Source organism: Primulina tabacum, chromosome 1 (genome assembly GCF_025594145.1).
Source record: "Primulina tabacum isolate GXHZ01 chromosome 1, ASM2559414v2, whole genome shotgun sequence".
Lineage (NCBI taxonomy): Eukaryota > Viridiplantae > Streptophyta > Magnoliopsida > Lamiales > Gesneriaceae > Primulina > Primulina tabacum.
In genome coordinates, this window is record NC_134550.1 from 52,479,834 (window position 1) to 52,549,654 (window position 69,821).

Below are 69,821 nucleotides of genomic sequence, written 5' to 3' on the forward strand. Positions count from 1 at the left end.
TTTTGACCAATGTATACGTATTGAATATGCACAAACATGTCATGGATGGTAAAGTTGTTTTTGAAACCCAAGAAATATCTTAAAGGAAACTAGATTTAGAAAGGGAAAAAAACTGTTTCTTCTCACATGCATTTTATGATCGACCAATAATTTTGTTCGATCTTCTCAAAAGTTGTTCGAAGCAAGTACTGCTAGACTGCAGTGTTCTGTGATTAAACATTAATGATGTAAATGACATTATGAATAGAAGCATAAACCAATATACCCAATTAAGCTACATTTGAAATTACACATGATGATAACGATCACATTAGCCCAGAAAGAGGCACCATGGCAAGTAGCATGAAAAAATGGGTTCAATGTTCACCAAAAGAACCATATTTTCTTGGTCGTTAAATCTTGAACTGACTCATCCTTCTTTCTGTTCTCCAAGCCAAACTTCAGGGCTTCCAATCTCCTCCTACAATATGATGCACACATTCAAATAATGTCATGGAATTTCTAGAATGAGAATGAACTACTGTTTTTCCTTTTCTTTTAGTAGAGTAGATGTAGAGGACTCTTATATAAGTTGGCACATTCTCTATGCTACCACCTATGACACTTTAAAACATGAATCATTTGGTACTACTTTGTATCGGTAAGGCGACCATGCAAGCTCCACCTTTGTCGAAATCCTTCAATGCCTTCAACCCCACTTGCCAAAATCAAGCGCCTAAACAACCAAATATTTTTAAAAAGAGTCGTAATCAGTTTTACAATGTAGCAAAACATTGTAATCGATAATTTTGAATCTTCCTCACATTCCAAGGACGGTCAGGGAAATGTAATTACAGTCATCAAATATTCCATTTATTTGAACACATCAGAGTGCGCCTGGAAGCAAGAAATATCAAATGGACATCATTGATATTTGATCATTCCACAAGCTTCATGAAACACATCATATAAAAATAGAAAAACAAACAAGGACTTTAATCAGGGGCACAAGACACGCATTTCTTAAAAAACCACCAGACGTTAGTAAGCTGAAAATTATATGGATGACTTCCAATGATTCAAATCGCCATCCAGAGCTGTAGACAATCCATGCTAGCTCACCATGTTTTCGTGGTTGAGTGACCATACCTCTCCAACAACGTGGCTTCTGATTCCAACTGATTACATCTCTCCTTTGCTTGTTCTACAGGCATAGACATCCCTAGTTTTTGTTCACTATCCTCAAGCCGCTGTCTTAATTCCTTATCCCGCATAAAAGAAAACCGAAAACAAAAAACTGGGGAAGTTAACTACACAAATAGTAACAAGCAAAGGAGAAACATATGATGCACGGTTGAAGCAGACCCTCCTCTCTGCACATTGCTGATAGAACACAATCTCATCCTGACAGAACGGCTCGACATCATTGATGTGTAGACCTATTAACCATAAGAAACAAAACCAGACAAACGTTTAAGACCCGAACATATACCCCCCTCGCAATCCCCCCTTGTCCTCCAAACATAAAAGGTTAAAAAAGTTAATGTTCAAGAGAAGAATATTTTACATAGAGACAGATTCCGCAAAAGCCCATCACACAAATCAACACCTTCCAGAACATGAGAAGCTATTATTAGAAAGAAAGCAAGACATAATGTGGAGGCAAAACTCCATTGATGAATGAGAAAAGCTCTTTCTCTGTATATCAAATTGTGATTTTGTAAAATGAAAGTCACAATCCTCAACTACCACAAGTCGACCTATTTATACCAACAGTAAAGAAGAACAAATGCGACTAATGATAAAACGTGTTTCATCAAATGACTTCTAATATTCCACCTCAAGATGGGGAGTGAATATTTTCAATTCTCATCTTGACCATCAGTGCTCGAAGCTTTGTAGGAAGAAGAGCCTTAGTGAACATATCTCCAAGTTGCAAATGGGAGGCAACATGCAGTACTCAAATGATGCCTGATTGTATTCTTTCGCGCACAATGTGACAGTCAATTTCAATATGTTTTGTACGCTCATGAAATACAGGGTTGGATGCTATATAAATGGCTGCTTGATTGTCACAAAACAGCGTCACTGGTACGTCAACCACCGTGCACAAATCTCTGAGCAATGAAATCATCCAGACGACTTCACAAGTAGCATTTGCCATGGACCTGTACTCGGCTTCAGCAGAAGATTTAGATACTGTTTGTTGCTTCTTTGATTTCCAGGAAATTAATGAGTTGCCCAGCATCACACAAAATCCAGTGACTGAGCGACGTGAATCAGGACATGCAGCCCAATCAGAGTCCGAGAACACATGCAATTTGGCTTCAGTTTTCGAACTATAGAACAAGCCCTGACCTGCTGTACCCTTCACATATCTTAGAACTGAATACACAGATTGCAAATGAGCAGTTCGTGGTGCCGAAACAAACTGACTAAGTCTGTTTACTGAATAGGCCAAGTCCGGACGTGTGATAGTGAGGTAAAGTAGCTTTCCTACAAGCCTACGATACATGGACGGATCTGCAAATAACTCGCCATCATCTTGACTGAGTTTCGAATTGGCATTCATAGGAGTTGTGCGAGGTTTACTCCCAATGAGTCCAGCTTCAGTGACTAACTGAAGTGCGTAATGTCGCTGACATATGTATATACCTCGTGAAGATCTGGCTACCTCAATGCCCAAGAAATACTTCAAGTCGCCCAAGTCCTTTAACTTGAATTGCATATTCAAGAAAAGTTTCAAACTCTCGGCTTCAGTGTCATTATTTGTGGCAATTACTATGTCATCCACATATACCAACAAGGCCAAGAACACATCACCGTGTGTACGAACAAATAGGGAACTGTCCGCATGGGATTGAATGAAGCCAATCTTGAGAAGAGTAGAAGAGAACTTAGCAAACCATTGCCGAGAGGCTTGTTTGAGTCCATATAAGGATTTTTGTAGCTTGCAAACAGCATTAGGTGGCAATGATTCCCCCTTTCGTTCATACCCGGGAGGAAGTGACATGTAAACCTCCTCAAATAAGTCACCATGCAAAAATGCATTGTTTACATCAAGTTGCATCAAGGACCATCCTCGAATGGCTGCTAAAGCTAATAATGTTCGGACTGTGGTCAACTTAGGAACAGGAGAAAAGGTCTCAAAATAATCCACCCCTTCTTGTTGTGTATACCCATTTGCGACCAAGCGGGCATTATATCGTTCGAGAGTCCCATCGGCTAGAAACTTGGCTTTGTAAACCCATTTGCAGCCAACAACATGTTTATCAGCAGGCAAAGAAACAATGGTCCAAGTGTTATTGCTCTCTAAAGCACTCAACTCATCAGTCATGGCCTGACACCATTCCGGATGCTGAACAGCCTGAAAGAATGTGTTAGGCTCAGGAATGGATGAAATATTGTTGACAAAAGCTCGGTAGGAAGGTGAAAGGCGATGAGTGCTAAGAACCAATGACAAGGGGTGAGCAATAGACAACTCGGATGAGTATGAGGAAGTAGCAAAACAATGATAGTCACGTAGGTGACCAGGCTTGGTGGACACTCTTTTAGAATGAGATTGCGGTAGTGGGTCAGTAGCTGGTGATGGTAGATGAATATGTGTGGGAAGGACATTTTCAGAAAAGAAATGAGAAGAAGAGTCGGGTGGAAATGATTGGTCTGCAAACGGGAAAATTTGCTCATGAAAAACAACATCCCGAGATATATAAATTTCATTGGTGTCAATGTTGAGAAGTTTATAGGCTTTATAACCTGAGGGATATCCAAGGAATACGGATTTGATGGCACGAGGAGAAAATTTGGAACGTTGGCTCAAAAGTGTAGAACCATAGCAAAGGCACCCGAACGATCTAAGGTGAGAGTAAGCCTGGCAGCTTCTGAAACAATAACTCAAAAGGACTTTTATCAGAAAGACGTGAAGAAGGAGTTCGGTTGATGAGGTAGACTGCAGTAGAGACACAATCACTCCAATAAACTAAAGGGACATGTGATTGAAACAACAAAGCTCGAGCTACATTCAAGATATGTTGATGTTTTCGTTCCACAACAGAATTTTGTTGTGGGCGTTCAACACATGAATGATAGGATACAATTCCCTCGGCCTTGAAAAAATTGGAGAAATTCAATTCTGGGGCATTGTCAGAACGAACCGATTTGACTTTGGAACCAAATTGTGTATGGACCAACTTGCAAAAATCAGGTAAGATACACGAAACATCAGATTTGGCTTTCATCAAATATATCCAAGTGTATCGTGTGTGATCATCAATAATGGTAAGAAAATACTTATATCCTTCAACACTCAAAGGATGAAATGGACCCCGAACATCTATGTGAATTAACTCAAAAGGAATATCACAAGTTAGATTGTTGGGAGAAAATGATAATCTCTTTTGTTTAGCTAGGTGACAAATTGAACAATCAAGTACATCACTTGGATTTTTTGAACCATCATGAAATAACTGGCCTAATACAGACAATCTAGGCGAAGAGGGATGCCCCATTCTATAATGCCATAATTGGCTATGAGTAAAAGAAACAATACAGATTGTAGGAAAAGTGTTGGATGAATTCAGAACATAAAGGTTACCAACGCGACTACCCATCCCAATCCTCCATTCCTTGGTAATATCCTGAATGACACAAGAATCAGAAGAAAAGGACACAGAACACTTTAGATGTTCAATTAGAGAGCTAACAGAAACAAGATTGAAATGGAAGCTGCCAACAAAAAGCACATTCTCGAGTATCAAGTCAGGGGACAACAAAACAGATCCTATATGTGTTGATGCCACTGTGGAATTGTCAGGTAGTGTGACTGTGGAATTTGTGGCTTTATAGGAATGATAATAAGCAAGAGAACAACAAATATGGTGTGTGGCTCCCGTGTCTAGGACCCAATGGTTATTAAGGATAGAAGAATCATAAAAGGATAACGAAGAGATACCGCTGAGACACGATGCAGATGCCTCAAGTTGCTTCGAATCCATAGTGGTGCCTTAGCCAAGCTGCAGTTGAGTGCTCAAGAAGGCAAGGAGCTGCTTGCATTGGTCGGGACTTAGCGAATCAGGTGCACTGCTGGTTGGCTGTAAATTGGCTGGAGTATCAGCAACTTTAAGATGGTTTGCTCGAACTTTAGATGCATTACTGGTGGTTACAGAATATTGTTTCGGCTTGTATTTGGGATGACTTGGTGGATATCCATGCAATTGGTAGCATTTATCACTAGTATGGCCCGGATAATGACAGTGAGAACAAGTTGGCAGATCTGATTTTATACCTTTATCATTTTTACCATATGAAGGTCCCTTGACAATCGCTATGCTCGGATTAGGGGACGAGTGTGAAGAGTGATCCAATGACGAACCAGAAATGTCAGAATGTATGGTTCGTTGACGTTCTTCCTGAACCACCAATGAGAAGATCTTCGAAATTACAGGAATCGGATCCATCATCAGAACTTGAGCACGAATCTAAGCATATGACTCATTGAGTCCCATCAGAAATTGCATAACATAATCTTGATTTTGGTACGTCACCCAATCCTTCATAGAACCACAATTACACACCGATACCGGCTGGAAATCTTTCAATTCATCCCACAAAGTTCTCAGACGAGTATAATAAGTGCTAACATCCATTGAACCTTGTTGTAAACCAAACAATAACCTTTTGATTTGAAAAATTCGAGGTGCATTACCTTGATTGAACCTTTCGCGGAGATCTATCCAAATCTCATGTGCGGTAGCCATATACATGAGGCTATCAGCTATTTCTCGACTCACAGCATTAAGTAGCCACAAAATCACCATACTATTGCATCTAATCCAGGCACCATACAACAAATCTTCAGGAGAAGGACGCACGAACGTTCCGTCAACGAAAACAAGCTTATTCTTAGCAGTAAGTGTCATAGTCATCGCACATACTCCAAATATTATAATTGTTACCTGCAAGGAAGTGAGATACAAGCACTAGACCGGGATTATCACCATTTTGGAGAAAATAAGGACTGCTCGAATCATCGATAATTCTCCCACTCTGTGAAGTCGTAGCTTGAAGATGTGGCGCATTAGCTTTCACCATGGCGAGAACAGAGGAGCAATCGGATTCAATGCTCTGATACCATATTAGAAAGAAAGCAAGACATAATGTGAAGGCAAAACTCCATTGATGAATGAGAAAAGCTCTTTCTCTGTATATCAAATTGTGATTTTGTAAAATGAAAGTCACAATCCTCAACTACCACAAGTTGACCTATTTATACCAACAGTAAAGAAGAACAAATGCGACTAATGATAAAACGTGTTTCATCAAATGACTTTTAATAGCTAATTTCAGGCGGAATTATAAGTGATGGAGGACCCATCATTAGATCATCACCCACCAACACTGTGTCCTCCATCGTTTGCTTTGAATCCACCACACAAACAAACAAGAAAGCAAAAAAGAAAAACAACCCATGAATCAATCGCTAGCCACTTCTTGAGAACCATGCTTAGATATCTGACCAGAACATTCAATTTAAGTTCATACCATTCATGGCGTTCTATTTGCTGTAGACTACAAAGTGCTCGACCAAATCAGTCTTTGAGAAACATTCCTCACCGAGATACCTCCGACAAAAAGCAATTCAAATTTCACCATTAACAGCAAACGATGAATTTAAAGATTGAGAGAGGAAAACTAACAGCGGGAATCTGTTGTATAGTTGTTAGTGTTTTACTGCAATACGAGTGCTTGAGAAGTAGAGAGACTGAGGAAGGAAATTTCATCTTCCTTCTTATTGGGCTGCCAAAAAAAGTTGTGCTCTAGATAAGCTTTTTTCGATGGGCTCTAATAGGTCTCAGGCCCAAATAAATCAAAGGCCCTTAACACCTAAACCCTAGCTATAATATATAAGGACTAAATATGTCAATCTTCTCTCAGTTGCATCCAATCGCCAGCAATTTTCCATAACCCAAGCAGCACCGTCATCTCAGAGATTGTTATTCCAAGTAATTTATTCCTCCTTTTCCTTGATAATTCGTCTACTTTTGTATATATTCCTTTGATTTTGTGATTCCATTTTGAGTCTATTATTGCCTTGGACGACATACAGATGAAGATATTAGCAGCTTATTTGTTGGCTTTGTTGGGTGGCAACGCCAGTCCTTCCGCGAAGGACTTAAAGAAAATTCTCGGCTCAGGTTAGTCTCCATCTATCTCTGTATGTTTTTTTTTTTGTATTTTTTGTAAAAATAAAATCGTAGCTGTTCAAGTATTGAATCTTCGTATGGAATATGTTATTTGATCTGATTATGCATATCGGAGTGATTTTATGTTTCAAAATACGTTTAGAAATTTAGATCTGGTTTAAATTCTTGTTTGAGAATATTGTAATCGCTTGGAGCATATCCCTTATGCTATGAAGCTTTAGGGAAAGCTTTGTGAACTCATTTCTGTTAATTTTGAAATTTGAAGTTTTGAGTAATTTCTTTAGTTGAGTGGTTAACGGGTGGAAAGATAAAAGAAAGGCTTTCTTTGTTACATTGAGTTCTGTTTGAAGTTCCAAAATTAGGAACTCTGTGATGGAATATTGTGAGGAAAGATGAGAGACAAGTAGTTGATCATGTACATGTCTCTAGTCTTCCATTGGGCCATGGAAGAGGGATATTTGGATGTTAAACCAAAACACCCGCTAGTAGCTGGATATGCAATGCAAAAGATTAGAAAGATTGAATGATGTTCATAACATTCACTGTTGGTTCATACGAACTTGCCAATGACGAGAATCTTTGTCTTGTCCCCAACTGTGGGAGAGGGAGGCCTGTGCCAACCCTCTAGCGTAGTTGCCAAACTATTTATCAATTAACTTTGGAGCATTCTTGTCTCACACCATCAATATTTAAAGTATATAGTTTCAGTGATTTGAGAACTTGTGAAAATAAACTTGTAGGTGTAGTTGCTGATTATGTAGTTCCAATTAGGTGAATATTACATTTTAAACTTCTGGAAAATAACTTAGTTTGGTCTTGCTGCTTGGTGTGGTATTTGTTTCCATTTTCTATGAGTCTCTAGACATTGGTATTTTTAAAATATTTTCAGCCTCATGTTTTTAGTTGATCAGTGTTAATCTATTTTGTTTTACATTATGTTTGCAAATTTTATTCCACCCACTAGAATCAGTTCTCTGACTGTAATTGTATTGACCTACTCATTTCTCGGTTCAGTTGGAGCTGAGTGTGATGATGATAGAATCACCTTGCTGTTGTCTGAAGTTGAGGGAAAAGATATCACTGAATTGATTGCTGCTGGAAGGGAAAAGTTGGCTTCCGTGCCGGCAGGTGGGGGTGGGGGTGCAGTTGCTGTTGCTGCTCCGGCTGCTGCTGGTGGTGCACCTGCTGCGGCTGCTGAAACCAAGAAAGAAGAGAAAGTAGAAGAGAAAGAGGAGTCCGATGATGTAACTATCTGGACATGGCCATATTAAGACTTGTTTATTATTATGCAAGATTTGGACAAATTTCACTTGTATCTAATCTTATTTTCTGTTTGATTGCAGGATATGGGCTTCAGCCTCTTCGACTGAGGGTGCGACAATTGCTTTTTGCCTGAAACGGCCATCTTCTAATCTTGTTCTTCGATTTCTGGTATTAGGGAACATTTATTTTAAAGATGCTGATATTTTTAGAATGGTACGTGTAATTTTGTTGTTTAAATGAGTCATGGACAAAAGCCATCAAAACTTGAGTGTTTAAACAAGAATTTAAATCTTGATGTTGTTTCCTCATTCTATTATGTTCTTCACACACATGTTCCCATATTAATTAAAAATCTGTACTCCATGTAAACTTGTGGTTTTGTGATCAAACCATAGCCTTTAAGGAAAATAAGATATTACTCTTAGGACAATGCATCTAAGAAAAGATATTTATTGATGTGTGGAGTTCATATTTTTTTAGTAGACCCTATATATGACGATAAATGTACACTTTTAGATTTAGTCTAAAGGTATTGACAAAAAGAGAAGGTGAAATTTCCCGATGTAAACATAGGAGGTTGATTGGAACTATTTATGGCATCGTTATTTCAAATCGATAATTGTAGATCTATCTATTTGAGTGGATATATTCGTTTTACAATTGATTTTAAATCTCTGACTCATTATTTTTTGAGTTATTGTATTTAATTTCAAATTGTTATCTGTTTAAATTAAAGAATTTGAAATTAAAAAATTAAACTCGTCAAACTTGTTTTGATACGATTGAATTTCATAAATTCAATATTTAACTCATTTTAGTTTTAGATTGTCTATGCATCAATATGAACTTTTTTATGTACAAATTGGAGTCAGTTTAAGTTCCTTCCCTAGATTTTTTAATCAAATTAAAAATCACTCCATAGTGTACTTCATCCAGAACAAATCCTTTTTCTTTTTTAGTAAAGCTACCGACTAATCATCAATGCATTCAAAAATTATTTGAATGCTATAAAATATCGTAAGACGTTAAGCAATTGAGGTTAATCACTCGAAATTTATCAAAATAAATAGTTTTATCGGATGAGCGAAAGTATCGCGGGGCTATCATATATTCGAGAATATATATTTTTTATGAAGACGAAACTCGTATGAGTTAACATTCGATACAAATTAAATACATATTTTAGCTACCACAGTAGACTACAAACCGCACTGAACACAATCAATCTTGTTCCTTGTATCATCAGCGAACCAAAGATTGTATTGACCAAAGCTGATGAAAGATCGAGATCAAGGGAAAAAGGGGAGATATCTCAAAGTACAAAAAGTAGCAGAGGGGAATACAGCAGTACAAGAAGTAACAGTAACAGCAACTAAAGCTATGTAAGTATGTCTAGTCACAGTGGCTATCGCCAACATGTCGAAAGACTGGAGATGGGAAGCATACAATCTGTCCAGAAGCAGCACGGAAGCTTGGGTTTGAAACACTTCAAGCTGTTGAAGAAACTCGGAGTTGGAGATATTGGGATAGTTGATCTTTCTGAGCTGATAGGCACTAGTTGCCTCTTCGCTGTAAAAGTAATGGATTATGATTTTCTGGCAAGCGGAAAGAAGATTATGCGGGCTCAAACTGGAAAAGAGATCATGGAAATCCTGGATCACCCATTTCTCCCTACACTTTATGCGCATTTTACTACCAAGAAATTCTTGTTGTTGGTAATGGAACACTGTCCAGGTGGTGATCTTCATGTGGACTGTCAAAAGCAGTCCACGAAGAGTTCTCCTGACCAGGCAGTCAGGTAAAGTTTCAAACGGTAGTCTGTCGATAGCCCTTTTAGTCGTATAACTGGAGAAGCAAACTAGGCCATAAACTTCAATGGGCATGCGAGAAAATATAGTACCTGCAGTCTTCTCATTTTGACTTTGTACATTCTTACAAGAGCTTTTTCGTGTTTGCAAAGTTCAGAGTTTTATTAACAAGGCTTGTTAAGGAATGATAACTGGGTTCTTTTTTCAACTCTCTATGCAGGTTCTATGTATCTGAATTCTGAAGTCCTTTCACTGGAGTACCTTCACATGCTTGACGTAGCGTACAGAGACATGAAACCAGAAAACATATTGGTTATAGAAGATGGGCATATCATGCTCTCAGATTTTGACTTGTCTTTTAGATGCACCGTAAAACCTATGCCACTCAACTCATCTTCACCACTTCCCGAACCTCCTGACAAAATGTCCAGTCCATGCTCATGTTCTAGCTGCATCGACCCTTTTTGCCTCCAACCATCATGGCAGCTCGCTTGTTTTACACCAAGATTTTTATTCGCGGCCTCCAAAATGCAGAAACTAAAAGCTGACCAATGCATTCCATTGCCGCAACTTGTAGTATAGTCCACCAGTGCTCGGTCCAACTCTTTGTAGGAACACATGAATACCTGGCTCCAGAGATAATCAAGGGGCAAGGCCATGGGAGTGCAGTGGATTGGTGGACACTCGGGATTTTTCTATACGAGCTTTTATATGGCAAGACGCCTATTATGGGATCGAGCAACGATAATACTTTATCAAATGTTTCGTCCCAGTGCCTCGAGTTTCCTGCTTATCCAATGGTCAGCTCTCATGCTCGAGACTTGACCAGGCTGTTATTGCAGAAGGAACCAGAGAATAGACTGGGTTCGACAAAGGGTGCAGCAGAGATCAAGCCACGACCATTCTTTGAAGGCCTGAACTGGGCTTTGGTTCGATGCGCAACGCCTCCAGATCCTCCCAAGTTCTTCGATTTGGGAAACACCACCCCTGAGTTTGGGCGGATGAAATAAAATTTGAGATGTTTTAGCAAATTTTAATGTGGAAATATTACAGCTAGGAATTTCCATTTTAACTCAAGTTTCTTCACATGATTTGTAACTGATATATAGAATATGGTGCAAATGTATTCAAAGAATATGCTCCCATGAAAAATAAAATAACGTTTGAGGGGTCTAAAGCTGGAGAAAATTTGTATTAGAGTCATCCACAAAGGAAATTTTCAAATTGTATCTTTAAAAATAGAAGTTATTAGCCAAAGTTGTAGTGAATCACACCTAAAATCTCTAAAAATAAGGAGTCATCTGGCAGAACAAGTCACAACAGATATAAATAATACGCCATTCAAACAAATTTAAAATTATTACCATGAAATTTATTTTCCTGAAATTACATGTTAAACAGGGATAAAAGCAAATGTAAAAACTAAAATTATTTTTGGATAAATTTTACAAAACCAGAGGCCTTTATGTTTCTTATATGTGTGCATCATATCATATCATATCATATCTTCTCTTTTTGAAAAAAGACATGAATCTCTCGTAAAATTATATGCGGAGAAATAAATAAAACAAGATTCTCCCTACATGGAATAAGAGCATAACACCACCATACCAAATTTATAATTACACTGGTACAGTGGAAAACATCTTCAATTCAATGAAATCCTTGTACAGTGCTACTTTTTTCATCCCAACTACCTCTAAGTTACCAATTTGCCACCACTCTCCTCTTCTCTCCCTCAAATCTTCGCCATTTCTCCGGTTTTCGGCGGACCCTTCAAACAAACAAACAAACACAGGAAAATCAAGATTACCCGAAAGAATCAAAGCTTCATCAATGGCTTCCACGCTATCTACAGCCTCGAGTGATCATTCACAGAGCACTAAGCCATACTCAGTTCTATTTGTTTGCCTCGGGAACATTTGTAGAAGCCCAGCTGCTGAGGGTGTTTTCAGACATCTTGTCAAGCAGAGGAATCTTGATTCTGTATTCTATATTGATTCTGCAGGCACCATCAATTATCATGAGGTTTATATGTACTCACTGTTTTTGTTTTGCTTGTCAGAGATGTCTGATAGTTGAATCTGAGGATTCTTGTTAGGATATACTAGATTTAGCATATATTTGTTTTTCATACCTGTGTTCAATATGCGTATTCTTGGAATGCTAATGATGCTGCGTATATTGTGGTGCTTTTTTTGGAAATGAAGGGTAATCCAGCGGATTCAAGAATGAGGGCAGCTTCTAAAAGGCGTGGAATTGAGATAACTTCTATCTCGAGGCCGATTAAGCCGTCTGATTTCAGGGAGTTTGATCTTATTCTTGCTATGGATAGGCAAAACAGAGGTAGATTTATCCGTAGAATCTTTTAACTCAATCATGACCGTGCTTATATATATATATATATATTTTGAGTTTCTTTCTTCATCGGATGTCCCCTAAGGGATGGAGTTTCTTGCCTTATGATTGAGTTGATGATGCCTAATGCCCCCTGTTCCATCCATGTGCTGTGTTCTTTAAAATTTCTCTCGATAATATCTAACAAGTATATTGTGCGATTCGATTGGATGAAGAGGATATACTCGAGGCATTTGAGAGGTGGAGGCACAGAGAAACATTTCCCATTGACGCGGATAAGAAGGTTGGTTAGTGGACACTGATGGATCCCGCCGCCAAATTTAGTTCATCTTTTCATCTTAAACTATGCATGAAATAGTTATCATGGAATAAACCTCACATTTGGTTCTTGTAATCAAAACATGTCTATGGATATTACAGGTTGAGTTGATGTGTTCCTACTGCAAGAGGCATGATGAAACCGAAGTTCCGGACCCCTATTATGGAGGACCGCAAGGTTTTGAGAAGGTAATGTTTGATGACACTCCTCTTTGGGAATGATATGTGGTCAAAAACTAGAATGCAGTTCATAATTTGCAAACTCTCTGGTATATTATACCTCAACCGAATTTTTGTCGTGCACGTGCTTCTGCATATGTTGTCCCTTCTTGTTTGCATCTAGACTTGATTGAGCACTAACCATTAAAAACCAAGGTTGCGTTTGAGCCAGAGCAAGCGCTGAACTTGATTTAATAGATCCGGTTGTAGCACTAATATATTTCTCGGATACCATAGATGTTCAGTTGCTAGGATTAGGTTTATTCAATCTACATGTTTACTAATGAACCGTGACCGCGCAGCTATTATGGATCCAATTGAATTTTCAAAACATTTTGAATTATCAAGTAGTCATCTGTTGACATGAGTTTAAACATTCTAGCAAGTAGCACCAGCAATGTATCTGTTTGGCTGAGTCGGCCGAAAACGAGTCCAAACATTCTGCCCATCCCTCAATGGCTCAGTAGTAACTTATGATCTAAGAAACTAACTAATCGAATGAGTTACATTTGATGATATTGTCGAATCACTTTGTTTTTCTCCTTTGAAATTCCACCACTCTGTGGCAGGTTCTGGATTTACTTGAAGATGCTTGCGAGTCACTATTGGAAAAAATTGTGGCCGAGGGTAGTCAAGTTTTAGCTTCTTAGCTTTTTTACGCAAGACGCTGTACATTTTTAACTCTATTCCTTGTTATCAACTGCTTGATTCGAAATGTTCATACAGGACTCTCCATCCCGAAGACTAGTATTTTAGTGCACTTTGTTTACAGGAAAAAATATCGGAGCTGTTCAGTCCTAAGATTCTCATTTTTTTGATGTTTCCATTATGTAACATTATCTGCAGGTATACTAAAGGCTAGACATATAATAAAAACTCGAGAGAACTACAAATGCATGTAAAACTCAGGAAGTGCAAGTCTCCCTCCCTGTATACGACCTTTAAAGAATCCTGGAAAATAATTCTCATATATATGTATCATATACAGCTCGCAAATGTCAACAAGTAAGCGGCCGGTGTGCCACGATCTAAAGTCAACTGGCATTTTCATGCTAAATTTCATGCCGATTGTGCACACATGAGTATTATGAGTATCTGAAGTGATATGTTATAATATGGTCAACTTTATAACTGGTCTCTGCTTACGGGGTGAAACCTTGAATGGGATCCTACAATTGCTTCTCTCTCCGCTGAAATCTGGCACAAGAAAAATATAGCCAGGATAGGAGAGAGGTGTACTGACAGATTATGTGGTATTCATATAATGAAATTCTGGACCGGTCCTTTTCGTGAACGGTTTCTCCTTGGAGTGGCTAGTGCGCAGGAAAAGGCATTCATAAGTGCGGTGTCCGCGGTATTAACCAAGAAATTTGCCGCAGATGGGTTGGCAATGAGGAGTTTCGCTACTAGATATCCTGCAATGGACCAAGTTTGAAAGAGGTGCGCCTGTTTTCCGATGAATCTTGCTCCTTTGGTGTCGTAGTACTCGGGCCATTTGTCTTTTGCTAATCTTTTTTCGGCAATCTTGATTGCATTTTCAGCGATCTCTGGTCTTTCCATTTTTATGCATGCCACAGTTAACTGAAAGAGCACATATATGAATCAATAAAAAATACAAAATCTGATAAATCAAATAGCTGTTGAAATAAAAGCTTGACCATGGAATAATCTATGCGTTGCTATTTGAAAAGCCGAGTACTGACATGAAACTAAAATATGCCACCGCTCGTAAAAAAAAAAAAAAAAAAACAACCAAACGTTAGTGGAGAAACTGCAGTCCTAGAAAAAATTACATGCGAAGCTTGAACTCTTTTTTTCCATTTAACGGGAAGTTATTCACTTTTATGCCGCACAGAGTAGGCTACAAGTGTAACACAACTTCCAAGTGGACTAAATCAACCTCAAAATGGCATATTCAAGCAACAGTCCGATACAATCCTACTCTTTTTTTGCAACTCAAATCCATCATATGAGTAATACCACAAAGCTACTTGGTTAGACACTAAAATTCAAACTGGTGATACTAGCCAAAATAAGAAGAGAAAAAAGCTAACCTGCCAAAGCAAAGTTGGCCAGGAACCTCCGTTATGGTAAGACCAAGGACTGCACGAAAAGCAACAACAAGCATTGTTAACCTGTGTAAGTTCACGAAATCTGATATATATAACAAGAGGAGTACATTAACATAGAAACTGTACGTGTTCTTTGGATCACTGCCTGTAATTATTCGCCATTCCTGGCCCTCTAATGCTGGGTAACAAAGTTTCATTGGCATGTCTGCTACCAGATCAGACCATTTTGCTTCAATAAGATCCAAAATCGCATGTGACTGATCAGTTGTAGCAAGACCGCATACTATAGCCCATAAGTTTCCTAGTGAAAATAAACGAAAGTCCATATGTGCCGGCTGCAGGTTTCCAATAAGATAGCCTCCTTTTCTAGGCATCCATTCCACAAGCCAGGGAGGAATCTGATCTGGGTAGATATTAAACTTGTTAACTGCATCATATGAGTATTCTTCTGTCTTGTATCGATATATTTCATTCAGTTTCTTCAAATCAATCCAATAGTACTCTCGGATGTGAATTGATAATGCCACTAGTCGATTGTTAAGTGCCTGCACAAGATTAGCTGAAACCTCCTCTGGAACAAGCATCTCGCGAGCACAAAGTAGAGCTGAATAAAATAATGACTGCAACAAAAGGCAGCATATCAGCACATATACGTGCAGCATCCTGTGCAATAAATACAATTTTCACCATTTGTTCTCGTGGCTCCTTTTCATGTGGTAACAGTGTATCATTGAGCAAGGAGGACATCTCTGGCTTACAGTGATTTTTATACTCTGAAATGCTAATAATTTCCAGGTTTTCACAAGTAAATGTCCATAGCCATCCCGTCGAGCATAAGTATGAAGATATGCACGAGGGAGAAAAAAACATGATAAAGGAGCACATTTGATGAACCATGTCTCCGGAAAATGCTTTGATACCCATAATTTGTCTAAATCTACCTACACTTTATAACAAAAAGGTAGAGGGAAAGGTATGGAATGGAATCGAAGCCGACAGGTGTTCAGGAATTTTAATTTAAATACTGCATAAAAGTATGTAGTTCTGTAAAATTTCCCAAAGGCCGTCATTCAATTGCTATTGTGCTGAATCTCTCACGTTATTCCGGGAGAATTTAATGGCATTTCAAACATATGTTCAAGGAGACAAATGGTTATTCAACCATTGGAAGATTGAAACACAAGAAAGTTTTTCAAGATTTGTGAATGGGTAACCTTTTCACACTTAGATCACAAGGCAGGCTACTAATCACGAATGGAAGTGGCAAAAGGTACATAGGACATTAGGAAATTCAAATACAATATCTACAAAGACAAACAATGGGTAACCTGCCACTAGTAGAAATATTGTCTCAGCTTCAATCCTGTGAGCAGTTTGGACTGTATGGTTTTGAGGTACTAAGACCGTTTGAGGCGAAACAAACTCTTTAATTTTCTTCAAAAGAATATAAACCAACGGGGGAAAATGGAGAAGAATTAAGAGGGGGAAGGAAAGATTGCATAGAACAGAATAGAAGGATGATCTGAGATAAAATACCTGAATTTCAAGGGGGTGACCATGGATACCCAAGCGACGATCAATCATGCACGACCCATCTGTTACCAACAAAGTTGGAAACATATCAAAACCATCTGCCAAACAAAGTTTTAAAATCATCCTGATTCCAGTCTGCACATCAATCCTTTCCTGGACTGAAAGGTCTCCTGAACATTTTCCATATGCTCGTAATAATATGATCCACCACAAACCTGTGAAACAATTCTTAAGCTTATATGTGTCCAGATGGTCAGAACTACAAGTCAGTCAAAAAAGACAAACTAACCAGAATCGACTGGTGCCACCCGACCAATTGCTGCCTCACCAAAGTCAGGATCTAAGATCTCTTCAGTTGCAGATTCATCACCATCAAGTGGTACAGTACGCACCTTGAAGCTTGCTGGCATCAGTCCTTGCCCAGGACTATGGCAATCCATGGTTTTCTCCCAGCTCTGAGTCAAACAAAAGAAAAAATCCAGTAGAAGCAACAACAGCTATGGTACCAAGCAGCATTTTCATTCAGTAAATAGCCCTTGTAGTGCAAAAGGATGAGAGATGTATTGGTGCCAGGTGCAGAATTACCATACATGATTTTACTCAAACAGGAAAGGAAAACATAGAAACATTTTAAATGTCAATCAAATATCAGTAGGCGGATTCACACAATTATGAGGAAGTCCTAACATCTAAAAGAAGAAGCATAGGACAACGAAGCCATGCGGCATGCCACAACTACAAAATAATCATAATTGTTTCAAATGTAGTGATAGAGAAACAACACACAAGCAAACATACTAGTGCAAATATTTTAGTGAAGATTAGCAGAAATTCCAATTTTGCTTTTCAAGCATAGAAATAGTTGATTTTGCAGTCACCAAAGTTAAACATCTTGAAAAACAGGAAACTTTTCACCCGATTAGGATAGTAATATTACCTGAAGCTGAAGAGTGTGCAGAATAAAGTTTCGAACAATTTCATACTCTCCTTTTAATAGGAAAGCGATCCCAGAAGGTATAAAATCACGGATAAACACTTGATCATAGTTGAGAGTGTTTGAGTCGCATGGATCATTAGCAGCAATGGTTCCAATTGGGTTGCCACAATAACATACTATTGATTCTCGCAACAACTTCCAAGCTTCATCCTCTAAAGATTCTGCAACTCCTGTAATTATCGTCTTATTATTTTTTGCTGCAGATGCTGATCCATAGCTGGACGAAAGGCCTTCCTTTTCACCAACCAAATGCCCTGTTGCCTCAGTTTTACTTCCATCTTTCGAAAATGTCTCTCTAACACTCTCGGCCTTAATGCAGTTGCATTCGAAAGATTTTGACAAGTTACCTGGTTTCTGTCCTCCTAAAACATGTTGTGCACCTGTCAATGTCATCACACTGTTTCCTTCATAATATTGATTTACCCCAAGGCCCTTCCGCAATATGGCCCTATAATCTCCATTTTTTGCACTTTTGACACTATATTTGAAGGAGAGCGGTGGAGTGAAAATTAAATTTGGGTAAATCCGACATGGCACCCCCCAAGATAGAACTTTTAGGGATGCTTCTGAAGCAGCCATAAGAAAAATGATTTCGAAATTTGGTGATCGCGTTGATTACACTAGTTTGGTGTTCCTAAACAAAGCCACAACATTCAACTTCATAAGCATAATAGTTAAAACATACATGTGCTAAATTGATGAGTTAGTTGATTCATAGGCTTAGACAATGCTAACCGTATTGAAATACATGAATTTCTAAACAAACACAGCCTCTTCAAAGAGAAGGCTGAATTGTCCAACACATCGCGACATGAAGTAAAACAAATTAATTAAACAAAAAGAGAATATAACAAGATAGCAGAGACTCGGCAGACAGTTTTCAGATTCACTTTTCATTTCCATTGTTGTCCCCTCTCCAGTCTGCTCTAAATGATCACGATCAAACAAAACAATTAAATAAGGAACAATGTCATACTGACAATTGCAGCATGTTTTCCAAAACTACTCCTCCACTCGTTATTTTCAAAATCTCGTGTGGTTGCCTAGTCACAAACAGAAAATCCTTAAATCTGGACACGCAAAAAAATTAAACCGTAACCGAGAAACGTATTCCTGCTAAGAGGAAACAAAATTCAACAAACCAAAAAATACAGCACCGTGTACGATCAAAGAGATTCTTTCATTTCTACTAAGCTAAAACAACTATGGATTAAATATAATATCAAACAACACACGCTAAATTTACGGATTGAAAAAACAGTACTAATTTTCTTACTTGATTTCTGAGAATAAATTTGTATTTGCGGAAAGAAATTAGAGAGTCTGAGGAAAATCATGCGCAGCAACCGCGGGTGTGGTACGGAGGAAGCCAACTGTTGGCGGAACTGGAAGATACAGGCACCTAATTTGCGTGATTTGGTGCACGTGGACCCTATCGAATTCATTAAATACGCATTTGGTTTACGACGGCAAAAAAGAATATCGAGTCTCCTTTTTTATTATTACTAAAATTAAAGCTTATTTACGTGTCAAACTTCGACATCCATGTGTCTCGTTCTCCCTCGAAACTAGTTGCTCTGCACATGCGATATGTGTACATTTTTTTTATCATTGTCGATAGTCTAAAGTGAAATTTGATAAATTATGGATTAACTAAATTGATATTTGAATTGTTGAAATAAAAATAAAAGTATGTGTTGAAATTAAAAATAAAAAAAACAAAAATATAATATTAATATCATATAAGGATAAAATTGGAAGAAAAAATTGATGTCCTTGTCATGTTCTCGCACTTAATAATATAGTATAAAAATATGGATGTAATTACGTTAAACTTATTCCCGAAAATATTTAATAATTTTTTTAAATAAAACATCCATATTTCCGTCATTTTGAGGAAAAATATGTTGTCGCTCCCGGTCGATTCGGATTTTACATGTACAGATTTCTTGAAACACGAGTTGATTTTTCGCAAGGCCAAAATTTTACATAGAATAATCAACAGGAAAAAATATTTTAGATATTATTACAATTTTGCCCAAAATTAGAAATTTCACTACCAAATACATGGAAACAATTTCACGCCTGAATCCTGAGAGAGCCCGTGATTTTACTTGACCTGACCCTTGAGCTTTCAAAAGAAACAATGACAGAAAGTGCTTCCAAAAACAGGACCACTCAAACTGAAATGTATCATTGAACCAACAGCAATTCTTTTCAAAGCAAAATCTACCAGGAATAACAACTTGTGGCATCATCATCAACGAAAGAAATGTATAAGCTACTGTTAATACTTCTGAAATTCAGAAATTATTGACATTGAAATTGCAAATACTTGAAGAACACAAAAACTAGTTTCGAAAAGAATTTTCCGTGAACAGAAGACACCATCTCCTCATTCCTTCTTCCCAATTCCATGGGACATATTATAGATCCCTCTTCCCTGCACCACAGTGTCGATAAAAATTAGTGCTCACGTCAACGAAATGGATAAGAACATACAAATCATATGAAGAAAAGAACAGAAAAGAAAAGAACTCACAATGAGATATAAAGAGGTACCGGCCAAAGCCAGAGGAATGGCAACTGAGGTGATCTTATCAAATGGTCCTTTCAAATATGTATGCTTGTGAATGCTTTGAAAAATCTTTTGCTTCTCGATGAGCTTCTCTCGGGGCCTAAAGGGTGTTTCTGACATCCTGCATCATTTGGACGCTCTTTAACTAAAAATGTCAACAACCTTGAACGATTTTTCAGTCCAGATCCTCGAATCACTCTCCCCGAACAAATCAGGGGAGAGGATAAGAGTGTGGGGCGAGAGGTAGTTAATTGATTGACAAAGATTTTGAAATAGTAAAATCATCATTTTATTTAACAAAAAATTACAAATTTGGGGAAAAATATGGGAAACAGTGGGGTTGAGAAGGAAACAGAGCTCGTGTATCTCAAAAGTACACTAAATTTTTGTTTTTTTTTATACCATGGCAGAGTGAGGGATTTTAGTTAGTCCCCCCCTCTTCTTCGAGGGGACAACATTGGATCATTTTACGCAAGTAAATCTAAATCCACTCTGGAACAAGCCAAAATGAAATCAGAAAATAACAACCTTAGAGATAACTAACCGGGATACTTCTCAAATATATCCATCTTGGTTCAAGCCAGAAAAAAAAATTATTATCAAGCTCGATTTTCCTTGACACAAACCTTGGTTTGGCATAGTGAGCTCTTTTACACAATTGTTTCAACATCAATTAACATATCTATTCTGGAATAAAAAAAGGGGGAAAAAACTTTTGACAGCACAATTCAGCCAAGCAGTTAGACTGGCTACATTGTGCCTCACTTGATGTCTCTGTGGAGTAATATAGGGCAGTCCTGAAGATACTTGAATCCAGATATGCACAAAAAATGCAAAATATGATTGACGCATACAAGGCTCTAAAACATTAAATTTGGTCAAAGGAATGAAGACTAAAGTGTTCAATAAATTACTATATTTTGCAACTATGGTAAATATATTGAAACTAATTACTCGCGAGATTTAGCATCCAAAAAACAATACCAAAAAAAACTCTCATTCACCTAAAACAAATAAATAATAATCCGAAACAGAAGAATTTATGTAATGAAAGTGGATCGATGCCACTGTGCCCTTGCAAATGCAAGATCACACTAGCACTCAAACCATCAAAAACAAAGCCAACCGGTTTCAGGCAGAGGTTAGGCAATACAATTTCCAGTTTATTACCAAACATCACAAGTAAACTGAAAGAAAAGGGGAATGGTGAGGGGCACACATTTATGAAGCAGGACAGGCTGTGGTATAGCTCCCTCGGAAGAAAATATCAGCATTTTCCTTTTTTAACTATTTCAAATACGCAAATGTTGCCTCTCGACTTTTTGTATATGTTAAATAAATGTTTAGTCTCACGTAATTAAGTTTCCAAGGTCTCCACTCACACGGTGCTACCCTCCAGTAAACAAAATTGAAAGAACAATACTCAAGTGACAGGAACAAGTGAAAGAAAGTAAAAATACATGAAACGAGCATATTAAAAAAATACTGAGAAGATAAAGTATATTAGAAGACAAGTTAACATGAAAAAAACTATGTCGGAAAATTCGATCAGGCAATCAAATAAAAAATAATAATATTTTCCTTCAATCTTCAGTGGGTAAATAAGGAACTCCAAAAAAAGGAAGAATCCAAAAATCTTCTACCCAGACAAGTGGATCCAACCAAAAACTACACAAATTTCAAGTGAAAACCACCGATAATCACAGTCCGTAGTCAAATCCAGATCAATTAACCAACAAAATTCTTTAATAAGCATACATAATCCAGTATGCAAAAAAATCTGCAAAAAATAGAAGATAAATAAAGATTAAGAAAGTGATTTACCTGATTTCGAGAGTTGAAAACCCAAGAGTAGGCGAAAAAGTGCGAAGCGAGAGAACGAACAGAGGAGGATGAGCAAAACGTGGGGAGTGAAATGAGAAGGGTGGACAACCCGAGAATCTTAAAATGGGCCAACAACTAAGTTCTGAACATGGGCCAGATAGCTAGGTGTAAATTGGGGCATTGGGTCAGCAAGTACAACAAGTGAGCCCATTAGCCTTCGAATTAAACCCATATCTTTTGACGATCCTTTTTCATTATTAAATTTCTATTTTATATTTTTTTTGTTCGTGGTTATATGATAAAAAATAATAGATACAAAAATATGGGATATGATGATAAAATATTACGTTTAGTAAATTTTTGTGTACGAATTAATTTAAAGATTATTCCATAATATACCTAAAATACCATTAGAATGTATTAGAATTTAAGAAACAATAATCAATCGATATTATGTTTCTTTGGGGGACAGGGAAAATGGTATTCATAGAATATCTCATGTTAAAATGGGTATAATTTAGATATTGATTGGTCATATCAGGTGTAGGTATGGAGATGGTTGATAAAATGAGTTTGTTAAGTAAACCATGTATTGGAAAAAATCACATTTTGAAAAAAAAAATGAATTAAGAGCGATAAAATAGGTACAAAATGTATCTTTTTTTATTATTTATTTTTAATATTGAGAACTCACAATCGCTATCTTTGATGCACTCTGGATAAACTGAAAGGGTATGTGTACAAATTACAAAATGCATATTTGAACGTAAGGCAGCATGAACTGGACTTTTATAAAATTTGAAATGCTTAGGATGCATTTGCTTTCAAACATGTTGAGCAAACAAAATCAGGGGTGGGTCTAACATGATGATGAGTATCTCGTTGAACAAATAAAGCTGAGTCTGCTTTAAGCAAGAAAAATACTCAATTATTTAATTATTAATACCACTTCACAATCAAATACCAATACAATAATTCATAGTTCATTGTCAAATGCAACAATAAATTGGTTAAGCGTCGGATAACATTAGGTTGAATCTCATTTGTCATGTCTATATATGTCATGGGTTCATTCCTTAAAAATATGTTGAATCACATGATCAATCCTTGGTCACCATGATTATTTGTCCTAATTCTCGGGTACTGTCACAAAAGATGTAAAATCCAAGAAAGTGAAGTTTCTTGAACAAGTCTCAGAATGAAGGGGCCTGTGTACTAAAAGATTGAATAAATATAACACATAAAGGGCAGCTTGCAATCGTCCTTCTCTCCTACTTTGTCTTGGCCCCTAAGGCCATCATTTCATCTGTGTGTTGGTGAACTTTTATTTTCTACACAGGCAACGAGACTTTCACACCAAGCACCCCATTTCAAAGATAAAAGAAAATATATAAAAAACCAATAAAAACCCTTCAACCAATATCATCTGCAGAACTCATTCGCAAGTATATGATAATCTATCGTAACCCTTTAAATTTTTTGATTAAGGCTTATACGCCAAACCGATATTATAAAGACAAATTTAGCATGCAAGAAGATACAAAACAAATAATCCTACGTACGATGAAGTAAAGTAAAAGACTATTCTTTAACATCCTTATTAAAAGCGACATTGGGCAGTATGGCCATTACCCTCCTCCAGAAAGAAAGATGGATCCATATGTATACTTTAAAAGGTAGCCTTGTTTTATTCGAGCATATGTAAACAGGAGAAAGAGAAGAATTGAGGACGCATCATTCTTAAATACAAAAGCGAAAGTATACAAGACAAGGAGGAAAAAGGTTTTAAGGATTGTGGTTTTTGAAATGACAACACAAAAACAACAGACATTTGATCAGAAGGTTCCGATGCCGCGTCCTCAGAACTCTGGTTCGATCAACCACGTTGACAGCCCTTTCTTAAGTGAAGAAAGAGATGAAGAGATGACAAGGTCGGCATTAGCCGCATTTCGTGTCAAGGAAGAAGAGATCGAGAGAAGGAAAAACGCAGTCAGGGAGAAAGTCGAGGCTCATTTAGGCCGTGTGGAGGAGGAAACGAAACGCTTGGCCGAAATTCGTGAAGTAAGTTTGATGAAAGAAAGATGTATATATTCACCATTCATGAGTCTTGGTCTGACTTAATTAGTTCAAAGTATTTCAACCAACTGCATGCAAATGTATTGATCCTCATGTAGTTTGGGATCCTCTGTGTTTGTATAACTTATAATAGGAGCTTGAAGCTTTAACCGATCCGACAAGGAAGGAAGTTGCGATTATTCGCAAGAGGATCGACTTGATTAACCGAGATTTGAAGCCACTGGGACTTAGCTGCCAGAAGAAGGTGAAGTGTCACAATTTTTAAACGTAATTTAACCATAGTAAATCACGAAAATGTTAAATTAATAGACATACGTCTTTTCATCGTATAACGTAATAACATAGGAAAAAGAATACAAAGAAGCCATTGAGGCGTTCAATGAGAAGAACAGAGAAAAGGGTCAGCTTATTGGCAAACTAGTTGAGGTATAATTTTGTTCTTCTTGCAGAATCTTGACTCGAAAATTATAGTTGTACTGATTCGGGAATTTTGACTTGCTTCATGTATCTTTGTTGTTAGTTGGTGACTGAAAGTGAAAAATTCAGATTGAAGAAATTGGAGGAGCTTAGCAAGAGCGTAAACTCCCTTTGCTGAGATCCAAGAATTCATTCACTGCTGGTTTGGTTGTCTGGTTGACACTAATTAATTTTACTGTCATTGGCTGTTTTTCATCCTTTTATTTATCGATTGTTGACACTTTTCACGATTACGATTAACAAATCTTCAAATGTGTTATTTATCAATTAAAAATATATGTATATCTTGGTTTGAATTAATACCAATGTGACAGACTCAATCACGGCATTTATTGGCTTGAAAACAGATCCCAATACTGTACACATCATTACGTTGTTTTTGTGTCATTCAACACCCCAAATAACGGCCTCAAAGCCCTTAACTTTGCTAGCAGGTACCTTTTACATATATTATTATTTGCAACTATATGTACAAAGGAATGTTACATCACTGAATTTGGCCCTACCAAAGAACCAAACTTCCAACTTTATCAACCTTGTGCAAGCTGCACAAGCCTTTTTACGGCTGCATTCATTTCAACATCACAATTCCCTCTAACCTCGTTACTCAACTTATCCACATTCCTCTCCATCTCTTTTCCAACTTCTCCCACCACCACTTTTTTTATCACCCTCGCGATCTCTCCTCTAGTATACTTCTTCCCATCTCTCCGAATCTCAATCCCAATCCCAAGTTCGGCAACCAACCTCGAATTCATCGGCTGATCAAGTTGCATCGGCATCGTAATAACAGGTACTCGACACGATATTGCCTCCAGAATCGAATTCCAACCACAGTGACTCAAGAACCATCCGACACTCGAATGCCTCAAAATTTTAGCTTGTGGCGCCCACCCTTCAACTATCATGCCTCTATCTCCAACCCTCTTCCGAAACCCCTGCGGCAACGCCTCATCTAGATTCATTTTTTCTCCCACGGGAAACCTAACAACCCAAATAAAAGACACCCCACTGATTTTTAACCCTAAAGCAACCTCTTCTATCTCATTTTTGGTTAGAAAATACTCACTTCCGAAAGATACATACACCACGGACTTGGTATTTTTCTTACTTAGCCAATCCAAGAACATAGAATCGTCGGATTTTTGAACGGGTTCTTGAATAAGAAACCCAACTGGGACAACCTCTTTTTTCACTAATTCAGACAAGTAACTAATATAAGTAGCTTCAATCGGATTCGAAGAGTTTATCAGTATAAAAGAAGCCGATGACATTTCGAAGCATCTCAGGAATCTCTCCTTAATCTCAGCACTATTTATAATAGCATGTATAATCTCAGAATTCTCTCGCTCTGTCTCTGGAAATCTGAGTGACTCAAAAGGAAACTCCATCTCGGGATGAATGGAGTAGTGGGCTATGAAAGAAAAGCAAGCTGCACCACAAGGGAGGAGAACAACGGAACTTATTCCCTCTTCCGACGCCACCTGTGGCGCCCATGGCTGCAAGAAATCATAGATTAAAATGTCCGGTTTGAAGGTTTTAAGAATGTTTCGAAAATTCTCTTTAGATTCATCGAATGCAGCTTTGAGAGTTTGCATCAAATGGGTTGGCAGGTTCTTGGTAGTGTGGAATTTTTTGGGTAATTCAGTGGAAGAAAGGTGAAGTTCCACGAATTTTAACGAAGGCTCGTTCATGGACTTTCTGAATGGCTCCAAATTCACCGGAGTTGAACATAAAAATACATGAAAATTTCTGTGAATGAGCCTCTTGGCCAGTTCCGTGAAGGGGGATATATGGCCGTGAGCTAACCACGGAAACATCAAGATTTTGTAATATTGCTGCACACCCGACATGATAGTTGGACTCTGTTCGATCAAAATCCAATGGTGTGAGAATGGTTTGATTGGCATTCGGTTCTAATGAGAGCAGCGCCTATATAGCGCAGATCGACAGTAGGAACCAGCGAGGTCTGGATGCACTCCGCGAGACGTGTCAATTTCGCATCAGAAGTGCAATATTTTACTTCGTGACACGATTCAAATTAGTTAATGAGACCTTTCAACTTGTATTTTATCATTATAATATTATTGCATTCGTATAATATTATGACATTTGTCGGGTTACATGTCCGGTTACAAATATTTAAAGAATTTATGCATGGTCCGGGAGCATGAATTATACCAATTGTTACCATTAAAAAGGAAAACGATGTCAAAACTTTTAAATATCAGAATCTTTACCAGACCAAAGGAATATACTATTTTGATTTATATAAAAACGTTACACAAACAACCTAATAATTTTTGAGGTGCTAAAGATATTTTTGGAGATATCGAGTTCGACACCTCAAGTCATATATACATAAAAGAATTAGTAGTCATTCAAAGACGTCATTATTTATTTTTTGAGTCTATTGCCTGCCAAAATGGACGATACATTGTGCTGTGAAATTCTTCGTTCTACGAATATATCATTTCGCAAATAAATAAACTTGAATGTGTTTCTTCCAAAATGTCTCAATATTCATGCATCTTTAGCTCAAGTTCTAGCTCAATAAGTGAAAACAAAGTTGAAGCTGATGATCGAAGTCATGATCTAGTTGAAGAGCTAATGTTATTGATAATTCAATAAAGCCGACAAATACCAGAAGCATGTCAAAGTAGTAACGAGATGCAGTGAAGAAGAATATTCATCCAAAAAAAATCGTAAGGTCAAGCATTCGAGGCTCGTCGATGATTATTTCTCCACAAACCTCGTATATCCAGATCAAATATTTTGAAGACGATTTTGAATGTGAATAGAGTTATTCACTTGCATAGTGACAGCATTTAAGAATCGTTCATCATATTTTCAGCAGAATGACGATATTACGAAAAGAAAAGGCTTGTCGTCACTGCAAAAATGTACACCTACGATTTGTCAATTGGCTAAGGATTCCTTACCGACCATCTTGATGAGTACTTACATATGGGTGAACCAACTGTCATGAAATGTTTTTTTCAAATTTTGTGAATAAGTGGTTGAACTATTTGATGATCGATATTTGAGAAGGCCGAATGATGATGATGTTCAGTGTCTTCTTCAAATGCATGATGAGGGACACGACTTCCCTGACATGGTGGGCAACCTTGATTGTATGTACCGGAAATGGAAATTTGTCCAGTTGCTTGGAAAGACCAATTTATAACAGACCATGGATCGCCAACAATCATGCTTGGAACAGTCACATCTAAATATTTGTGTATGTGACATGAATTCTTTGGAGTCTCCGTCTCCAGTTCACGTATTGTACGAATCTCCCATATATTCAATAGTGTTTTGCAAGGAAACACCATGTAGATTAATTTCATGATGATGGACACTCAATATAAAAAGAAGTATTATCTAACACATGGAATGTATCAGGAATAGACAACGTTTATTAAGGTTTTTTCTTTCCCAGAAGATCCCGAGAGAAACTTGTTTAAAGAAAGACAAGAATCTGTAAGAAAGTATGTCGAACAGGGCATTCGAGACGTTCTAATCCCGATGGGCGATTATCCAAGGTCCCGCTCGTTGTTGGTACAAGGAAAAAAAAATATTATATTAGCATGCATTAGTTTACATAACATGGTCGTCGAATATGAGGAGATCACGTGAAAAATTAGTATAATGATGTTGGTGACGAACCTACACAACCCATCCAGGACGCAAACCAACGATTTCATTATTATCTTCAAACAAGTTTTTTACCAAGTGCCGATTTAGTTGATCATTTTCGAGGAAAATACAACAATAAGTGAAATAATATTTTACATATTTTAGAAAGTTTTTGTTTATATGTTGTTTTAAATTTTATACATTTGTATTTTTTATTATTTTAGAAAATTTCAGTTTATATGTTGTTTTAAATTTTATACATATGTATTTTTTATTATGTTGTATTCTTTTTAAAACTTTATAATAAAAAATTAATTTTAAATAAATTACAAGAATTAAATTGTTTTGATTAATAAATATATATATAAAATAGTAGTATTATTAATTTTAATAATCATTTAAATATTGTAAATAAAACCAAAAATGTATTAATTTAATAAAATAAGAATAAAGATGAACGTGCGGCTCAATTATCATAATTATAATTAATTATCAAACAATATTTATTAAATTAATTGCAGCGGAAAATGATTTATAATTACTTTAAAATTTAAAATTGACCGTACAGCATATAAAAAAATTTGGCATGATATTCTCATAAATAGAATACACCAAAGATTTAATATACATGTAAAATAAAAATTATTCAAGGACAACGCTGTGTTATTCATAAATACTCAGTCAGACACAATCCAACAATCCGCAAACAATAGTTCAAATAAAGCTTACAAGGCTCAACACAACATAAACAAAATAAAAACATAATAAATAAACTTCAGATAATAATACAATCTCCCTGGAGGATAAAAATATGACAAACTAAACAAGACTCCGATGTAATATACACTAGTACATCGATGCACGCATTTGTATAATATTTTTTATAATTCATTTGATTTATATTTAAATAAGGATCAAAATATAATTATAAGAAATAATGAGAGACTACACTGTAATTTTGATATATAAATTAAAAAATAAATTGAAAAATAAAAGAATAAAAAAATAACATAAATAAGAATTGAACCTATAACCTAAACCCAAGAAACAATGACTCTATCTGCTGAACTACATATAACTTGCATTAAAATTTTAAAATTTTATTAATATATATAATTATTAAAACATATCATAACACCAAAGTTAGTTACTCTAAGTGTCTCAAACTTAATAAGATAATAAAATAGTATAGATATACTAACTGAAACTGAGAGACTCCAAACTGACCAACCATTACAATCCAACCTCAATCATGAGCTTCACTGACGGATACTATGCATGTGCTACAAAACATATTGGGTGACCTACCATAGTGCACAAACAACATCCACAATAGCTCCCAATAAACAACTGGGGTTAAGATTCTGGTATGAAATATTTCAACAATAACAACTATAATCATGCATAAATATATAAACAAAATGAACTATGCAATGCATGAAACATGGCTCGATAGAGACGGGGTAGCAAGAGCCAACAAACGATACGATAGAAACAACAGTACTGCTCGAGCAACAATATACAGGGAAGTTATATCGTCATGCAACTAAACCGCCTAGTCACTTATGTCGTGATGCTAACACAAACACCCACGACAATAGCCTACGCATTGTGATGCTAACACAAACACCCACGACTCAGCCTCCACACATTTGTCATGGTACAACAAGATGACACAACGGAACAGAACTAGATGACACAATTTCAGGCCCAACGCTCACCCCTGAACGGCTGCACTAACAGACGGGATTGCTAAATCGAATCTACAGTCTCAAGTGTATCAATATAGGCTTATTAGGCTGGAACAATTGAATCTAAACCGAATCTACAGTCTCAACTCTCAAGTGTGTCTACGGGATTGATAAATCGAATCTACAGTCTAAACCGAATAACAATGAACAATTGTAACGGATAACAAGAACGATAAGGATCAATATGTATATCATAAGATCATGCTCTAATCTAAATACCATAAAATATGTCATATACCTGAACATATAAATCAACAAGACATTTAAAATCCACATAATCCACAGAAATACATAATAATCTATAACAACACATAAATATGTTTAAAACGTAATTTATGTGTTATTGTTGTATGTTACCGAACTTTAAATATACTTATACCAACTCAACACTGATTAACAAAGGGTTAACTTGAACTTTCTCGGCCTATAACAAATATTTATTTCCACAAAATAAATAAGTTCACAACAATCCTAAATGATACAACACAGATTCTAAAATCTTCAAAGTTGGAATTATTTTACCAAAAATCCAAACTAGGCAAGTTATTTTCTAAAAGTTCTCATCTATCAATTTATTTTCCCAAAAATCTTCAAACAACTAAATTTGCAATAATTCTTAGATCGACCTGTTGAATATTAATTCTAATACATCCAACAACCATTAATTCTTACACACATCGCACTTAATAATTTGACATTAATTCTTGGGTCGAAGAATTTATACCTCAAACTTGCCAATGCTTGAACTTACAACTATTACCCAATTAATAATCAATAACGATGAGATATAATCAATTATAACAAATTAAATAGAAGAGAGTAAAACTTCCATTCCGGTCACGAAAACAGGCTGAAATCTCGGATTAATCTGAAACCAAACTCGAACATCGACCACCATTCGACATAAAGTAGGCTGGAACAGAAACTGAGTTTGTATACATGAAACATTAACCCAACAATTATCAAATATATAATATATCCAACAATGTTGCAGCAACTATATTTCTCAAACTAAAGAATTCTAATTGTCCAACATAAACTTTAGATCGACAAATTTATACCTTGAAACGCTCAATTGTCAAACCTACAACATTAAACAAAAATTATATCAATACTAGTACGATAATTGTGACGAAAACTGATTAAATTGGAATGGTTATAATTTCACCATCGGCCAGCCTGTATAACCGAGAAATGGTGTTGGAATGAGCTTGAAATTGTCCAAAATTCAAAGTATAGCAAGCTGGAATAGAGAGGCGGGGTAGCAGCGACGGAACCCTCCGGAATTACTGTTCACGACTGAAAAAAGTGGGGGGAAATAGGGGAAAAGGTTGCGCTAGCTTCATATTCTTCCCTATGCTCATACACTATCACTCCATGACCGAAATATATGAAATCGTCGCCGAAGTGGCTGGAAAAACGCTGCAGAAACAGCTCGCGCTGGGCTTGGGTTCAACGAAATGAGGCCCCAAACTTCATATTTCAAGACACAAATCGAAGCAAAAGGACCTAGTTTTGGTTGGATTACGATCAAACACTCTTTTCCGGTGATTTTCCAGTGGAATCTGGCCGGATTTTGGTCGATCTTTGGGTAAAGGTTTAGGGCGGGATTTGGGGATTTTCTTCTCCTTTTTAAATATGGCCATGGGAATATAGATGTATGTACATATATATTGTGTGTTACTAAATATAATAATTTATGATCATTTAATCTGGTCTCGTGTATTTTTAATATTTTTATGTTATTTTAATTTTATATTTATTTTATATGTTTGAATTTTTGATGATATATTTTAACATATTTTTTAAATTTATTTGACATTAATAATTATGTTTAAATTAATTTTTTAATAATTATTTTAATTATGTCAAATTATCAGATAATTAATTATTGAGTTTATAATGAATACGTAAATAGTTAGATCTACAAATAATGAGTATTAATGTTAACATAAATGTGAGAGAATGAATATGTTAATATGTTACGTATGTCACACATAGAACTCGTATTTTTTGATGAGGTGATGGGTCACTAATGTAAATACTCTAATAGTGTGATATGTACATATATATTCACGTCGGCTTATTATAACGAGTAATTAGTTTTTTAAGTTTGATCTGTTTAATTTTAGGTGTTGGTACACTAAGTTTAAATTTAGTTTTGGTATACTAACTTTTATTGTTTGGTTCTTTTGATCCAATTGTTAACGTTACATCAAAAAATATCGATTTTTGTATTGGAAAATTCGATGTGTTGCCAAAAAATGTTGATATGGCAACGGAAAAAGCAAACATAGAATCAAAAATTGGTGGCTTGTCATATTTCATATAAATAATTGAACCAAAATAGCTAAAAATTAAAAGTAGGTATGTTAAACCGAACTTTTGACAAATTAACTGACCAAAACTCAAAATGAAACAAGTTAATGGAATAAAAATATTTTTTCTCTGTTAAAATTCAAAATATTACAAGTCTTATTTCAGGTCGGCTAGACTAGTTCGGACGTTATCTATTTCGGTAGTTATATTTGTGTCATCCATCTCGATCTTGCATCGTCCGATTGTCATATATAATGTAATGCCCGATATTATAGCATTGTAATCCGAAATTATTGATTTATTAATTGATGTGATTATTGAGGGACAACTCCGGGAAAGAAATTGGAGAGCATTGGATATTGTGAGTGTGGAGTCCAGCAGACCTCGCGCACATGCGCGGAGAAGAGGCGCGCATATGCGCGAGAAGCACATGTCGAGATAGTAACTTTCGCGCATATGCGCGAGCTGGTGACTTTCATAAGTACCGAGACAGAGAGTCTCGCGCATATGCGCGAGACGAGGCGCACATATGCGCGAGCATATGGATTTGCCAAGCGCTGAGACAGAAAGTCTCGCGCATAACAGTGCTGTATGAAAACGTGACACTTGTCTTGCCATGCACTTGTACATGTATAATCCTTCACTTCATTTCAGAATTCAGACTTCCAGAACAAGAAGATCGAGGCTCCCATGGAGAAATTCTCAAGTTCTTTATTTTAGAATTTGAATTGTGCAAGATCCAGCCGTCCGATTTTCAATCCGAGTTTAGTTTCGTGCTTCTCTAGTCAAGAGCTTCGAAAGGATGTAAGTTTTATGACTTTCCTGCATGGTTCGAAAATTTGGTATTGAAGAAATCCTAATTTGATTGATATTATGTGTTCTCGAGATTATGGTAAGCCTGTAATCGAAACCGGATCGAAAAACGGACCACATATGCAATTATTATTAATTTCTAGCCTATGTTGATTGAGAGTCGAGTCAGAGAGTAAGAGTTAAAGAGTTTGATTTACAGCTTTGTATTGATTTATGTTTTCGTAGATTACGATGCATATTGTGTTACAAATGTTATATGCTTTTGTATATGCTTATATGAAATGCATGTATACATTGTTTATACTGGGAAATATGTTTCTCACCAGAGTTATCCAGCTGTTGTTGTGTTTGTATGTGTGCATGACAACAGGTGGGACATGATCAGGGTCGAGAAGAGCATGATAGATCGAGATTAGAGTGGTGATCCGGGCTTAGAAGTAGAGATGTTGTTCAACACATGACATGTAGCTGATAAACACTAGTTTGTTATGACTTTATTTTGAACAGCAGTGTATCTTGATCAGGTTGTAGATTGCACTTGGTCTTGTAATTAAATAAGAAGGAGCATAACTTGTTGTAGTATTTTGTACACTTGCTTATGAGATGTTCAACTTTAAAAAAAAAATCGACCTAGTTTATTTAATTGATCCATTTAATCCCAACGATGATTTAAGATGGAGTTAGCGTCCGGGTTCCCACAGATAACGTCCCAACTAGTCTAGCCGACACGAAATATGACTTATAGAAAGTAAAATTTTCTGTCTAATCGTTTTTTCATTTGGTTATTTCAATCAATATTCCATGAGATATCATCAAATACTTTAACTCCCAAATTCCAGGTGGTGCTGGGGTGTTCGGTCAACTTTTATAAAATATTAAAGTATATAATGTCTATTTAATTTTTACATGGGAGAAATGCACATTTTTTAAATTTCACATGGAGGTTTGGTACAAAAAAAACCCATAAAGTAATATTTTTAACTGAAAGTGTCATTTTTTTAGTTATGTTCTAGAAAAAAATTGTTTAATATATGTTTATTTGAGTGAAAATATTATTTTTATGTCGAAAGTATATTGTGCAATATATGTTTATTTGATTGAAAACATTTTTTAGGTAAAAAAATTTATTACTTTTCATTATATGTATTGATGTCGACCTGGCCAATCAGGTAAGAGCCTAGTGGGCGATTGCACCGGGTCGGGTTGATGAGCTGGAGATGGTTGTCCGGACACCTGGACCTGCACTCTCGAGGAAAAAAAATGTTAATGAGTGTCAAAAGATTCTCCAGCATAACCACTATAATGCTCAAGTCAGCAAGTGTTTGTGAGAAAATCTTGTGATTAAATGTTGTATGCACTATTTTTGTATATATCTTAAATGCTTAAGCAAAGCTGATATTTATAGGAAGAATGTCCATGATGACCTTGTTTTCAATGTCTACTTATTAATTATGATAAGATGCTTGCTCATATCCTATTTTTGATACCAAGTGCTCCTGACCATCTACAATGTCCCCTTCGTCGAGTCAATCTTCAAATGATTCGACAACAATGATTACTGAGTTAAGGTATCTCATGTATGTGCACTTGAGTGTGCTGCTTTTATCGAGGTAACCCGGACAGGGAGATATCATCTGAATTTTGTCTGAAAGCTAGGGTTCCTTTTGCTCGAGGAAATGATGTTCCGAGCATCCACCTACCCGGCCTGTAATATGACTTTACTCAAGGTTTTTGATGACCCGAGCTATTCTTATATTGTCCTGGGTTATGCACGATCCGGACTCACCCGGAGTATCATGTATGAATCAAGTTATCTCGTTTCACGAATATAAATATATGAAACCATTGCAAAAAGAAATCTATTCAGGACGGTGCATGATGATGATATCATCCCCGTATTAATAATTCAAGCATGCCACTGAATTTAAAAAATTTAAAAACACGCTCACACATACATATAAAAGATAATTATATGGCATAAAATATATCAAAACTTTATAAAATGATATTAATTAAAAATATTTTAATGTAATATTCTTTATTTTAAGGTATGATATATTTTTAATATATAAAATTCATGAGTGGGTCTCATGTGAGACTGTCTCACGGATCTTAATATGTGAAACAGACCAACTCTACCTATATTCACAATAAAAAGTAATACTATTAGCATAAAATGTAATACTTTTTCATGGATAAAAAGTAATACTCTTAAATGTTTAACAAAAAGCGATCAATAAGCCAATTAGACTGAAATTTTAAAAATAATTTGTTGTGAAATAGTATCATAAATTTATATTCAAAAGAAGATCCAATTCAAACTATATTTAAATAATAACTTTTTAGAAATCAAATCGGATAGCATCTTTAAATTTGTCTAATATTTTCTTTTAATAAATTAATGAATCCGGGGGTGGTGCAGGATCCGTCTCACCCGTCGGTTTGCTCCATTTGTGTAAACACGGGTTCCAACCTCCCAACTAAAAAAAAAAAAAAAAAACCTCCCAACTCCCAAGATCAAAATCTCTATAAAAACAAGTACCAGAAAAAAGAAATCACTATAAAACCTTTCCCCCTCCTTTTGAAGTTGCTCTACTTTTTCTTACAAGATCGAAATCCCCTTCTGCTCCTTTGTTACTTTATTTTTATTCAAAAGAAGTCAATTATCATGTCGGGTATGCAGCAATGTTTCAAAATCTTGATGTTCCCATGGTTAGCTCACGGCCATATATCCCCCTTAATAGGCCTGGCCAAGAGGCTTATTCAAAGAAATTTTCATTTATTTATATGTTCAACTCCGGTGAATTTAGAGCCATTCAGAGAATCCATCCACGACCCTTCATTAGAATTCGTCGACTTTCAGCTTTCCACCACTGAGCTTCCCAAAATATACCATACTACCAGGAACCTGCCAATCCCATCTGATCCCAACCCTCAGAACTGCATTCGACGAATCCAAAGAAAATTTTCGGAGCGTTCTTAAAATCATCAAACCTGACATTTTAATCTATGATTTCGTGCAGCCATGGGCCCCAGAAGTGGCCACTGAAGAGGGAATAAGTTCTGTTGCTTTCGTTCCTGTTGGTGCAGCATGTGCATCTCTCCTCGCCCACTATGTCATTCATCCTGAGATGGAGTTTCCTTTTGAGTCATTTAGATTTTCAGAGATTGAGCGGAAGTTCTGTACTATAATAGATTTTGTTACAAATGATGTTGCGGGTAAGGACAGATTTCTAGCATGCTTCCAAAGGTCATCGGCTTCTTTTACACTGATCAACTCTTCCAATCAGATTGAAGCTAATTACATTGGTTATTTGTCTGAATTAGTGAAAAAAGAGGTCGTTCCAATTGGGTTTCTTGTTCAAGAGTTAGCTCATGAATCCCATGATGATGATGTGTTCTGGAAGTGGCTGAGCAAGAAAAATCCCAAGTCCGTGGTGTTTGTCTCCTTCGGAAGTGAGTATTTTCTGTCAAAAAAAGAGGCGGAAGATGTGGCTCTAGGGTTAGAAATTAGTGGGGTGTCTTTTATTTGGTTTGTCAGGTTTCCCGTTGGAGAAAAAATGGGTCTAGATGAGGCATTGCCACAAGGTTTTCTAGAAAGGGTTGGAGACAGAGGCATGATAGTTGAAGGGTGGGCACCACAAACTAAAATATTGAGTCATTCGAGCGTCGGAGGGTTCTTAACTCATTGTGGTTGGAATTCCATTCTGGAGGCAATGACATACGGTGTGCCTGTTATTGGTATGCCAATGAAACTTGAACGTCCGATGAACTCGAGGTTGACCGTTGAACTGGGGATTGGGGTTGAGGTTGGGAGGGATGGGAACGAGTTTACTAGAGGAGAGATCGCAAAAGCAATCAAAAAAGTGGTGGTGGGGGAAGACGGAAAAGGAATGGAAAGGAATTATGTGGATGAGTTGAGCAGCGAGGTTAAAAGGAAACGTGATTTTGAAATGAATGTAGTTGTGAAAAAGCTTGTTCAGCGGGCACGAGAGTGGTAGGAATGAAATATTCTCCCTTTGTTCATAAAAAGTAAAACAATGAATTTGTAAGTGTCTCGTGTGGTTTGTGCTGAAAAAAGAACGTATTTTCTGTTTGAATATCAGAAATCGACTATCGGAATTCAGTTGTATTTTTAGTTTGTTGCTGCATTCTAATGATATGTAAAATTCCTATTTTGTTTATAAAGTTGCTGCATCTAGCGAAGTTTAGGCTGATGCTTGTCGTAGAGTGAAAAGAGCAACTCGATGACGTGCACGGTATATAATTCTTCAAGCCAGTAGAACATAGATCTTATTTTAAAAATAAATTATTGAAACATTTGGATGAATTTATTTTAAACCACTTAAATATGTTAATGTTTTGGAATTATAAATCTTTTTATTGTCAAAATTACCCAAAAAAAAAAATATTATAAGTTAATATAAGTTTTTATATAAAATTTGACAAAAACTTGTGTGAGACGATCTCAAAGTCATATTTTGTGAGACAGATCTTTTATTTGGGTTATCCATGAAAAAATATTACTTTTTATGCTAAAAGTATTATTTTTATTGTGAATATCGGTAAGGTTGACCCGCCTTACAGATAAAGATTTTTGAGACCGTCTCACAAGAGACCTACTAATAAAAGTTTATAATTTTAACATTAAAAATTAATATATTTTATATATATTTATAAAAATTAATGTTCTTATGAAAAATATAACAATTTTCGAAAAAATTAGTACCAAAATGAAGAAAATTAATATATTTTATATATATTTATAAAAATTAATGTTCTTATGAAAAATATATTTTATATTATTTTTAACGTATGTTAATAAAATATCGATTAAAAAATTTGTAGTTACTAATTATTCAATAAAATTTTAAGAATTTCGTTTTTTATATTTTAATAAAAAGATAAAACAAAGTCTAAATGGCTTATTTTGATTGATCATAGCTGTTTGTAATTTTTTTATCAAATAAATTATATAAACTTATAAGTTTTAAAACAACTTATAAATTGTTTTTTTAGAATTTATAAATTATGTCAAACACTTTCTAATATACTATCGATCAAGGCACATGCGTTGTATATAATATAATATTAGATATTTGAAATATGGTTCCATCAATTTATAGAATGAATTTTGGACATTTATATTTTGATATGAATATTATAATTAGTGTGTTCGTACCTATTATTGTGCATAAAAAAAATCTATTTGTCTATTAAACTTAATTTCAATAAAAATGTAATAATATTATGGTAGGAAAAAAAATGTTTTTTGGTGTTGAAGAGGAGGATAAAAAGAAAAGAAATTTTTGTGTCTTTTTCTAATTACCCTCTCAACTATTATAATATATAAAATAGATTATGTTATTTTCCAAACACAGCAAGCAACAGTAACAAACAGTGAATGATGATATATCCTTGGAAAAATTATTTTAATGAATCAAATGGTCTTCAAATATATTCCTATATATATATATATATATATATATATTCATATTGTCTTAATACGAAGAATTTTTAAATTTAAATGAATTGTACAAATATTTATACAGTACAAAATTTTAGTCTTAAGTCAAGTTACACCGCTATATATTTTAATTATAAAAGTAATAATGACAATGAGCTCACTTTTAAAAGATAATACCTTGGGCCCAATTTGATTCACATGCTAATTTCTTCGTCTCCGCCCATTTTCTTTTCTCCATCCTTTGTCCGAGCCGATCGATGATTTTTTCGCATAAAATTGAAACTGGAACTACATGCACGGATCCGATAATGGATCTAGATCCGGATACAGGCGAGAATTCAAATTCGAAACCGAGAATAGTAGTGGTTAATTGGTGCGACGGGGTGGGCAAATCCAATCTAGCCATGGATCTTGCTTCCCAGTTTTCTGAGAGAAATTATCCATACAGGTACCATATTTTTCGATGTATATGAGTCCCCACTTCTTTAGTTGTCTATTATCTTGCGAGACTGGATAGACCATTATCTTTTTTGTTGATCCTCTTATGTTTTGTTCCGTTTTTTAGGAAAGAAAATGAAATTCTGCCCCCACTAAATTTGGTGTAGCATTAACCAGTCTAAGTCTATTCATATATATCAAAAGGGTCGGATGTTCTTACAACGCCACCTCTTTTTCGTTATTCTCCTTAAATAATCAGAAGCCTTCCACCTTGATGATATCCAGATGAATCGGGCGTGAAATACGTGGGCAATTCATTGGACAGTGAGGATAATTCTGTGTTAGGAAATTTGATCAAGGATAATGGCTTCAACTGTGACCTGCAAACAAGTAAATGAACTCGTGAATGGACGTCGGAGAATATCTGACGTATACACTCTTATGCTTAAGTCAGCAGTTGAAGAAGAAAGTAAGGACGGTTGTATATGTGGTAATATACTTGAGTGTTTGAGAATTAAGAATGCCAGAATGTGTAAATGAGAAATGTACTGCTATGGAGATCTCATCGTTACCTTGTTTTCAGTGACCACCTGCTATTGCTTCTGATGGCTTCTCTAACACGTCAAACTCATGTTGTTCTGACAGATAAGATTGTCCATATCAATACACTCGAGTGAAGTGCGTTTCTCGAGGTAGCCCGGGTAGAAGTTCCCGGGAGCTTGCATGAAATCCCGGACGCTCGATTTCCTGGGAAGAAAATATCCCTGGCGTCCCATGCTCGGCTGCTGAAAAAAGTACTCTACATATTGACTCTGATTTGAGCTATTCATTTAGTATTTCAGGTCGTCCATGATTTGAACTCTTACAGAGGTATCACACCTTTTAGTGAAGTATGGTCTCCTTCATATTTGGTGTCGGTTTTGATTTTTAGATGTTTGAGAAAGTATAGGTTCTATTGATCATCTGAGTTTTGGAGTGTTGCAATAATGTTAAGTCTATTCTGATGTTTGAGCCGAGGGATGATGAGTGTAAAGCATGATTTATTGATGCAATATTTCCTTCCCCTACTTCAGTACTTGCCTCTATTGAGTTCTTGAAACAGAAAAAAATATCAATATTTAGAACCCTTGCGTACAGAATTTTATTATATTTTTACATGTAAGGGCGAGTGTTTCATCCCTACTGAATCAGGGGAAAGCTACGGAGGAAGCTATATCACACGTTTGATTAAGCTCACTCTGCCAAAGAACCAAAAATTGCGACTCTATCAACCTTTTGCCAGCTGCACAAGCTTTGATACAGTTGTATTCATTTCATCATCACGGTTCTCTCTAACCTCACTACTCAACTTATCCACATTCCTCGCCATGTCTTTTCCGTCATCTTCCACCACTACTTTCTTGATCGCCTTCGCGATCTCTTCTCTTGTAAACTCCTCCCCATCTCTCTGAACCTCGATACCGATCCCAACTTCTGCTACCAACCTCGAATTCATAGGCTGATCAAGTTGCATTGGCATGGCAATAACAGGTACTCGACAGGTTACCGCCTCCAGAATCGAATTCCAACCACAATGACTCAGGAAGCCTCCGACACTAGGATGGCTCAAAATTTTAGTTTGTGGTGCCCACCCTTCAACTATCATGCCTCTATCTCCAACCCTGTTTTGAAACCCCTGTGGTAATGCATCGTCTAGGCCCATTTTTTCTCCCACGGGAAACCTAACAACCCAAATAAAAGACACTCCACTGATTTCTAACCCTAAAGCCACCTCTTCTATCTCTTCTTTTGTTAGAAAATACTCACTTCCGAAGGAGACAAACACCACGGACTTGGTATTTTTCTTACTTAGCCAATCGACGAACATAGAATCATCGGATTTTTGAACGGGTTCTTGAATAAGAAACCCAACTGGGAGAACCTCTTTTTTCACTAATTCCGACAAGTAACTAATGTATTTACCTTCGAGCTTATTCGAAGAGTTTACCATTATAAATGAAGCCGATGGCCCTCCAAAGAATCTTAGGGATTCATCCTTATTGTCATCGCTATTTGTTACAGTATTTATAATCTCAGACTTCTCTCGCTCAGTCTCTGATAATCTGAGTGACTCGAAAGGAAACTCCATCTCAGGTTGATTGGTATAATGGACTATGCAAGAAGTACATGCTGCACCACAGGGGAAGAGAACAATGGAACTTATTCCCTCTTCAGAAGCCATCGCTGACGCCCATGGCTGCATGAAATCATAGACTAAAATGTCTGGTTTGATGATTTTAAGAACGTTTCGAAAATTTTCTTTGGATTCAATTAATGCAGTTTTGAGAGTTGGCATCAAATGGGTTGGCAGGTTCTTGGTAGTATGGTATTTTTTGGGAATTTCAGTGGAAGAAAGGTGAAGATCCACGAATTCTAATGAAGGTTCTTCGGTGGACTTTCTGAAGGGCTCTAAATTCACTGGAGTCGAACACAAAAATACACGAAAGTTTCTGTGAATGAGTCTCTTGGCCAGCTCGGCGAAGGGGGATATATGGCCGTGAGCTAACCATGGAAACATCAAGATTTTGTAGCACTTTTGCTCACACGACATGATTATTGGGTCCTCTTGGTTCAAAAATCAAAGGAGCGTGATTTGGTTTGTGTGAGGATTTTTTGTATGAGGTTTTACGGGGATCTTTATAAAGATAAAGATAATATATGGAATATGGGAAGTTGGAACAAGTGTGTTCTTTGATGATCCACCGTGCAAGACGTGTCAAGTTTTCATCAAAAGTGCAATGTTTATTGCTTGACACGATTCAAATTATTTTAAAGAAATCCTTGGAATTTATTTCTTTGTTACAATAATATGGCATGTATTATATCGAGACATGTGTCCGGTTAAGACACGGATGACTTAAAACATATTATGCATGGTGGAATCATAAAAATTTTCATCATTATCCTCGTTCAAAACTTGTACAAACAACTTTGAAAATTATAATACATAGCAATTTTTTAAAAATATATAAATTATAGGTCTCTTTCTACCACTTCATAATCAAATAATTATTCAAGTGATTAACTATTTGATCTAAAATATATATATATATACACACACGACAAAAACTTGTGTGAGACGGTCTCACATGTCATATTTTGTGAGACAGATCTCTTATTTGGATCATAAATAAAAAATTATTACTTTTTATGCTAAGAATATTATTTTTTACTGTGGATATCGATAAGGTTGATCGTCTCACAGATAAAAATTCGTGAGACCGTCTCTCAAGAGACCTACTCTAAACACATTGTCGCATCAACGAAAAACAATCTTTATCTGAATGCTCCAACAAGCCTCAATCAATATACCTTTTGTTGCAACTGTGTCTATGTACACCATATCATCTTCACTGCAAAAATAGTACAAACAACTACTTCTAACACATGCAAGCAACACTTTTAACATTACATGCAGACGCATAAGTAAAAATTTACGTATATGAATACACAAAATGCTGAACTTGCTAAAGAAAGTCGTGATTTAAATGGGAAATAAACATTGTAAATATGGTCTGGAATAACTAATTGAACCTCTGATCAATCTAAGTTAGCTATAAAAACTCGATCAAGTTTAGATGTTAAAGTTCCAAGTGAAATGCGAGAGACGAGAGTAAGGTCGCCGCGACTCGAGCAAGCGAGAGAAGAAGGCCATACTATCATACATGCTTTCATTACGATAATTGAGATGAGATGTATCGCCAAAATATCAAAACTAGTCTATCGAGCTGTCTAGCTCGAGGATGTTTGACCGGTCTGATCTTGTGACCGCTATTTTGCCTCGATAACATTCGAATTCACTTGACTGGCCTCACGAGATTTTTAGTTTAACTTCATTTAAGTTCCACATTGTTAAATATCTCAGCTTGACATCTTGCAACTATACACTTGAATAAAGATCTTAAGTAAATATGTTAGAAACTTAACAACAAGTTTTGCTACTATCAAAATCAAGATTGATAACGTTTCCGCAACCAAAAAGTATAATTTAGTATTTAATAAAATTATATTATATAATTAGATGATTATTTTATATTTTCAAAATTCCAATTCAACAACGGTTTTTGAAAAAAAATTCACACATACAAAAATTTTTTTGAAAATCATCGTTAGTTCAATTTATTTTTTTTAGTGAATATATATTCGTGTATGGTATTAATGTTTTTTTAATAATGTATTTTAAATGAAAATCCTGGTATATTTTAAATTGATCACGATTATCATTACATATACATAATTAATAAATGTGTGGATTCAAAATTCAATTGTGTTTTGGAAGATGATTTGAAATCAATGGATTCCGATAATAGTTATATATTTTTACAATATATCAAAATTTAAATTCACAAGTGACTTATTTATACATTAGTAAGACAAAGTAAAATGAATTTCAAACAACACCATTATTGGATGGACTTGAAACATATTTGAATTAACATAAAATACTATATAGATACATATGAGGAGTGAATTTGAAGTTAATGTCTTACTTATATGAACAACAAAATACAGTTGATATCTATATAATTGAAATCTATCGATCCAAACGCACTCTCCAGTAATCAAATAAATTTGAAATTCATGACTCTGATCCTTCATTCCAGATACACAATTGAATTTTGTGTTTGGATAGAAAGATTTGGATTTATAATAGCATTCAAACAAAGGAATTTGAAGTGCGTTGATTCAGATGACTAGGTTAAATGGCGGATCCATGATTATTAATCTATCAGGACTAGGGTTTTAATCGGTTAAATCCGTTACTTTTTTAAACTGATCCAAGTATATGTTGATCCACCACTGACTAGGTTGGATAATGAATTTGAAACAAAAATATATGTGACCAACACAGGAGATTTCAAACTATTTATTATAAATTTAAACCAACTAGATACAAATGATTTGAGACGTGAATTTAAAATCAAATACACTCAAAATCTTCAATCCAAATGCAACTAAATGTTGTGTTTGAATGAAAATATTTGAATTATGAGAGCGTCCCTGTCAGGTAGAGTGATCGAACCATGAGTTTGGGTTGCTATGCAGGTAAAAAAATTTGAGTTACATAATTACCACAAACTATAACTTTTATTAAAGCGACAAACGTTCGGTCCTACATAATTTGAAATGCATTGATCTCAATTGAGTAGGTTGAAAAAAAAAAATTTAACAGAAAAAATAATGTGATTTATGTTCATTTGTACTGATTAAAATTTGAATTATATGCATAAACTATGACGAAAAATTATTTGGTATATAATTAATGGAGTTAGGAATCATATTAATATTTTTACATTTGGTGTATGAATATTTTTTAAAATACATAGGAGGTTAAGAGCCTATTTATATTTCACGTGAAGTTATTTTGCTCTTTCGATATTTTTCAAGGAGGCTATATACAATTTAGTTTTAGAATAAGGTAGGGCAAAGATGTCATAAATTGTATTATTAAATTAAATTAAATATTTTCGAAAGATCCTTTATGATTAATCATTATGATTATTAAATGATAGGTTAGGAAAACACATCGAAATTTGGCACCTCATTTCATCAGCATAAATGGTATGAGCAAGTAGCAACACAATTAAAATAGGGCAGCTATTTGTTTGTACACGAAAAAATTTTGCGAGACGATCTCATAAGTCAATTTTGTGAGATGCTTCTCCTATTCAATATTACTTTTTATATGTCAAAAATATTACTTATTATTGTAAATATGGTAAAATTAACTCTTCTCACGAATAAATATCCGTAAAATCGTCTATTATTGTTTATATCTAATTTTTTATTGTAAAATACACACACCACGTACGAGTTTATTGAAATTTATAATATATTATAAAAAGTAGCTACCATCGCACACAGTTCCCGCATGGTCAAAACAATTTATTTATAATAGTTATTCTTTAGATTTCAGATTTTATCACACTGTTGGAGGAATAAAAAAAAGTGACGTCAATCGTCAAGTTCGAGAAAAGACGAGGAGAAGTTAGAGTAACCTAATTGGAAATACTAAATATCCAATAAATGAAATTCTACCTATGGAATATAGAAGAAGGCAAATTTGGAAAGATTTTTGGTGTCCCACCAAAAAAAAAACAAACAAACAAAAAAACAAAAACAATTACTCTAATTTGTTTAGCTTTTAGAGTAGGCAAAAAATTGTATGAGACGGTCTCACGAGTTGTATCTTGTGAGACGGATCTCTTATTTAGGTCATCAATGAAAAATATTACTTTTTATGTTAAGAGTATTACTTTTTATTGATAAATATCGGTATGATTGACCCGTCTCACAGATAAAGCTTCGTGAGATCATCTCACAAGAGATCTACTCTTTGGAATATAGCAAAGATAATAAGAGAAAATTGTGATTTCATCTTCCTCCATATTATTAAAAATTAATATCAATTCTGTATGTTATTATTTTTGACAATTTTAATCATTTTATTCATAAGCGCTAATGTGATACTACATGCGTGAATACCATATTGGTATGTGATGAGTTATTGTCATGTCGGAGTTACATCAACGACAAAGTGTAAAAATAAAAAAAATTTTAAAAATATGAAAATTTAACAATATAAAAAATCAAAATATTACATACAGCTCATTTTTTTTTTTATTTTTGCTAGAAAATGCTGCTGTTGCTTGTCCGAATCTCACCAAAGCCCAATCAAATCCAATCCCTCTAGTAAACGACAGTAACTAAGCCCAGGACTTGGGAAAATATATTGATCAAGTTGGCCCCAAGGTTTTAGTTTACCCCCTGAAACTAGGGTTTTAACTTTAATCGACCTGAGGCATCGCACTTCCCCATTCCTGAACTTCCGAAATGGTACTTGCTATTTATTGCACAATCATATGCAGACGACCTTTGTTTTTGTTTGTGTGTGATTTTATTGGTTGCTTATCTTTCTGTTTGAATGTCAATTTTCTTAAGCTGTTTAATTCTCTCATTTCGGCTTGGTTTTGGCTGTTACTCCTGTTCAGAATGTCAAATCAGCTTTCGAATTTAAGACTGTAAACAGTTTGTGCTAGGATTTTAGTGTGTGTTTATATTGTATTATGCGATGGAGAAAATTTTGTTTAGAGGACTGTATCTGTATTCTTCCGATTTGTGAATGTTTTAAATATGCCTTTTTTTCCAAATTTTATTATTACGGAATATATGGCAGAATTAATGGTGAAAAATGTTCTATTAATGGAGAAAAGCATAGATGCTTGCATTTGGTGATGAATCTATTGTAAAGCTAGAAGGTATTCACGTTTTATTATTTTTATTTGGATGTTGAGGTTTCCTTGATAAGTGGGTCTTATAGAACTTGTGTAGTAATTAGGTTGTTTTTATATTTCCTCCTATTATTCAGTGACTGTTTCACATTCGAAGGAAAATGATTTTTTTTTTGTTTAGTGTGAACTGCATAATTTAATCTGTTGGCTTCCGGCAACATTTTTATATGTTTATCTGGTCATTATAATGAATGTGGCATTGTATTCAGGCCTCTGCCAAGCCAAGGCAGCCGGCCAAGAAACCTGCTGCAGAAGATGAGGGCATGGATCCAACGGTAGGCCTATTGTATTGGTTTCCTCTTATAGCTGTGGTTTTTTTCTTTCTTCTCTTCCTTATAATCTATATGGGATTGGGTAGGAGTTATTTTGTTCCTTTATCAAGGCGATCTAGAATCTTTCACTGAATGCAATGTTTTAACTCGTATATGCAGCAATATTATGAAAATAGACTCAGATTTCTCGCTGCTCAGAAGGAATCTGGAAGCAATCCTTATCCTCACAAGTTTGAAGCTAAATTGACTATCCCTGAATATGTAAAGAAATATGAAAGTTTAAATAGTGGAGATCATCTAGAGGATGTTGAAGAAAGAATAGCTGGTACTAGAGATTATATATGTGATTTATTCCAAGTGTGATAATGGTGCTCTACTTTTGATTAATGTTATTGATGTTTCCTTTGGAAGGGAGGTTAATGAACAAACGCTCATCATCATCAAAGCTATTCTTTTATGATTTGCACGGTGGTGGTGCTAAAGTTCAAGTTATGACTGATGCAAGGTAGTTGCATATCTTGTTTTTAGCTTACAGTGTCCTGGATATGGACCCCTTATACTGAAGCCCATACTCTGTGCCCTGTTATTTCCAAATTATTTATTGCTGATACTTGGATACTTTGACCACGTTTTATTGTTTTCAAAAACTCACTTTTCAATCTACCTAATATGATTGAGTTAATGAATGTAATCTATATTATAAGATGTCTCATGTGACAAACACAATTGTGGTTTTGAATGCTAATTTAATCAGTGAAGAAGCATAACTGAATTTTGCATATTCTTTCAGCCAATTCCTCATCTGTGATTACTTGTATCACTTGTTGTATACGAAGAATTTTTCCTTCCTTAGAAAGTTCTGTATATAGTCTATTTCACAGGATGGCAATTTTGCAATTAATTTCTTATTTGGATTATGTGGTTTTCCTTTATTTCCTGATTCTGGGTTCCAATTTTCTGTTGTACAAAGAAAGAAGAAAAAGCGACGAAAATAAGCTGTGTGCTATTTCCTCTATTAAGTAGAAGATGGTGACTTTCAGTAAGGGAATACTGGTTTGGCTAGGGGATGCTGTGCCAATAATGTTGGAGAAATAGATCAACCCATGCTATGTTTTCTTTGCTGGAATGTCCTTATTTTGTATTTTTCTCATGCATACGGTCTCTCACCATCATCATAATCGGTCGTGTAGGAAATCTGAATTAGATGAGGAAGAGTTCTCTAGATTTCACTCTTCTGTCAAGCGAGGCGATATTGTTGGTATCATTGGGTTTCCAGGTTTGTGTCATTTTCATGACTGTGATGAAGTGATCTATGTAATGCAAAACATTCTGCAAATATTACTTGTAAATTTGCATACTTTTCTGATAAATATGTTGAGAACAAAATACGTTATGACTCTAAAACAGCAGTATACCTAAATGTCTTCATTAAAACACAATGACCAAGATTGATAAAAATATGTCTCTTCAAATCTAGACTTATGTTTTGTAAGAATGCATTTGGAAGGTGAAAAAGTTGTCCTCTGTGGAATTTTACTTCAGGTGTGAAATTGAAGGCATTTCGATAGCGGTTAGGGATGGCAATTTCCTCCGAACCCGTTGGAGGATCCGATACCCGACCCGAATAGAAGAGGGTATGGAGGGATTTTTAGACCCGATTAAATAATTGGGTAATCGGGTATGGGGATTTTCGAGTTTGGGTATGGAGGCGGGTTTGATATAATCCGACCCACACCCGACCCGAATACTTCGTTTAAATTAATATATATAAAAATATATATAGATATACATGTATGTATATATGTATATATAGAGTAATTATATTTATTTATATTAAAGATTCATCTTCTCAAATCCAAGTAAATCGGTACTTTTTTTTTCTCTTCCTTTCACTTTCACTTTTACGTTTTAAGGTTTTACCACTCTTTTATTTTGCATTCAATTTCTCATCTTCTCCACTGGTAAGTTTATTCCATGTTTGACTTCAAAAATTGAAAAATACTTTATTTCTTGATTATGGTTCATTGTATTCCTTTTTTGTTTGCATATTTCCCAATTCATTTTAGGGTTTTTTTAACCAATTAATTTGGGGAGTTTGGAATGTACGTGACTTTGTTTTTTTATTGGTTTTTGTTTTGGTTTTTTTTTTAACTTGGGCTATTTTTAATGTTTTGTTATTTTTTCTACAAAGTTTATTTTGCAAATTTTTATCATTAATAATTTTTCTTATTTTTCATTTAAATAATTTTTTAAATATTCATAACTTCATTGAAACAATTTAAATGTGAAAAAATTCAATTGTATATGATAATAGGGTATTTGGGTAGAGTATGGGTATCCGATGGGTATGGGGATGGGGATGAAATTCAATACCCGATGGGTATGGGGATGAGTATGGGGATGAATTTAATAAATGAGTATGGGGATGGATGTATGAAATCCGACCCATACCCTACCCATTGCCATCCCTAATAGCGGTTGCATTTTTTAGATCTGTTGTTTACTCTGTGAGAGAGGGTATATAGTTTATTTAAACACTTAGGTAGTTGAACTTAAGGTTTGTATTGGTTTGTACAGCATGTGATGCTTGTATTGAATGATAATTTGTTGGCAACTATTTGTTTCTTTGGGTGTGATGTGTTTGATAGTAATTTAAGGAAGAGTTTTTTATATTCAGTGGTATGATTGTGTAGTTCCTTGTGAAGTGATTAATCATCCTACTTCTGAATGCCACTTTTCCAGACCCTTCACGTAATTCTTCCTCCTATTTTACTTAATTTTGTAGGTAAAAGTAAAAGGGGAGAGTTGAGTATTTTTCCAAAAACATTTGTAGTTCTTTCTCATTGTCTACATATGATGCCGCGGCCAAAAATTGGTCCAGGTTCTGACAATGCTAAGGTGACACTTTTTTTCCTTCAGTTGCTGACCAATTTAATGAATTAATAATGTATGACTTCATTGACATTGAATTACTCTGGACAGGTAACTGATGTTTGGGTTCCAGGAAGTGGTAGGAATCTTGAGGCCTATACATTGAAGGACCAGGTATTGAACAAAGCTATGGATATTTGGACATTCATGTGATTGCTTTTTTTAAGTTTACCCACACATGCACTGCACACTATATGACTTGAATCAAGAAGTTAAAAGTCTTTGGAACCAATTAATGCCCCTAGACAAGTTATTATATTACTTATGCATGATGAACTACTGGATAGTTTATGCATGGCAAGAAAGAAATATCTGGGTGATAATCATAAAGTTATTTTTCCTGTCATCACTTCAGAGGACTTGCTCCATGATTCAATTTTAGTAACAATGTTTTTAGTAACTTTTAATTATCTTCTTTCAAGTTCTGAATTGCAGAGCTTTCCGTATGAACATGAAAATGTAGATTAATAAATCCCAATGAACTTTGAGTTTGAGATTTGCTGATCTATTTACTAATTTATAGCCCAAAACACGTTATCAACTTGATATCTTTTGTGTATTGAGGTGCTAACGATCATCGTTTTGTTTTTCCTTCCACATATTAAGCTCAATTTAAAAACGAACGTTTCATAAATAAGCATTATAACACTAATAATTGGGCTTTTCTTTATTGTTCAATGGGGACACCTGACCCCAGTATTTTTTTAAATTGCTTTTACACCTTATCTTTTTACCGCACTACGCCTTTTATCCTGTTTGACTTTTCTATCCATTCGTCCAGTGATTCTGTGCATAATTTAAATGCATTCGATCACGTCTTCATCTATCTTAGATCATTTTACGAGTAGTGGAACATTTCATACCAGGAAACACGGTATAGGCAGCGTTACTTGGATTTGATGCTAAACATGGAGGTTCGAGAAATATTCAAGACCAGGTCAAAAATTATTTCTTACATCAGAAGTTTTCTTGATTTACGAGATTTTTTGGAGGTATGCCTAGCATTGTCTTTAGTCTAAATTGATGTTCTGACTATATCTTGGTTATATGCTTTAAATCAAAATTCTCCTTGTCTGTTTTCTTTAAGGCTTGAAACACCCATGATGAACATGATTGCTGGGGGGGCTGCTGCCCGACCATTTGTGACCCATCACAATGATCTCAACATGAAACTTTATATGCGTATTGCACCTGAACTATATCTCAAGGAGTTAGTTGTCGGTGGCGTAGACCGTGTTTACGAAATCGGCAAACAATTCAGGAATGAGGGGATCGACTTAACTCACAATCCTGAATTTACTACTTGTGAGTTTTACATGGCGTTTGCTGATTACAATGATTTGATGAAGCTCACAGAAGAAATGCTTGGCGGTGAGTGCCAAATATAGGTTATTATTGACTCACAGATGATGTTGCTTCTGTCTTGGAGTTTGATGAACAAATTCCTGGGACAGGAATGATCAAGGAAATTACCGGTGGCTATAAAATTAAATATCATGCCAATGGGCTGGATATGGATCCCATTGAGATTGACTTCACTCCTCCTTTCAGGTTACTTGATGTGCTTGCATTTACATTCCATGCATTTCAATATCAATAACATAACTTGCTATATTTCTTTTATGCCTCTACAGGAGAATTGATATGATTGATGAATTAGAGAAGGTGGCAAACCTTAGCATACCCAAGGATCTTTCAAGTGAAGAAGCCAATAAATATTTGGCTGATGCATGTTCAAAATTTGAAATCAAATGTCCTCCTCCTCAAACAACTACTAGGCTGTTAGACAAAGTAAGATATTCTCTTTTCTTTGAATTTACAAGATGAGTAGAAAAGCATAACTATTACCTCAAATCTTTATCTGGGTTATTGCACAATGGCTTTGTTGAGCTTGAAAATATTCGTGAGGCCCCCTGCTGGTGTAGACTTGAAAGTCTTCATATGGACTTGCTTTCTCTGGGGCCCGTCAGTTCCTTCGCCGGTGATCACAACCTGTGAATTTAAGTGTGGACATTGTTATCATTTCACATTAATACGTTCGAGCGAAAACATTCGTCACTGAATATTTGAGCAAATATGCGAAAAATAACGTTGGGCTTGTGGGGGCTGCTTGTGAATATCCATTGACGTGCTATTCTATTTTGTCCATCACTGCCTTACCTCTCTTTCTGTCATTAACTGTCTTAAGCGTTTACAAATATACAGCTTGTGGGTCATTTTCTTGAGGAGACATGTACAAATCCCACTTTTATTATCAATCATCCTGAGATCATGAGTCCATTGGCAAAATGGCACAGGACAAAACCAGGCCTAACTGAGAGATTTGAGTTGTTCATCAACAAGCGTGAAGTAAGTGGGTATCATCAGATATCTCATTCATCTTTTTCTTATTTACTTTTAGGGTTTGAATTTCTGACTTACCTGTATTACAATATCTCGGTTCTCAACTTTATAGCTTTGCAATGCATACACCGAGTTGAATGATCCTGTCATACAACGTCAGCGTTTTGCTGATCAGCTTAAGGTATAAAATTACGAAGCCTAGAGTTTGTGTAAACTTGGCTGTGGTAGGATTCTGAAGGAGTTTCTACTCTTAAACTAGGATCGCCAATTGGGTGATGATGAAGCAATGCCCTTAGATGAAACATTTTGTACTGCTCTTGAATATGGGCTACCTCCCACTGGTGGTTGGGGATTGGGTATTGATCGACTCACGATGTTGTTGACCGACTCACAGAACATTAAGGTTAGTTACACCACATCTTTTCCAAGAACAATAATAAGTGATTTGATTTCCTCATCTTTAACTTATTACTCATTTCCCTATACTCTCGCCTACCTTTATGAATTGTTCACTCATCACTATCAACAGGAAGTTTTACTTTTCCCAGCAATGAAACCACAAGATGAACCTTTGACCAAAGAAAGGTACAAATTTAGCTCTATGAGTTTTTTTTATTACATCTCTTTATTAGTCTCTAATTCTGTTATCATTCTCCATTTTAATCCTGCCTCACTACACCAGAACTTGATGCCTATTTTTGTCATTCAGCTGTAATTCAATTCACCTGGTCATGTAATATTAATGTAAAAGCCTGCATTAAACATCCTATTTTTAATTATATCCACAAATTGTAATTTCTGCAATTTTCTTTACCAGTAACACAAAATCACAGGATGGACCTCTTCTTTCTCAAGGTATATAATCTATTATAATTGATTAAATTCTTTAGTGAAAGTGATGAATTTTGAGTTTCCTGGAAGAGTTTATTCAGTTGTGTAGCTAACCTCATTTATTTGCACAAATGCAGCGCTCGAAAAGATCGTTGCCCTATCTTAAGGACGACCAACGTTTAACACCGGACAACAGGAAAGACGGTTCTAAGTTCCGTGAAAGGGACCGCTGTATTAAATTTGTGTTCTGCAAGGGTTGCTTTATGACAAATTTTATGTTATATAGGTACTCATTTTTTTGGTGATTCCGGTGTTTTATCTGAAAGTCCTTGTGCATGCATTCCATGCACAGGGGATGCTAGATGATGAAAGAATGAAGTTTCATCTTCATTTTTTTTCCAGATATCTACATTTATTCATCTGAAAATAGCATATAATTGTCCATTCTCGTAAAAAGATGTGGTCGTCTTAGATACCTTGTGCTGCATTCTTCTGCCAATTACCTTATTTTGGAAGGTATATACCTCGCGATTATATTTAAATTAAGTGTAGATTTTTTTTAACTCGTTAGTTTGTATAAAATGATCCAAAATCTCCACGATTTTATGTACGATTGGACTAGATCTAAAACGAAAAACTGTTGAAGGGAAAGGAAGAGAGAGAAGGGGGACAAACAAACTAGCCTTTGAATTCAGGATGTTACCGTGATTGGACAAACAATGCGGGGGGGGGTGGGGGGGTGGGGGTGTTTTATAATCTTATTTCATGCATTCGATTCTCCTCTTCGTCTACGAATCCGATCACGAAATCCATCGATGCATCATCCACAACCTCCTTCTTACTTGGAAAATCGATCAAACAAGTTTCTTCCACGTGGGTTAGTGATCTTGTAATACAAGATGAATAATCAGGACTCGACGGTTGAGAATTCTTGGCAGCATCGTGTAAGGTTAACTTGGCTTGAGGGAGACTCCTCTGCATGGATTCGGGAAACTTCAGTTGCGGTGGCTCGTTTGCACCAGGCGATGTCAAGGTCCTCGATTTCTTGTTGCGTCGACCAGCTTCAAACGCCGGTTCTTCACTCTCATCTCTCCGCCGGATGCCTCTTTCCTTCATGTGTGTTTTTCTTAATTCCTGCAATCTTCTTGTTTGCCTGGAGTAGTTTCCCCACAAAGAGTTGGTCGCTTTAACGAGTTCTAGTGATGTTGAGGATTAGATCTCTTTGTAATCAAAGTCTATTCCATGCAGCTGAATTTAGATATTTATGTGTGTGTGTATATATATATACGAACACATATCTATTACATTGTATATATGTGCAACGTGTATGAATGAATATTTATGGGCAGAAAATTGAGGAGTTTGCCATCGCATGCTTGGTCTCCAGACTCCAAGTCGACGTTGGGAAGGAATAATATTACTAAATTAAAACACATAAAAGTAATATTGCTAATACCTTAAGAAAAGAAGAGTAAAAATACACGTGTTTCAGTGATGATAAATTAGGCACGTGCAAATAAAGAAAGAACCACGTGTGGAAAAAAAAATGATATGTGGAGGGATTGGGCTACTGGACAAAAGACGATTTTGTGATTCACATATTAGTTTGTCTTTTAATTTGTTTGAAAAGCCCACACGCTGATGTTGACTTCACCTCTAAGGAGTAATACCGAAATCGGTTGGATAATTCGACAACTCCCATTATTTTAAAACTGTCGACTCAATTAAAACTTTTTATTCAAAAATCAAAAGCAAGCTAATCGAATTTAGCCAAAGATTTTATCCTTCCTCCGTCCAGTTTACTTGTGTTTTAGTACAGATTAAGAAGACAAATTTTATTGAGAATTATTTTATTTTATTTTTATTTAATGAATGTTTTAATATGATATAAAAAATTGTTGGAAGTAGCTGTTGTATATAATGAACAATTTATATAATTAAAAGAATAAATAAAATAATATTAATATTGAAACTGTATTATATATGATATAAGTTCAGACAAAAAGATGTTGATAGAGAAAATCGAACATAATTCCCAATGGTTTTGAAAATGAAAACAATAATTAATTGTGAGCATATTTCATGAGGAAGCTTACTGGGAAATATTTACAATACAGGGGCAACTATATTAAACTGGACTAGGCCGACCCAAAATCAATTTTGTTCTATAGCTGATAGAAAATAGTCCAAAACTTGCCACATTCTGATCCATTAAAGAAGGCCCAAAAAATAAGAGCCCCGTATGGAATCTGAAAATTAATTAATATATAATAAATACAGAAAGAGAGGAGAACAGAAGGGTTATGAAATTGTTGGCTCTGTTCAATGAATACTAACCCCCCACCCCACCACCTTTTTTTTTTCCTCTCTTGATCGGCCACGATATCATGAATCTATATTTGTGAGATGTGTTGATACGGTATATATTAACATCGAAAAATAATACTTTCGACATAAAAAATAATAATTTTTCATGAAATGGATCGTGTTAGAGATCTGTTTCATAAAATTGATTCGTGAGACGATCCCACGTGAGTTTTGTGTTTTTCAATTTTCAAGAACAAAATGTGTTTAAAAACTTTTGATTAATAATGATATGTTCTAGTTTTCATTACATTTTTTTTAAAAAAAAGGTGCAAATACAATGATTTATTTAAAAATACAAAGACACTCGTAAGGCTGTCTCACATGTAAATTTTGTAAGTAATAAGTCTCTTGTGTATCTATCTCACGGTTTCACAGATATTTATTCGTGAGATGAATCAATCATGTCCATATTTACAATAAAAGGTAATATTTTTTCATGAGTGACCCAAATAGAATATTGTATCACAAAACTGACATGTGAGACCATTTCACATGAGTTTTTGTATCTTGTAAAACGAATTTCTTATCAACTCGACTCATGAAATAGTAGCAATTTTCATGCATTATTTTTCGCTCAGCAAGTCGGGACATGGAAAAAAAAAATGTGACATTTTGAAAAAGATTTCCTCAATCTTCCGCAAGGAACGTGTAGTCATTTTCTACTTTTAAATTTTAATGATAATTGATTTGGATTTGCCCTAAAACGAAAAGAAAATAGCAATCGGTATCAATTATTTCGTACACCGAATCGAATAAATCATAAATTTCAATACCTTTCACGAATCAATAAACTATCGTTGAACAACAATGACTAAATTCATAATGAATCGATACAAGAAATTATGCTAGAAAAGGATTCGATTGTTGAAAAATTTAGTGTTGTGTTTGAGCATATGAATTTGAATTATGTTCATCCATAATTAAGGGATTTAAAATCCATCGACTCGAACACAACGTGAGATAATTCAAGACATCTTGAAACTCCACAAATATTGAGAGGAGTGACGAGATGAAACTGAGAAGGCAAACTAAGGTGTACTTTTGAATAAAGTTTTTTTAATTTTATTCCAATGCTAATAAATCATAATTTCTTGGCAAAAACTTGTGTGAGACGGTTTTCACTGGTCGTATTTTGTGAGACGGATATCTTATTTGGGTCATCCATGAAAAAGTATTACTTTTTATGCTAAGAGTATTATTTTTTATTGTGAATAACGGTAGGGTTGACCCGTCTCACAGATAAATATTCGTGAGACCGTCTCACAAGATACCTACTGTGATTTTTTTTTCATCCAATTATCTTCTGGTGCTAGTGTTTGCCCTGGGGCAAATAACTGTGCATCACATGAATGAATTATTTTGGCCATGCCAATGATACTTCCCTTTCACTGTGTCTGTCCTCTTTTTTTTCTTTTTAAAAACCACCAAATTTTGGAAATGTTGGCTAAATTATTTCTAAATATGCAGACTAGTTGGTCATGTACCCAAGAATTTGTGTTAGTCAATGTTGTAAGTGTTTCTCAATCTTTTGTAATATCATTACATCATGCGAGTCTTTCGTTTTTTTATTGAAGTTGACATATATGTTGACGATCTAATGACTAATATTTGACCACATCATAGTAATGAGAAATAATCCAGATGTGACATAGAATAATCCCAAGAATTTGTACGTTGAGTGGTTGGTCTATTCTTCAATTGCAAGCTAACAACTTGTATGAAAAATTACAATTTTAATTTTTTAATTTGACTTGTTTTGAGTTTTAGTATTGTAATTTGTTAAAAAATAGTTTCGTCGAGTAACTTAGTTTTTTTTTTGTTTTGGTCATTTTTTTTGACAAAACCACTAAATTCATCGTGTATTGCTTATTTGGAACAGTTGATTCTTCTACTTTGATCAAGTGACAAAAATGAAGCTTATATTACACACAATAAAATATATATAAATAAAATAAAGGAAAACAACGAACTTTTTCCTTCTCATTTTGGTGAGTGCGACCGCACCCTTTAATTTTTTAATTTCATTGACTAGAGCCCTAAAAATAATTATTATTTTTAACTTCTCCCCTAATATTTGCTTTTGTCTGCCCTAAAATATTTTAAATTTTTTTCCCCTTAATCTCTATTTTCTGACTCCGTGACCGATTTTTCTATGGGAATGTATTGTGACAATTCAACCATCGGATCTCAAGACAGAAAAGAAGACTCCCGTATGAAACATGTGGAATTCATGGAATCCAATAATTTAATCTAATAATTTTTAGACAAGAGTAAATTTTCCGAGTACCCTAGACTAGTCTTTCGGCTGGTAACCATGCAAAATAGTAAGCAACACTGTAATAGTAAATATGTGAAAGCTGAATGGAGAGGGAGTTAAATCGAGGAAAAATGCGATTTTAGTTCAGGTAAGTTGATATATTTTGGGTTTTAGACTTGTAACTGATCAAATTTTAGTCTTCATACAGTAATTTGAATTTTTTTTTTGTTTAGGATTTTTTTGTCCAAAACCATTAAATCCATCGAAATAGTTTATTGACATTGATTCTCTCGTACGTAACACATGTGACGGAGATAAAGCTCATATTAAAATTCATTATATCAAAAGGAAATGGAAAAATAATGCAAACGACCGCCCCCTTGGCTCTGGTTACTAGGTTCTTAATTCATCATCTGGGTTAGATGCAAGTTATGCTTGTAATCAGTGGGAGTGGTATTTCGTTCCGCCACTTTAAGAAAATCTCTTCTCTATAAAATCTTGATCAAATCATTAATTTTTTTTTTCGAAAAAATTAACAACTTTGTTTCATTTGTTTTTTGAGAAGACGCAACATTTATTTCGTGTGTTGTAATTTAGCGGCAGGCAAGTGATGTTATATCATCAATATTGTTTACATTTGTAGGACTTTAGAGTTTTCTGCACATGGTGCGGACGGCGGACAACTCCTCAGATACTCAAAGTAGTGTTCCGATTCAGAGTATTTGCAGAAGCCAAAAGTAGACCTAGCCAAGGGTAGGGTTAATACGGACCTGAACCAAAACCGACTCAAGGTCAATAGATAGGTGAACCGGGTCAATGGGTTTGACCCGGAATTGTCCTAAGACGGTCTCGTTACACTTTATGGATAGGGAACTCGTCAACCCGCCAGGTTGGACGGATTCGACCCACCGGGTCAAATATTTTTACTTTTTATTTTAAATCAACGACCACGTTCATTCGATCAAGTAGTTGTTGGAAATCAACAGTCACGATTTATTGATAGTTTGTCGAATCGTTGAGTTGATTGTTTGACAATTTTATTTTTATTATTATTATTACCTTTGAAATCAACGGTCATGATTGGTGGTCATTGATGATCAACGTACACGATGACGTAATTGTTATGCAACAGTCGACTCGTCGGTTCGACCCGGACTAACGAGTCGTCCGTTGTAAATTTTTTATAAATTTTTGTCCAATATTTCCCTATAATACCCTCACCCTTTCATTTTTCACACATTTTTCTATATATTCTCAATCTCTAATTCTAAATTATTTTTCGATTATCAAAACATCAAGTTTCGATTACTGATTTATTTTCAATCGTTGATTTATTTTCATAATCACTTCAATTTCATATTTATACAAATTATCGGAACAAGATGAAGTCGTAGAGGTGTCAAAGAAAAGGGAAAGGACATTATGCCACCTGAACTTGAGCATCACTATTTTCCTTCATTTAATGTCAACGACTATGATCTTGATATTTCTGATGAGGAACATCAAGAACGAAAACAAGAGACTCAAAAAACACATCATCATCAAAGTCAAGAAAGTATGAGCAATCTGACGCCGCCTAAAAGTAAAACTTAAGCAGTGCCTCGCCCGACATCCGATATCTTCAACAAAAATTTCAAAATGTGACGCTTTCCTCAGGTGATTTACAAGCCAAATGCAAACTTGTTTAAAAAGATACACATTTCAATAAGGAGGTGGTTATGAAGCTTTAACACGGCACATCGAAAAAATCATTTGGTGGGAATTGGTATTCTAGAAATTAAATTTCAACATTATCTTCTTAATCAGGTAACGATTCTCAAATTTTAAATTTTTCGAAGAAAAATTTAGAGAAGAAACAACTAAATTTTGTGTGGTTGAACAACTTTATTTTAGTTTTAGTGATAAATTATCTTTAAAAAATTGTCTTTCTACAAATGCAAATCATTCTATTAGACGTATCTCACGAAATACAATAAAACATATACTTAAAAAATCAGTAATTGAAAAAAAAATTATTTAAAAAATTTGTTAGTTTAAATTATAAAGTTTCTTTGTATTCAGATATTTGGAGTGATCATTGAAAAAGTAATTTATATATGAGTATTACATGTCATTTGCTTGATACTTCTTTGAACCTAAAAAATTGCTTGCATATAGATGTTTTAACGAACCAACGAACCACATATGACACAAAATATTTCTCAACTTATATTTATTATTTTGGAAAAATATATAATATAACTTCTCAAGTTTTTTCAATTTTTTTGATAATGCTAATGCAAATACTTTTAACATTAGTAAGCTTATTCAAATATGTAAATCATCACTAGGTGATAATTTTTTTCATATTAGATGAGCATATCATATTTTAAATTTGTGTGTTCAAGATGAACTAAAAAAATTAAAATTACATATCAAACCAATTACGACATCAATTCATTATATATGGATACATCCTCAAGTTTTTGCAAAATAAATAATATGAGACTTTAACGATTTTCATGAGATGTTTCAACTCGTTGGAATTCAACGTATAAATGCTATTATTGTCTTTTGAATATAAAGATTTATTATGCATATTTTTCATCAACATGTTTAAGCTCGTAACATTTATTTGTTTTCGAATCAGTGGAACTATGCAATGATATTTATGAAATTTTAAAGTTTTAATGATACTAGTGACCAATTATCTACTTCTCAGTTACTTTTAACACGTTGTTGCAACTTTGCATATATTTTTACTGAACATATTAAATCTAGTGATAATATTTTAGTTCAATCTATTTATGTCATGAAAGCAAAATAGGAAAAATATTTTTTTAGAAATTCTTAAAATATTTTTATATGCTTTGTTTTAGATCCTATAGTTAAATTAGATGTTTTACAATAAATGTTTCCATTATATTTTGATTCTTTAGATACTACGGAAACCGTTCCATATATCTCATTGATTTTGTTTAATATTAGAACTCATTTATATGATATTTATCATGAATATAACAATAAATATGATTGACAAATTGTTTCAAACGAAGCACTATCCAACGCCACTAGTAATATCACTTCTAAACTAACTAAAACACAACTTTTATTAAGGGAGATGATGAAACGTCCATGAGGATCCTCAAATTTCAGTCAGGAACTTGAGAATTATTTTACCGCTATTTTTGATTTTAATGATGCAAATGAGGAACTTTCGATATATTGCGATGGTGGTCGCAAATATATATAATATTGTCTATAATGACAAAATATTCTATTTTGCCCCATTTCAACGATTGTAGTAGAGCACACTTTTAGTATCGGAGAAAATACATTGGATAAGAAACGTTCTAATCTAATGCTGAAAAATTTAGAAGCCCAATGTTTGTTCAATGATTGGTCAAAAGCCGTTAGCTAAATACAAGATGTTAAAAGTGACGGGAAAGACAAAGACGAAACTGAGGAAACACCGACGGGAGAATGTGAATGAATGATTGAGCAAGATAGAGCTTTGAAAGAATGAACAAAACATAAAAATTAATGGAATAAGGCGTGAGCACACCCCTGTGATTGTAGAGGTCAAATAGTAGTGAAATTTATGATGATTGGAGATCAAAATTTATGATGATAAATGATTGATAATATGATATTTAGGAGTCTTAATTGTTGTTTGATTCATTTGAAACTTTTGGAGATGGATATTTTTTTTTATTGAAATATATGTTTTTTATTTCATAAAATATTTGATATAGTTTTTATAAGTGCAAACCTTTTTTATTAATTATATATTGTTTAATCTTTAAATGTTTAATATCAATTAATATTTTTTTTAAAAAATATTAAAATAAAGGTTGAATCGGACACTTGGCGGTTAACCGAGCCCAGATTCAAACCCGAACCGTCGGATTCACAACCCAGAGCTATGCTTGTCAATCGAGTGTGATTTTGGATCGTAACCGACCACGAGCTGGCCGCTTAAGGTTCGGAAAACCCGAACCTGTGACCATGTCTAGCGAAAAGTGCTTGCGGCAAGGAAAAAAAGGTGGGGGTGCGTAGGTAGGTGGTATTGGGTGGGTTATTAGCCATGTTATTCTTAAAAAAAGTTTGAAATTATAGGTTCGATTTTATTTTCATGTCTTGCATTTATTTTATCAGATAGCAATAATTATTTACATTGGTGTATATAAGAATCAGAATCTAGTACAGCGCAATTAACGTCAATTAGATTATGATAGACGACCGTGGATCCTATGTCGTTCAAAAGAAGTCATGGGTTTATTTCTGTTTTGTATCTTTTCCATTTAAACTCTAGCTCAAAAGGCAACAGTGGCACTCTTAACTGAGAAAAATTATTTTGTGTGATACAAATTAATTATTGCTTCAATATTAACGTGAAAATTTGAGAGTGTATCTAAAACTCAATGAATGTTTACCTGCAAAAAGTTTCAGTAAGGGTGTGGAACTTGCAAGAAATTTTTCTTAAAAATCATGTTTTGCACGTATATAAACATGATATATAATATGCGGAAGCGGATCGAGTGTTACCTCCGGCCATTGAAGATTTTGATTTCTCTGATTTTCTTGTCGGTTGAAGCCTTCTAAGCACTGCACGATCTCTTTAGATGGTGTATATTTCTTATGAGGTGTGTGTGCTTAGGGACCTCAATCGTTGCTATTTATAGGCATCTCATACCATCAACGAGAAAATTTGGGAGCATGAATTTCAAAAGAAGATTCGTGTACGTAACTTAATTTTCTTGGCCGTCGCCAATTTCAATTTGTACACGCTATGTGTCACGTTTTTCTTATATTCTCCCACTTGACACATATATCTCATTTACCATAAGAGAAAATAAAATACATGAATCATGGCGATAGGTCATCTAAAAGCGGTTATTATCTTCCATGTATCACAATGTATTATATCTCTCAAATAACTTAATGAATAAACCATATGTTTATTCGAGGTCCAACTTTATCGATATTTCTCGAATAACTAAATGTGTGCACAACAAATATGAGAAAATATCACATCATAGTTTCATTAAATTTGTTCTTACAACAAAATTACATAAAGGAACCAAGTCCCATTCTTTCTGTATGATCCTTAAATTTCAATGGTGGCATGCCCTTAGTCAAAGGATCTGCGATCATCAATTCAGTGCTAATGTGTTCGATAAGTAACTTCTTATCTTTAACACGTTCTCGTATGGCTAAATACTTAATGTCGATGTGCTTGCTTCGACTACCACTTTTGTTATTTTTAGCCATAAAAACAGAAGCTGAATTGTCACAATATATTCTTAATGGCCTAGATATAGAATCCATAATTCTAAGCCCTGAAATGAAACTCTTCAACCATACACCATGTGAGGTTGCCTCAAAACAAGCTACGAACTCAGCTTCCATAGTGGAAGTAGCAGTCAATGTCTGCTTTGCACTTCTCCAAGATACAGCTACACCAGCTAGCATGAAAATATATCCTGAAGTGGATTTTCTTGAATCGATGCAGCCAGCGTAGTCTGAATCAGAGTAGCCAATTACTTCCAAATTCTCAGTTCGTCTGAACATAAGCATATAATCTTTGGTCCCTTGAAGGTACCTCATGACTTTCTTTGCAGCTTTCCAGTGATCTAAACCTGGATTACTCTGATATCTTCCCAACATCCCAACAATAAATGCAATGTCAGGTCTAGTGCAAACCTGAGCATACATCAAGCTTCTGACAGCAGAAGCATAAGGAATGTTTTTCATTTGTTCCCGCTCTAGATCATTCTTTGGCATTGGCTCAAATTGAATTTATCACCTTTCACAACAGGAGCTATACTTGGTGAACAATCTTTCATCCGATATCTCTCTAACACTTTGTTTATATAGGTTTCTTGAGACAGACCTAGAATACCTCGAATTCTGTCTCTATGTATCTTAATGCCAATGACATAAGATACATCACCCATATCCTTCATATCAAAGTTTTTAGAGAGGAATTGTTTCACCTCATATAAAAGACCCTTATCATTGGTTGCAAGTAATATATCATCCACATATAGAATAAGGAAACAAATCTTGCTCCCACTGACCTTCTGGTATATACATTGATCCATGGGGTTCTCAACGAATCCGAATGAAGAGATAACATCATGAAATTTTAAATACCATTGACGGGAAGCTTGTTTCAATCCATATATAGATTTCTTAAGCTTACAAACCAATTGCCCACCATTACTAGAGAAGAATCCTTCAGGTTGTTTCATATAAACCTCTTCCTCTAGTTCTCCATTGAGAAAAGCCGTTTTCACATCCATTTGTTGTAAATCTAAGTCAAAATGTGCAACTAATGCTAGAATGATACGAAGAAAATCTTTCTTAGATACAGGAGAAAAAGTCTCCTTGTAGTCGATTCCTTCCTGTTGAGTGAATCCTTTAGCAACGAGTCTTGCTTTATACCTTTCAATGTTGCCTAATGAGTCTTTCTTTGTTTTGAAGACCCATTTACATCCAATGACTTTTACACCATCAGGCAACTGAACAAGATCCCAGACTCCATTAACTGCCATAGAATTCATCTCTTCTTTCATAGCATTAAACCATAGTTTTGACTCATTACAACTCATGGCTTGTGAAAACGTTTCAGAATCATTTTCGGCTCCAATGTTAAAATCTGATTCTTGTAAATACACAACATAATCACTAGATATTGATGATCTCCTTATTCTAGTAGATCTCCTTAAGTTGTTTGGTTGATCAACAATTTCTTGTTGTTCTTCATTAACAACTTGATCTACTGGATTGTCATCAGCAATTTGTGGAACTTCAGTAACTGGTTGTCTAACACCCATTTGGTCTTGAAGGGTGTGAATAACGACCAATCTGTCATTTGAATAAGAGGGTTGTTCATTAATGTGATCATTCTCAAGAATTATGTCATTTGAATGATCACTCCCACTAATCAAATCATTCTCAAGAAATTTTGCATTTCTTGATTCCACAATTCTAGTGTTGTGAGATGGACAATAGAATCTGTACCCTTTGGATTTTTCGGCATACCCAATGAAATATCCACTTATAGTTCTTGGGTCCAGTTTCTTTTCATGTGGGTTGTAAACTCTTATTTCTGAAGGACAACCCCAAACGCGTATATGTTGCAAACTCGGTTTCCAACCTTTAAATAACTCAAATGGCGTCTTTGGGACAACCTTAGTTGGAACTCGATTTAATATATACACAGCTGTCTTAAGAGCTTCAGTCCACAAGGATTTAGGAAGTTTAGAGCTACTAAACATGCTCCTCACCATGTCCAATAATGTTCGGTTTCTCCTCTCAGCTACGCCATTCTGGTCAGGAGAACCAGGCATAGTATATTGGGCAACAATCCCATGTTCTTGGAGAAACTTCGCAAACGGACCAGGTGCTTGTCCATTCTCAGTGTATCAACCATAATATTCTCCACCTCTATCAGTTCTCACAATCTTAATATGTTTTCCACATTGCTTTTCCACTTCAGCCTTAAAAACCTTAAAGGCTTCTAGTGCTTCGTTTTTGTTATGAAGCATGTAGATATACATGTATCGTGAGTAATCATCAATGAAAGAGATGAAGTATTTCGGACTTTGCATGTCCATATCTGGACAACAAATATCTGAATGTATGATTTCTAATATTTCTGTACTCCTCTTGGCACCCTTTTTAGACTTATTGGTCTGTTTTCCCTTAATGCAGTCCACACAAATCTCAAAATCAGTAAAATCTAAAGTACTAAGTACTCCATCATTCACTAATCTTTTAATCCTCTCTATGGAGATATGTCCCAATCTCCTGTGCCACAATATAGAGGAATATTCATTTATAACACATCTTTTAATACCTCCTTGAACATGCATAGTGGTGTTATTATTTTGTAAAGAAATAGAGAAAAGACCATCAACCATTGTACCATTTCCAATAAGATTTGATTTATAAAACAAATTTATTGATTTATCCAAAAACTGAAAGGAATAACCAAAAGGTACAAGTTTTGATACTGAAATTAAATTACTAGAAAAACTAGGAACATAAAAAGTCTTTTCCAATTTTAAAATATAACCACTATTCAACACTAGGCAGCAAGTCCCAATAGCCTCCACATGCGAAGACATCTTGTTTCCTGAATAGATGCTCCGCTCATTTTCTATTGGCTTCCTTAGGTTTTGCATACCCTGCAAGGTATTTGTAACATGGATTGTAGAACCAGAATCAATCCACCATGTGTTATAAATCATATTAACCATATTAGATTCATAACAGACAAATGAAGTAGGAATGGCTTTCTTTTCAAGCCAGTCTTTAAATTTATTGCAATCCTTCTTCATGTGTCCCGTCTTTTTACAGAAAAAACACTTGGATTCTTTCTTAATGTCAGGTTGGGGTGGAATTATTCCTTTCCCTTTTCCTTTGACTTTGGCTTGCTTCTTATACTTTCCTTGTGTAGTCATAAATACATTATCATTCGTTTCCATCAACAACCTTCCTTCCTCTTGAACACACATGGTCATTAATTCATTAATCGACCATTTATCCTTATGTGTATTGTAGGAAATTTTGAAGGGTCCATATTGCTGTGGAAGAGTGCATAAAATGTAGTGCACAAGAAAAGTCTCAGACATTTCCACTTCAAGTGTTTTGAGCCGAGCCGCTATGTCCCGCATTTTCATGATGTGCTCTCGCACACCTCTCACACTGGTGAGCCTTAATGAAGAGAATTCCATAATTAGGGTACTGGCAAGTGCCTTATCTGAAGACTGAAACTGTTCATCAATAACCTTTAGTAATTCTTTGACATTATTATGCTGATTGACAGAACCACGCATACCAGCAGAGATTTTGGTCTTTATGAACATTACACAGAGTCGATTAGATCGCTCCCATTTTTCATAAAGATCAACATCATCCGGAATGCTATTTTCAGTAATAGCAGATGGTTCGTCTTTCAGTATAGCATAATCAATATCCATCTACCCCAATTGAAGAAGAATTATTTCTTTCCAAATTTTATAATTATCGCCTTTTAGATCGGGAATGTCACATTTCATATCAGAAAAACTCGCAGGTTGCATAACTGCACAAAATATAATATGCTTAAAATTTTGAGACAATATCATGTTTTACCAATGTAATTCATGTTTTAAAAATCTAATGACATAAAATTTGCCTGTGGTCTAAAATTTTAATTCAATAAGATTTTTTTTTATTTTTTTATTTTTTTTTCTGTAACTTTATGATAAAAACTATCAAAATGAATTTTCCTTAACTCCCGTGGGTAAATTAAGAAAAATATATTTTGATATTTTAACCTAATTAGTTATATAAATATAATAAAAATACTTGTGGGATAAAATTTATTATGTCTATATAATTAATTACAATTGATGTCCATTATGTGATCCAAATCCACTTAATGCATAATTTTTCATAATTAAGGATGCTGTAGCTATTTCTTAATTATTTAAAATTATACGGTTCACCGAACAAAATTTTGGCTTTACTTAATGCTTTATATAATAATTATTTCGCAATCAACACTTTCCAAGAGTGCTCCCAGGAAAGATAGGTAGGGCTAAGGCCCTTTAAATACCTAACTCCTAGACAGAGCAACATTCCTCAGGGAGACCAGTGGCTAGTCAAGCCAATTTAAACCGATCTATGAAGAACTCCCTCGGATCATGTTTTCTTACGTCACCTTATAGTTATTATTCAACTTAATTATCCACATTTATGTGAATCTTTATTAGCCAAAATTTTTCATTAAATAACTTTATATTCACATTTTTGCTTAATATGAACAAATATGTTTCTCATCAGTTTTTCTCTTCAATCAGAGTAGTGATAAAGTGAGGATCACATTTACCGTGAAAATGTGGGTTCCTCATCAGTTTTTCTCTTTTATCAGAGTAGTGATAAAGTGAGGATTATTTGTTCATTTGTGAATATCTGAAATATTTTATAATATTATATTCACATCTTACTTGATATGTTCATTTCAAATTATAAACAACTTAATATAATTTAATATGAACACAATGTGAATATTGTTTTTTTTTTTAAATATTTTTCAATATAATTTGCATTTAAAAAAAAAACTTCAAAATAAATGCAAGTATAATATTAAATTTGCATGTGCACATCAAATAATATATAATATTTGATATAACATGCAAAATTAATTTGTATTGAAAATTTCACAACTTGAATCTTGAGAAGTTAATTCCCTAAATTAAAATTATTTTATTATTATTATTTTAATAATAATAAATAATTTGAAAAATTGACCAAATAATGGAAGACAGTATTCAATCTTGTCTTTTTCGAAAACCAACATGTAAATATATATATATATATATATATATATAATAAACTAATAATGCATTATCTTTTTAATTAATGCACCTGCAGACAATTTATTATTACTTCATGTGATTGTCTACATTATTGGTAAAGCTTTCAACGACAAGGGCCATGCATATTATTAATTCAGAACGAATATATTTCTTCATCTTCATCAACCTTTCTGAATATATTTTTTTTCAAACTTGTTCTCTCATTTCATGAAAATTTCAGAAAGCAAATTTTTGAAAATTTGAGATTTCGAAGAAGAAATTCAAGGTTCAACCGAGAACAAAAATTCTCAGGTAAGTTTCTTAATATTATTTTATAAAAATTTCAACTTCAAGTTTCAAAATTTTTACGTAAAACTCCAAAAAAAATTTCTTAAATTTCTTGATCTGAATACAAATATTTTCAAGGCAGAGGTATCACTACTCTGATACCATATATAAGAAATTTTTCTCAAAAATCATGTCTTGCATGTATATAAACATGATATATAATATGCGGAAGCAGATCGAGTGTTACCTCCGGCCATTGAAGATTTTGATTTCTCTGATTTTCTTGTCGGTTGAAGCCTTCTAAGCACTGCACGATCTCTTTAGATGGTGTATATTTTTTATGAAGTGTGTGCTTAGGGACCTCAATCGTTGCTATTTATAGGCATCTCATGCCATCAACGAGAAAATTTGGGAGCATGAATTTCAAAAGAAGATTCGTGTACGTAACTTAATTTTCTTGGTCGTCGCCAATTTCAATTTGTACACGCTATGTGTCACGTTGAGCCAATTTTTCTCATAGCGTTAAGCCAATTCCTCTGAAAAATAAAACGCAGGCTATTGGTACTTCGGTCCCACAAAATTTTACCTTTAATATCGTATCTCAGATACTGTCTTGTAAAGAAGAGACTGAGTTTCATGGTACAATGAAGCGTGTGCGACAAATTTGACTGTTGAAGTTGACACGCAAATTGCTTTACGTGTATATATTGACTGGTTGTTGTGAGCAACGAGGGGACTTTTGGGGATGGCTGAGTTTAAGCATTTGGTGCTGGTGAAATTCAAAGAAGAAGTGGTGGTGGAAGATGTTCTAAAAGAAATGGAGAAGCTTGTCTCTGAGATGGACATTGTCAAGTCCTTTGTGTGGTGAGTTAGTTGTTGTTTGTTCCCTTTTCCACTAGAAAATAAATCAATGGTCATTTTTTGCATTGTTATGTCCATTCTGATTGATGACTGTATTCTGATTCCGTATGTGTACAGGGGACAAGACATAGAAAGCCTGGAAATGCTGAGACAAGGATTCACGCATGCTTTCTTGATGACATTTGAGAACAAGGATGATTTCACTGCATTTGCCAGCCACCAGAATCACGTCGAGTTCTCCACAAAATTCTCAACCGTGATCGACAAGGCTGTGCTGCTTGATTTCCCAGTTATTACGGTCAAATCTCCTGCCTAGGCTAGCTAGATGATGTCAAGTGTGTTATTCGTGTTTTTTGTTGATGCGTTTGTTTTTGCTTAGTATAAAAATGTGTTTTAATATTACCTGATTCTAAATTTGCATTCTGGATTTTGGAGAACTGTAGCTCAAGTTGTGATGCATTTGCCAATAAAAGTTACATTTCCCACGCGTGTGCTCTTCTGATTTGTCTTGTATAAATGTTGTAAGTTGTCATTGCATGTCAAATGGGCAAAGGAATCTACTTTCTTTCTTTCTTTCAGCCCAACCATTGCATTGTTTTTAAAAAATAGGGTCTGAAAAGCAAACAGAAATATAGATTAATGGCGCAGATAACCCATGGGTATCAGAGCATCCCAATGGCTGGTCCTATGGGGACGATGTGACAAGAAAAAGGAGCTCTCATCCCATGTCAAGCTGTTGGGAGTACTCCCAATATCATTAATAAAAAATTAATCAATATATATATATATATATATATATATATATTTAAAGAAAACATATTGATACCCTATCAATAGGCCATCAAGACAGACCCAAATCGGACTTTGGGTCCTCG

The 69,821-nt window shown here is 34.9% G+C and overlaps 11 protein-coding genes and 1 pseudogene across 14 annotated transcripts; 7 read left to right on the plus strand and 5 right to left on the minus strand.

Annotated features, from left to right (window-relative positions):
* Nucleotides 1-4,982: 4,982 nt before the first annotated feature.
* Nucleotides 4,983-6,388, minus strand: LOC142512543 (uncharacterized). Its single transcript, XM_075619686.1, has 6 exons — nt 6,349-6,388; nt 6,230-6,240; nt 5,934-6,102; nt 5,684-5,830; nt 5,553-5,629; nt 4,983-5,456 (listed from the first exon to the last, which is right to left on the minus strand). The coding sequence occupies exons 1-6, from the start codon at nt 6,386-6,388 to the stop codon at nt 4,983-4,985; spliced, it is 918 nt and encodes a 305-aa protein (XP_075475801.1).
* Nucleotides 6,389-6,865: 477 nt separating this feature from the next.
* On the plus strand, nt 6,866-8,750 carry LOC142548423 (large ribosomal subunit protein P2-like). The gene is made up of 4 exons (XM_075656735.1): nt 6,866-6,980; nt 7,085-7,172; nt 8,196-8,425; nt 8,525-8,750. Exons 2-4 carry the CDS (start codon nt 7,085-7,087, stop codon nt 8,549-8,551), a joined length of 345 nt encoding a protein of 114 aa, XP_075512850.1. The 5' UTR covers nt 6,866-6,980; the 3' UTR covers nt 8,552-8,750.
* A 457-nt stretch (nt 8,751-9,207) lies between these two features.
* On the plus strand, nt 9,208-11,391 carry LOC142548418 (serine/threonine-protein kinase KIPK2-like; annotated as a pseudogene).
* Nucleotides 11,392-11,805: 414 nt separating this feature from the next.
* LOC142548446 (uncharacterized) lies at nt 11,806-13,894 on the plus strand. The gene is made up of 5 exons (XM_075656775.1): nt 11,806-12,280; nt 12,463-12,598; nt 12,826-12,893; nt 13,031-13,117; nt 13,717-13,894. Exons 1-5 carry the CDS (start codon nt 11,909-11,911, stop codon nt 13,795-13,797), a joined length of 744 nt encoding a protein of 247 aa, XP_075512890.1. The 5' UTR covers nt 11,806-11,908; the 3' UTR covers nt 13,798-13,894.
* Nucleotides 13,895-14,030: 136 nt separating this feature from the next.
* LOC142548429 (neutral/alkaline invertase 3, chloroplastic-like) lies at nt 14,031-19,193 on the minus strand. Of its 3 annotated transcripts, none has more exons than XM_075656748.1 (7): nt 19,026-19,193; nt 17,690-18,383; nt 17,042-17,207; nt 16,756-16,967; nt 15,346-15,839; nt 15,202-15,250; nt 14,031-14,728 (listed from the first exon to the last, which is right to left on the minus strand). In XM_075656748.1, exons 2-7 carry the CDS (start codon nt 18,326-18,328, stop codon nt 14,405-14,407), a joined length of 1,884 nt encoding a protein of 627 aa, XP_075512863.1. In that variant the 5' UTR covers nt 18,329-18,383; nt 19,026-19,193; the 3' UTR covers nt 14,031-14,404. The 3 variants fall into 3 exon arrangements, with proteins under 3 accessions (XP_075512863.1, XP_075512869.1, XP_075512879.1); XM_075656754.1 differs by having other exon boundaries at nt 19,014-19,183; XM_075656764.1 differs by having other exon boundaries at nt 14,497-14,728; nt 15,327-15,839.
* A 752-nt stretch (nt 19,194-19,945) lies between these two features.
* On the minus strand, nt 19,946-22,273 carry LOC142548460 (uncharacterized). Of its 2 annotated transcripts, none has more exons than XM_075656808.1 (3): nt 22,152-22,273; nt 20,292-20,448; nt 19,946-20,192 (listed from the first exon to the last, which is right to left on the minus strand). In XM_075656808.1, exons 2-3 carry the CDS (start codon nt 20,445-20,447, stop codon nt 20,145-20,147), a joined length of 204 nt encoding a protein of 67 aa, XP_075512923.1. In that variant the 5' UTR covers nt 20,448; nt 22,152-22,273; the 3' UTR covers nt 19,946-20,144. The 2 variants fall into 2 exon arrangements, with proteins under 2 accessions (XP_075512923.1, XP_075512914.1); XM_075656799.1 differs by lacking the exon at nt 22,152-22,273 and adding an exon at nt 21,081-21,105.
* A 1,519-nt stretch (nt 22,274-23,792) lies between these two features.
* On the plus strand, nt 23,793-24,970 carry LOC142548454 (uncharacterized). The gene is made up of 4 exons (XM_075656787.1): nt 23,793-24,212; nt 24,361-24,471; nt 24,573-24,653; nt 24,748-24,970. Exons 1-4 carry the CDS (start codon nt 23,958-23,960, stop codon nt 24,820-24,822), a joined length of 522 nt encoding a protein of 173 aa, XP_075512902.1. The 5' UTR covers nt 23,793-23,957; the 3' UTR covers nt 24,823-24,970.
* Nucleotides 24,971-25,234: 264 nt separating this feature from the next.
* Nucleotides 25,235-26,557, minus strand: LOC142512559 (flavanone 7-O-glucoside 2''-O-beta-L-rhamnosyltransferase-like). The gene has a single exon (XM_075619687.1). The coding sequence runs from the start codon at nt 26,555-26,557 to the stop codon at nt 25,235-25,237; it is 1,323 nt and encodes a 440-aa protein (XP_075475802.1).
* A 7,886-nt stretch (nt 26,558-34,443) lies between these two features.
* LOC142512575 (flavanone 7-O-glucoside 2''-O-beta-L-rhamnosyltransferase-like) lies at nt 34,444-37,227 on the plus strand. Its single transcript, XM_075619689.1, has 2 exons — nt 34,444-34,536; nt 36,250-37,227. Exons 1-2 carry the CDS (start codon nt 34,444-34,446, stop codon nt 37,225-37,227), a joined length of 1,071 nt encoding a protein of 356 aa, XP_075475804.1.
* A 3,171-nt stretch (nt 37,228-40,398) lies between these two features.
* LOC142512591 (beta-D-glucosyl crocetin beta-1,6-glucosyltransferase-like) lies at nt 40,399-41,721 on the minus strand. The gene has a single exon (XM_075619690.1). It carries the CDS (start codon nt 41,719-41,721, stop codon nt 40,399-40,401), a length of 1,323 nt encoding a protein of 440 aa, XP_075475805.1.
* A 4,130-nt stretch (nt 41,722-45,851) lies between these two features.
* Nucleotides 45,852-53,312, plus strand: LOC142548472 (lysine--tRNA ligase-like). The gene is made up of 17 exons (XM_075656819.1): nt 45,852-46,007; nt 46,672-46,737; nt 46,894-47,059; nt 47,146-47,239; nt 47,925-48,010; nt 49,520-49,632; nt 49,717-49,779; nt 50,532-50,658; nt 50,755-51,036; nt 51,120-51,216; nt 51,300-51,456; nt 51,871-52,014; nt 52,121-52,189; nt 52,268-52,411; nt 52,538-52,593; nt 52,826-52,863; nt 52,977-53,312. Exons 1-17 carry the CDS (start codon nt 46,005-46,007, stop codon nt 53,003-53,005), a joined length of 1,734 nt encoding a protein of 577 aa, XP_075512934.1. The 5' UTR covers nt 45,852-46,004; the 3' UTR covers nt 53,006-53,312.
* Nucleotides 53,313-68,705: 15,393 nt separating this feature from the next.
* LOC142519589 (stress-response A/B barrel domain-containing protein At5g22580-like) lies at nt 68,706-69,432 on the plus strand. Its single transcript, XM_075622632.1, has 2 exons — nt 68,706-68,949; nt 69,064-69,432. The coding sequence occupies exons 1-2, from the start codon at nt 68,831-68,833 to the stop codon at nt 69,260-69,262; spliced, it is 318 nt and encodes a 105-aa protein (XP_075478747.1). The 5' UTR covers nt 68,706-68,830; the 3' UTR covers nt 69,263-69,432.
* The last annotated feature ends 389 nt before the right edge of the window (nt 69,433-69,821 follow it).

Coding starts and splice junctions, on each gene's coding strand:
- LOC142548454 (XM_075656787.1), top strand. CDS start 23,958: ATGACAACACAAAAACAACAGACATTTGATCAGAAGGTTCCGATGCCG. Junction 24,472..24,572: donor GACTTAGCTGCCAGAAGAAG/GTGAAGTGTCAC, acceptor GTAATAACATAG/GAAAAAGAATACAAAGAAGC. Junction 24,654..24,747: donor TTATTGGCAAACTAGTTGAG/GTATAATTTTGT, acceptor CTTTGTTGTTAG/TTGGTGACTGAAAGTGAAAA.
- LOC142548423 (XM_075656735.1), top strand. CDS start 7,085: ATGAAGATATTAGCAGCTTATTTGTTGGCTTTGTTGGGTGGCAACGCC. Junction 7,173..8,195: donor AAAGAAAATTCTCGGCTCAG/GTTAGTCTCCAT, acceptor TTCTCGGTTCAG/TTGGAGCTGAGTGTGATGAT. Junction 8,426..8,524: donor AGAAAGAGGAGTCCGATGAT/GTAACTATCTGG, acceptor GTTTGATTGCAG/GATATGGGCTTCAGCCTCTT.
- LOC142512591 (XM_075619690.1), bottom strand. CDS start 41,721: ATGTCGTGTGAGCAAAAGTGCTACAAAATCTTGATGTTTCCATGGTTA.
- LOC142548446 (XM_075656775.1), top strand. CDS start 11,909: ATGAAATCCTTGTACAGTGCTACTTTTTTCATCCCAACTACCTCTAAG. Junction 12,281..12,462: donor GCACCATCAATTATCATGAG/GTTTATATGTAC, acceptor TTGGAAATGAAG/GGTAATCCAGCGGATTCAAG. Junction 12,894..13,030: donor CCATTGACGCGGATAAGAAG/GTTGGTTAGTGG, acceptor TGGATATTACAG/GTTGAGTTGATGTGTTCCTA.
- LOC142512559 (XM_075619687.1), bottom strand. CDS start 26,557: ATGTCGGGTGTGCAGCAATATTACAAAATCTTGATGTTTCCGTGGTTA.
- LOC142512543 (XM_075619686.1), bottom strand. CDS start 6,388: ATGGAGGACACAGTGTTGGTGGGTGATGATCTAATGATGG. Junction 5,831..5,933: donor TGTATCTCACTTCCTTGCAG/GTAACAATTATA, acceptor CTTCTCCTGAAG/ATTTGTTGTATGGTGCCTGG. Junction 5,457..5,552: donor AAGATTTCCAGCCGGTATCG/GTGTGTAATTGT, acceptor TCATATGCTTAG/ATTCGTGCTCAAGTTCTGAT.
- LOC142512575 (XM_075619689.1), top strand. CDS start 34,444: ATGGTTGTCCGGACACCTGGACCTGCACTCTCGAGGAAAAAAAATGTT. Junction 34,537..36,249: donor ATAACCACTATAATGCTCAA/GTCAGCAAGTGT, acceptor GATTTCGTGCAG/CCATGGGCCCCAGAAGTGGC.
- LOC142548429 (XM_075656748.1), bottom strand. CDS start 18,328: ATGGCTGCTTCAGAAGCATCCCTAAAAGTTCTATCTTGGGGGGTGCCA. Junction 15,251..15,345: donor GGCAGTGATCCAAAGAACAC/GTACAGTTTCTA, acceptor CTTTTCGTGCAG/TCCTTGGTCTTACCATAACG. Junction 14,729..15,201: donor GGCCAACTTTGCTTTGGCAG/GTTAGCTTTTTT, acceptor GTGCTCTTTCAG/TTAACTGTGGCATGCATAAA.
- LOC142519589 (XM_075622632.1), top strand. CDS start 68,831: ATGGCTGAGTTTAAGCATTTGGTGCTGGTGAAATTCAAAGAAGAAGTG. Junction 68,950..69,063: donor ATTGTCAAGTCCTTTGTGTG/GTGAGTTAGTTG, acceptor GTATGTGTACAG/GGGACAAGACATAGAAAGCC.
- LOC142548472 (XM_075656819.1), top strand. Junction 49,633..49,716: donor CAGGTTCTGACAATGCTAAG/GTGACACTTTTT, acceptor TACTCTGGACAG/GTAACTGATGTTTGGGTTCC. Junction 52,864..52,976: donor TGGACCTCTTCTTTCTCAAG/GTATATAATCTA, acceptor GCACAAATGCAG/CGCTCGAAAAGATCGTTGCC.
- LOC142548460 (XM_075656799.1), bottom strand. Junction 20,193..20,291: donor GTACCTCTTTATATCTCATT/GTGAGTTCTTTT, acceptor ACTGTGGTGCAG/GGAAGAGGGATCTATAATAT.